The sequence below is a fragment of the Quercus robur genome, chromosome 12, assembly GCF_932294415.1.
Source record: "Quercus robur chromosome 12, dhQueRobu3.1, whole genome shotgun sequence".
Lineage (NCBI taxonomy): Eukaryota > Viridiplantae > Streptophyta > Magnoliopsida > Fagales > Fagaceae > Quercus > Quercus robur.
Genome location: NC_065545.1, coordinates 15,249,485 through 15,321,573, shown reverse-complemented (window position 1 = coordinate 15,321,573; position 72,089 = coordinate 15,249,485). Strand labels below are relative to the sequence as shown.

At 35.9% G+C, this 72,089-nt stretch overlaps 3 protein-coding genes and 2 pseudogenes across 3 annotated transcripts; 2 read left to right on the top strand and 3 right to left on the bottom strand.

Annotated features, from left to right (window-relative positions):
• The first annotated feature begins 9,096 nt into the window (after nt 1-9,096).
• Nucleotides 9,097-13,702, top strand: LOC126710325 (aspartate--tRNA ligase 2, cytoplasmic-like; annotated as a pseudogene).
• A 3,133-nt stretch (nt 13,703-16,835) lies between these two features.
• On the bottom strand, nt 16,836-17,345 carry LOC126708187 (uncharacterized). Its single transcript, XM_050407992.1, has one exon. The coding sequence runs from the start codon at nt 17,343-17,345 to the stop codon at nt 16,836-16,838; it is 510 nt and encodes a 169-aa protein (XP_050263949.1).
• Nucleotides 17,346-29,626: 12,281 nt separating this feature from the next.
• LOC126710328 (aspartate--tRNA ligase 2, cytoplasmic-like) lies at nt 29,627-48,751 on the top strand (annotated as a pseudogene).
• Nucleotides 48,752-52,441: 3,690 nt separating this feature from the next.
• Nucleotides 52,442-55,591, bottom strand: LOC126710319 (protein NRT1/ PTR FAMILY 1.2-like). Its single transcript, XM_050410722.1, has 4 exons — nt 55,225-55,591; nt 54,858-55,075; nt 53,681-54,228; nt 52,442-53,481 (listed from the first exon to the last, which is right to left on the bottom strand). The coding sequence occupies exons 1-4, from the start codon at nt 55,340-55,342 to the stop codon at nt 52,584-52,586; spliced, it is 1,782 nt and encodes a 593-aa protein (XP_050266679.1). The 5' UTR covers nt 55,343-55,591; the 3' UTR covers nt 52,442-52,583.
• A 6,094-nt stretch (nt 55,592-61,685) lies between these two features.
• Nucleotides 61,686-63,264, bottom strand: LOC126708186 (uncharacterized). Its single transcript, XM_050407991.1, has 2 exons — nt 61,765-63,264; nt 61,686-61,691 (listed from the first exon to the last, which is right to left on the bottom strand). The coding sequence occupies exons 1-2, from the start codon at nt 63,262-63,264 to the stop codon at nt 61,686-61,688; spliced, it is 1,506 nt and encodes a 501-aa protein (XP_050263948.1).
• Between the last annotated feature and the right edge of the window lie 8,825 nt (nt 63,265-72,089).

Below are 72,089 nucleotides of genomic sequence, written 5' to 3'. Positions count from 1 at the left end.
AAATAAACACTTCTAAAGAACCCAAGGGGAGATTTAGGCTAATCTTGCAATTTTTGGCCCTTGTCGCAAAAACGTCTTTGACACAATGTGTTTATATACAAACCAAGAAACTAGCTCTAGGCCAAAACTAACTTAACTAACTTTTAGCGAACTCTTAACCAACTAACAGCTAAGTACAGCTAATGATAACAAGGTTAGACTACATGTAGTTTTCACTAAACATGGCCAAAGCTACTTGCTGTTTAGCCCTATCCAAGGTCCAAGGTAGAAGTCCTTATTATACACTATATGACGTTAGGGGGAGCCCAAGTTACTATCCAAATATTATCAAGTTAAAAAGAAACTCAAGGAACATCCAAAAGAAAGATAATGGTTTCAATTGCTAACCCATCTCATCACCTAAACTCTTAATAACAATTTTTAGAAATTCTCAACTAAATAAGATCTATAGTTCATTGCTTCTAGCATATCTAAAAATTTATATTTTTCTTACTTCAAATTTGCAACTCCAAACAACCAATATTCCTCCAATGTACTCACATAATGTTAAAACAACCAAATACTCAACGCACAAACAATACTTTCCATACAATACAACATATCAAATGCAAGTGTCTTTCTTGTATTAAAACACTTTCCTGATATGAAAATACATTTTATCAAATAAACTTTTGCAATTTCTAAAACTATTCCTCACGTACTTTAGAAATTTTTCTATGTGCATCAAATTACGATATGGGTTTTGTACCTGTGATGAAAGAGAAATGATCGCTAGAGAGTGAACACCAAATCCAGGGATGTAAAGCACAAGCTTATATTTTATGCATAATTTTAAACTACAAAAACTTGCAATTTGAGCAATTTATTGATGACATAGCTATTGATATTTAATTTTTTAGAAATTTTGGAAGCATGAAGAATATAAGAAGAAGATGTCATCCAATGATGGATTTGTCAAAATTCGCCTCCAATAAAAATATATTAAGGATGTAGCCTAAGGCTACAACTAATTTTGTAACTAAATTTTATCTTTTATATAAAATAATAGTATGTATAAACAACCAAACTAATAGTATGTATATTTAAAAGAAAGATCAAGTTTATGTAAAAAATTCTTGCCAGTAGTTCAGTGGTGGTGTATCTAGTGTTGGTAAAAGCGAGGGACGCACTTAAGCGAAAGGCCTCTTGGAGCCTAGCCACAAAGCGCAAGCACAAGCACGTGCCTGATTGAAGTGAAGCGCACAATTTTAAAAAAATAATTTTAAAATTATTATTAATGAGAAATGCAACAATCAAATGATCAAATGATCATATAAATTGAAACAATTTTTTATATATAATTCATATAACATTTAGATATGCCCTACTTTTGCAATTTTAACACAAAAATTGCAAGTCAAGTCATTTTATTTTTTTGGATAAGCTAGATATCAGTACTTCCATGTAATATCCTTTCTTAAATCTCCTATATCTATAATGCCCTATGACTAATTAGTAATATTAGTTAATAATTTAATCACTTAATGACTATTACTCTGTAAGAATTAGTCTGCTATGTTCAAAATCAACCACTAAAGTAACTAAACAATTACCACATATATTATATAATACGGTTTTTTTTTTTTTTTCATGAATGAGCTAAGAATATGAGGACATTGCAACATGGTAATTGGTACCAAGGAGCTAGGTGGGTTACTGTTTCAAGGAGAAAAAAATAAAAATAGAGAAGATCTGGGAGGTTGTGGGTTGGGTTTTAGGACAAGTTATACTCAAAATATATTTTTTTTGATAAGTAATTTACACTAACAATATACAAAATCAATGGTTTATATCAATAATGCCAAGATCCTATAGCTTTAATTTAGTTTTGGTTTTTTTTTTTTTTTTTGAAAAATATAAAAAAGCTCCAAAAAGCGCACTTTGAGCTTTTTGAAAATGCGCAAAAAAGCGCGCCTAAAGTGTGCTTCTTTGAATGAGCTTAGCTTTTGAGGCAAAAAGCGCTAGAGCCTTAGGGCTTCAAGATTTGAGCTTAAGCGCACTTTTAACAACACTGGGTGTATCCCATGTCTTGTATATCTCTAAAATAATCAACAAATGATTTTCTAAATTCTAATACTTACATAAAAATAATTTTATTATTTTACTTCAAAACTTACACCAAATCAAGACTCACAAGTTCATTATTTGCTTTAATATTAAGTACCTTCCACATTCTTGCAACTCTTACTCTATATTCCAATTGTCTTTTTCAGTGACAACTACACAAAGATGTTATATTTTTTGATTTTGTCTATCCATTTTGATAATAAAAAAGAAAAAGAAAAAGAAAAAGAAAATCAAAATGTTATCAACAATTTATAATCAAATTAATATCAAGATAAAAAAGTATGATGTTTATGTAAAATAACTTTAATAAAAAAAAATAGGGATGCATTCCCCTTTTCTTTATATCATGGTAAAGTTGAAGGTGCTCACTTTGATGGTGTTCGTCCACAGATTGATATTCTAAGTTATTAAAGTAAAAAAATATATATATAAATAAAAAAATGTGCGTGCAAGTAAGTTAGTGTATACCAACTCTTAAAAGATGAGTTTTTGTTTTTTGATTGTGTTTTCTTCTACCAAAATATCATTGAGTAGATTCTTCTAATTTAAGAGTCATGAATAACCCAAAAATAAGATTGTCCTCTAAATAGAAATAAAGGGTAATGTACGTATTGAGAATGTCAGCCCATTCCCATGCTTCAGGCCTAGACTTTGAATAGTCTCAGCCCATTTGGCCGAACACATCGAATGCAGGGCTAAGATAGATCAGAGATAATGCCTTGGGGGAATCTGCACACCGAGCAATAACCAATGTCAGGCGCAAGTTACTACGAAGTTATATAAGCAGTAAGCGATGGGTCCCATCTAGTTAGGGATACGGGGGAAAGGGACTTACTGACATTGGGGAAAACCCCTTCATCATGACAACTCCACTAAGGATATGCTATAGATAAAGAAGAGGATCAAGATGAGGGGGGTGGAAAATTTTTGGGAAGTGAAACACAAGAGAAGTAAGGAAATTTATGCCTGAGTGTAGACACCGCATTTTCTACCCCTTACGACTCGGGCTCCATTCCCCAATGATGTAAGAATTCTAAAAACCTAAAGTTGGTTTAGGGCCTGATCAAATGAAAATTGACTTGAGGAAAGTGTTTATAAAAAATATAACTCATATTTGGACCAAATCAACTATTTTTGGAAAAGAAATGCCACAGAAACCCTAAGGCATGCATACACATACACATGTATGTGCACACATGCTCAAGATCTGCGTGCACGTGCTTCATGCATGCATACGTATATGTGTGCATGCGTATGCATGCTAGGGTTCGAAAAACTGTGAAATGGAAGGTTTTCTGCATTAAAATTTGGTTTGAAATGAATTGCACATCATCTGGGAGTCATCCTAAACCCATATTTTTTGACTATATAAAATCATAAATGGTACATTTTCAAGGAGGAAGAATTCTAGTGGTAAAACACATAAGATTCACTAGAAAATAGTGAATCAAAGAATGATTTTTTACAAAACATCCTCAAGTCAAATTTTATTTGATTAAGATATTTTCTAGTCTTGATCTTTAAGTTCTAAGTTTACTAACTCATTTTTGAATTGGTTGTGACTAGAATGACTGAGAAAAACAATCAAAATCAAGCTCTAGAGAGTTTTTGTGTGTTAAGGTAAAGGTTCTATTTTCAGCTCTTCACTTTTCTTAGTTTTATTGTAATTCCTTGTCTTGTTTTTATGTTTTAATGCTCTAATATGCTTGTTTAGTTTAGATTTATTTCGTGTTTATGTTAGAAGCATGCTAGGTTGTTAGTTTCCTTGTTTCTTTTGTGTTTTGTTTGTTTTCTATTTTGGTTTTCTAGGTTTAGGGTTTCAAGTGTGTATGCGTGTGCATGCAACTTGCATGCGTATGCATATTCGTAGTATGCGTATGCATATAGTTGGGATGCACACACATGCCTTGTGTATGCACATACATACTCTTACCCATAAACCCTAATCCTGTTTCTGCATGATTTTTTCTTTGTTTTATTTACAGGTTTAGCCCTTTTGTTAACCTAGTTCCTGTACCTTTAAGTTTTTTCTTCTCTGTTTTGTTTTTGTTTGTTTGTTTTATCTCTTCAATGCTTATTAGGGTTTTTAGATTGTTTATACACCATGAACATGTATAATATATGAACATGCATTGATGCATAGGTGTAGTGATGCAGTAAGGTAAGTAAGGTAGGTCATGCATTCACATGAACATGCATTGATTTGAATATAAGTTTGCTTTAATTAAATAACATGAATATGACTGGTTTGAATGCTACGCCTTTGATGTCTGGATGTCATAACATGCTTGTTTGATTCTACCCTATGATGCTTTTGCCCTCGGATATTCTTGCTCAATGCTAATAGATGAATACTAGGCTGGGGATGATTGATGCCATGTTATATGCCTTAGATGCATGCTAGAGTGTGTGTGAGTTAGAATAACGTATTAAACCTGCCTAAATTAGATTAAGACTTGGAATACAATAAGTGGAAGCCAACCTATGGGTCAGGTGGGGTTGGGTGTCTAACACCTTTCCATTTCCATACCTAAATTCTAGACACATGCTCTAGTAAAAGATCAATCATTCCACGAAAGACACTATATTTATGGTTCTTAGATCTAATCTAGGTGGCGATTATATTTCTCTGCCAAGGTCCACCCTAGGCTAAGGTGTACTCACCCACCACGAGGACGACTCGTCGCGGGCACTTGCACCCACATTGGGGGATTAGGAAATCTTGCTCGAATTCCTAGGTAGGTGTTCGACCGTCCCAATCATCATCTTGACTGAGCTACGGTCAAGAGAATCTAGGATCAAGATGACAGTTTAACTCCCTCAGTAACCTTTAGAGCCATTTTTAGGACCTCCCATCGTGGGGCAAGCTCAACCTATAGTACAAATAGATTAGGGGGTCTAGACCCAAAAGCCCAAGGTTGTTGGGAACGGGCCATCACAGGTATTATAAACAAAATAAATAAATTGTTATCAACAATTTTTCATCAAATTAAAGTTTAAAAAAAAAAAGATTGTCCTCCAAATCAAAATTAAGGGATGGAAACAACATAGTATCATTGGAACATATGTCATAAATGTGTAATTCATATATGATATAAAAATTGAAACCCACTTTATCTTTGTAGTTAACTTAAAATTTTAATATTAATAAAAATATGGGAGATAAGAATTATAAAATAAAAAATCTTACATGCAAGTTCATAAGAAATAATTTTAAATGATATACAAAATAATATAAAATTACCTCTAACCATATTTAATGATTGATTCCCAAAACATAAAAATATAAATTGGATAAAACTTAATTAAGGAAATTAGGTTAACAGAAGAAAAAAAAAAAAACACAATCTATTCAATTTGATGAAAAATAAAAATACATACCTCTACAAGGTTGTGTGGGTAAGAGAAGAATAGAGTAAAAACTTGTACGGTAGGTAATAAAAAATCATAATTTTATCACATATATTTATATTTTACATTGAAGAAATTGATATGAACAAAAAGTCTCCACATTGAAGAAGTTCATATGAACAAAAATTTGTGCCGTGTGATGAGAGGAAATAGCAAAATCTAAACTAATGTCTAACATAAAATTTGTAGATAAACAAAAAAAAAAGTATTTTAGACCCCTAATCCAAAAAGTTTTAGATAAAAAGGTCATATATCAATTAAGGCAGGCCTCATGTATATCAATTAATTAGAACTCTTTTGTAGATTAAAAAAAAAGTATTTCAGGCACCTAATTTGAAAAAATTTAGATTAAAAAGTCTTATGTATATCAATTAACTTAGGCCTCATGTATTTAGAATTCTATATCTATATTAATGGTTAATCATAACTCTATATCTATATTAACATTATTCATAACTCTCACTCAAGCCTGTCATGGAGCAGTCAACTAGAAGTAGAAGACTGTTGGCCTGAGAAAAGGTGGCCTCTCTCGAGAAACATGGCCCAATTTTTCTTCTTTCTTTTTGATTTCGGGTTTCTTTATTTTTTCAGGGACCCAGAACACTAAAAGGTAGGGGAGAAGCAAGCCTAATCTCTAATATTTAAATTAAAAAAAAAAAAAACATTATTCATAACTCTATACTAAATTTTGGAGTTTATCCAAAGAATAAAAAAGTGAAGGAAATTAAATAGTTTGATATGACAAAAAAAAATGTTGCATATTTTGTTAAAACACCAAGGAGTTCCTTTCCTTTCATGACCCCTTAAAAAAAAAAAAAATCATCACACATGCTTCGTCCATGTGATGAGACTATTTTCTTTAGTGGTCATATTTTGTAAAAAAAAAAATTGTATTTTTATTTTATATATATAATTTTTATTTTCAGAATCTAATTTTATAAGTGGATAAAGCAATATAAAAATTAGTAGGAGTGTGACCCTATTTTTTAGGTAATGTTTTAATAGGAATTAGAGTTGTATTTTTACTGGACTCACCTTTAATTTTGTCTTTTTGTTTTTTTATTTTTTATTTTTTTATAAGATAGAAATTCTATTTTAACCTAATATAAGTGTATATTTGTATGAACCTCCTTCCTTGAAACTTGAACCCTAACCCTTACCCCCCCACACCCACAACACTTATACTTGTAGAGTGATCATTGCACCAAGGGTGTACAGTAGTTTTTAATTTTGCCTCTACTTAAACATAGGAGTGTAGGGGTATTTTTTTTTTTTTTAAAAGAAGAAAATTTCAAACAAGGGAAGCCTCTTAAATAGTACTATAGATAAGTTCGTGAGACGTTAAGTGCGTGTTTGGCAAAAATTATTTTTGCCAACTTATTTTACTAATCAGCTTATTTTTTATACTATTCATGGTTTCCATTGCCCTTTTTTGTTCTATTCATAATCTTACAATAATATTTCAGCTAATTTTTACCTTTATTTATAGTAATTTCAGCGAAAAATTTTCAATTTCAACAAAATAAATAGATTCCAAACATACTCTAAATTAGAAAAGATATAAATATTCAAACTGATTTGGTCTCTCTTAGATATAGGAGGTGTTTGGTAGAGTAGTTTGAGTAATGTTATTTGTAATTTTTTGAAATACGTGTAGATGAAAATGTGTGTGAAAATGTGTGTAATATTGTTTAAAATATAAAAATGTGAGTTTGAGATGGCTTGCCAAACAGGCTCATAGTCATTTTCTGCAGCCAACTAATTAAATTTAATATTTAAAAGAAATTGGCAAAAAGCATATTTTAGTCCTTACATTTTCAGACTATTCTCATTTTAATCCCTACATTTTATTTTTACCGCTTTTAGTCCCTATTCTGAAAAACGCTTTTCGTTTTGGTCCCTGCCGTTACATCAGAAATAGAGAAAACTGATGTGGCAAACGACAACAATAAATAATACTAAATTAATATTCATGTGGCCTAAATTAATAACAAAAAATGCCACGTCAGCCTCTAAATTAAAAAAAATTAATTTATTAGTTTTAACTAAATAAAAAAAAAATTAAAACAGAATTAAAAACTAAAAATCATATGAATTGAGATCTAAGTATGTCTTAAACAAGAACAACAAGAACACAAATCCAGATCCAAGAACACAAATCCAAAAATAAAAAAAAATAAAAAGTAAAAAAACTTACAGCAAATATCTAAGGAAAGATGGTTGGAGGAGAAGACGGAAGGAACTCCGGAGAGAATTCGACACCTATTTCAACGCTAGAATCACCGACCTCCGCCAGATTCAACACGGATTAGATCCCTCGCACTTCCAAGAACTTCACAGACGATGATGACATCGACATCAATGACGAGACCGCTGTGTATCCCAAAATCATCCGAGACGAGGTGGAAGAGGTCGAGGAAGAGGACGACAGAGAGGACCTTTTATACACATAACACAAACACATAACACAAAAAAAATGTACAATTGACGATACCACGATGCCACAACACACACACACTCTCTCTCTCTCTTACACCACAACGTGTCAGATCTCTCTTTGTTTTTGTTTCTCTTTCTAAAAAGTGTTTCAAACAATTAAAACAACAAAAACAAAAAACAGAGAAAACAGAGACAGAGAAATGTCGGAAGCTAAAGACTTGGTGATAAAGCTGTTGGGGAAAACGATCCCGGTGCCGGAGGTTCAGGAAAACGGTTCGGGCGAATGTTCCAGAGCTCCATCTTCGTGTTCAGGTCCTATGGTGGATGATAATATTGATCAAGACCGTGCTTCTTCGAGTAACTCTTCGGCTGAGAAGGTATGAATGTGGTTTGGGATATTGGGATTTGGATGTGTGAGCTGAAGAAATTTTGGATTTTGAGAGCGACCCATTATTTTCAAGGTGGAGATATATAATGGGTCAGTCTTAGTTTGGAAGCTTTTTGCTTGGTTGACTTGGTTATTGCTTCCTGAGCTTCTCTAGAAATTAATCTATTATTATTTTTTTTTTAATTTCTGGGTTTGTGTTCTTGGATCTGGATTTATGTTCTTGTTGTTCTTGTTCAAGACACATTTAGATCTCAATTCATGTAATTTTTAGTTTTTAATTATATTTTTAATTTCTTTAATTAGTTAAAATTAATAAATTAATTTTTTTTAATTTAGATGCTAACGTTGCATTTTTTATTATTAATTTAGGTCACGTGGACATTAATTTAGTATTATTTATTCCTGCCATATTCCACGTTAGCTTTCTTCATTTCTTATGTAACGGCATAAACCAAAATGGGAAGCGTTTTCAAAATATGAACTAAAAAAGATAAAAATAAAATATAGGGACTAAAATGAGAATAACCTAAAAATGTAAGATTGAAATATGCTTTCCGCCAAAGAAATTTAATAAAATTTCTGCCCGTCATTTTGACCTCTCTTCGTCCGCCGCCCCTGGAATAACTCCCTTGTTCTCTCTCTTACCGAATCGTTTCTTAGGTCACTAGACAAAGACTAAAATAACCCCACAGATTTTCAAAAACAACGCTTACAACTTACCCATACAACGTACCCACATTTGCTCTTCGCAAATCGCAAAACCCATTCAAACCAAAACCCTCTCTCTCTCTCTCTCTCTGCTCCTACATTCATCCATGTCCTCCTCCGAACCCCAGCTACCAAAACCCCAACCAGAACAAGAAGAAGAAGAAGAAGAATCCTCCATACCTCAGAGCAAGAAAGCCGCCAAGAAAGAAGCCGCGAAGCTTGAGAAGCTAAAGCGCCGCCAGGAAGCCACGGTGGCCTCCGGCGTTCAGTCGCTTTAGATGGAGGATCCGCTCGCCGACATTTACGGCTACGTTCCGCTTTTGGACGTCCAGTCGAAGGTCGTTCCCGGCACCAGGGTCTGGACCGAGATCCGCAAGCTGGCCGAGCCGTTGAAGGACCAGTACGTGCTGGTGCGGGGTCGCGCGCAGAGGATCCGCGCCAAAGGGAAGACCGCGTTCGTGATTTTGAGGGAGAGAGGATTCACCGTGCAGTGCGTCCTCACGGAGCAGGACGGCGTCGTTAGCCGCCCAATGCTGAAATACGCCGCCGGGCTCAGCCGCGAGTCGATCGTTGATGTTGAAGGCGTGGTCTTCGTCCCTGGAATAACGATTAACAGTACCACTCAGCAGGTTTCTACTTCAATTCCTAGCTAGCTTTTCATTTGTATCAATTCTATGGATAATGTAAATGTATGCTGTAATTGTTTCATGCTTGAGTATGATGTGATATGTCGCTATCTAGGAAAGTGAATTTGAGTGGCTTCAGTTTCCAAAATGTTGAATTATTAATTATATTAATGGACTCCTAATATATAAAGGATACTTGGTGCCAACACGCTGGTTGGTTCAGTGGTTAGGAGTTCATGATCCTACTTGTCAGGTTTGGGTTCGAGTCCTCTTCACAATCAATTGTTGGTGGACATCTTTGGTGGGGTTAACCCCCCACACAATCTGGTTAGAACGGCCGAAGCCTATGTCAGACTGACACCCTGTCTGAGGGTATAATATAGCCATAAAGGCCCCTATTTTTTTTACCAAAAAAAAAAAAAAAAAAAAGAGACATGGTGGGTATTAGATAGATCAATTGGTCAAGACTCGTTGGTACGGGACTTGAAACCATTGTTTTCTTGGCCTGATGATAAATCATCGAGATGCGGACACCATAGACTTCAAATCATATGGTATCAATTAAAAAAAAATTAAAGGGAAATAAGGGGGAGAGATGAATACATGTTGGATTGCAGATGTGTAATTGCTTTAAGTTTGTTTGCATGCCTTTGTGAAAAATATTGGGGGCAAGGTTGCATTGGGTACGGCTTCTTTTTTTTTAAAACCATTTAGGTTAGGTCTATACCCTTATTGCTATTGTTGACATAAGTTTGGGTCTTTTCTCATTTAATGAAGTGATGTGGAGCTTTGACAAATGTTTTTGGAAATTTTTTTAGTATATTGATGCATAAGAAATATTTATATGTTTGAAGGTTGAAATTCAAGTTCGAAAGATTTTCTGTGTTAACAAAGCTATGCCAACCTTACCCATCAATGTTGAAGATGCTGCTCGTAGTGATGTTGAAATTGAAAAAGCTTTGCAGGTACGTTCACTAATAAAGACCTCTCTCTATCTCTCCTGTCATTCCTACTTATCTTAGCATTTCAATTTGAAGATGCTATCAATTGACGGCATATCTGCAATCATCTTGAACTTTGCTAAAAATTCTTACACCTTTTGTTATCGAAACGTTGGCCATTTCTACGTATATTTATTATTGGATCATTTGATGGGTGCAGAATGGAGAGCAACTTGTTCGGGTTAACCAAGATACTCATTTGAACTATAGAGTTCTTGACAAACGAACGCCTGCTAATCAAGGAATTTTTCGCATTCAGTGTCAAGTTGGGAATGTAAGTTACTGCCCTTTCTGGATACCTGATATATTGCTTGTCATCATCATCATCATCATCATTGTGCACCTTGTATCAATTTTAGTAATCTGTAGATGCAGAATTTCTAGTTGGCCTCTCTAAAAAAGCACGTCAGTTGGTTTTCCCTCGTGTGTGTGAGAGAGAAGGTGGTATCTCATGTTACTGTCTCATATCTCAGTAGGATAATTTTCCATGAGAGAGAGAGAGTGAGTTGCCATAGATTGGACATAGAAATAAAAAAAGGAAGCAGGGAGAGGCATGAAAGCATGAGAGAATAGTACTCTTCTCTTCCCTTACCCAAAGAGAAATTAAAGGAAGGTTGGGATTTGTACTTATACATATTCAACTTTTCAATAATGGATTCATATTTGGAAAATTATTTTTTGTTTCAAACATTTTTATGGACTTCATAGTAATTTTATCAAAAAAGATGAATTAATAAATAATAATTGATGATTTTATAAAGCACTTAAAATCATCAGTTGGAACTCATTGAGTACTACCTTCTTTATTTGAATTAATTGTTTTGTAGGCTTTCATCTATTCCTCACATGTATCGTGAAATTAATTATATAGAAATGGTATTGAATTATCAGTATTTCCAGGAGAAACAAGCCCGTCATTTTATTTCTATATATGAGCTTATTGATTAGTGTCCAAATTTTATGTGTGCTGAAGAAGATGATGGTACTCTATGGATCTTAAGTAGTGTCCAAATTTGAGGTTTTTGTTGACCTTTTCATTAGAGTTAATTGTTATTTGAAATATTCCAAGGCTGGATGTCTATGTGCTTGATTATTTTCAATACTGTGCAGGTGTTTAGACAATTCTTGTTATCGGAGGGTTTTGTTGAAATCCACACGCCAAAACTAATAGCTGGCTCAAGTGAAGGTGGTGCTTCTGTCTTTAAACTGGACTACAAGGGGAAACCTGCATGCCTAGCTCAATCACCTCAGCTTCACAAGCAAATGGCAATTTGTGGTGATTTTGGACGTGTGTTTGAGATTGGCGCTGTTTTCAGAGCAGAGGACTCCTTCACTCATCGACATTTGTTTTTACAGGTCTTGGTGTTGAGATGGAAATCAGGGAGCATTGTTTTGAGGTAAAATGGATTTCTGAGGTTTTTTTCTAATCAGCATCTAAATTTAGTTATGGTCTAGACTTTGCTGAGGATCTGTGCTGGTTTGTGTAGGTTATGGATGTTGTGGACCGCTTATTTGTTGCAATGTTTGATTCCTTGAACAATAATTGTGCGAAGGAGCTAGAAGCAGTGGGGAGGCAATATCCATTTGAGCCTATGAGCCTATGAAAAGTTGGGTATCAGACATGGGGTTTGAGGATCCCCCAATGGTTCCATCGCCTCTTGTGGTTCCTAGGCATTGGGGTTTTAACCCAACCAGCCCCTGGCCATTACCTATATATATATATATAAAGAAGTCGGATATCAGACAGATTGAGGTAGGTTGAAGAGATTGTTTCATTGTATGATCTTCAAATTAGGGATTTTAAAAAAAAAATGGGGCTTTCTGAATAAGATTTAGAATTTTTGGGTAGTGATTAGGGCAAGATGAAGGAAAATTGCAACTGAACCATTGGCAAAGGTGTTTTTATATTTTCATTGAATAATATTTTGCCTTTTGAATCTCCTAACAACTTCTACTTTTTTTCCTTTTTATTTTTGGATTGGTAAGTTACAGCACACCCACCCAGTGGGTTTTGAACCCAAGACACACTTAATAGGGAAGGAGGTGCTAGTTGAGTTCTCATTGGCCTAATAGATTCTCTTTCATTGTAAACTGATCACCTGTTTTGAAGGTTAACCTGTGTGTCTGTCTATTTTGAATGTTAACAGTACTTATTTTATTGGAAAATAGTAGAATGTGCAGTGTGCATGTTTTGAGGAAATACCATGCAATCATTTACATGATTTGAATCAATTTTTAATTTTTCTTTGGTTATTGATCTTAATTCAATTCTGTTTGTTACTCAGATGAGGAGATAATTTCTGGAGCTCAACGTGTACATGTACCAGATTTCTTGGCTGAGCGTTCACAGGCATTAGGAATTGATGCCCAGTCAATATCAACATATGTTGATTCTTTCCGGTAATTTCTGTGTAACATTTTTTTTTTTTTTTTTTTTTTTTTGCCTGTTTTAGCCAAGGTCACTTTCCCTTGCAGCTTCTTTCCACAGCTTAATTTCAACAAAAGAAAGGGGTGATAATTATGGTTATTGGTGAAATTAGAATTACAATTTACAGCTTTGTGCATTTAAGGGTTGCTTTTGTCAAATAATTTGAATTGATTGTCTAGCATTAGGCAGATGCCCTGCAGAGTCATTGAGCACACAAGGTTAAAAGTGTTCTCCTGAAATGGGGTTATGCACTCAAATTTTAGCTCGTGTGTTCTTATTCTTAAAACCCTTTTTCTTTTATTATTAAATAATTTTATGGGAATATACTGCTTGATATTTTGAAAACATGGTTTCTTTTCTCATGACTGAAATATTGTATTTTGGCTTATTATAGATATGGTGCACCTCCACATGGTGGGTTTGGTGTAGGATTGGAGCGTGTGGTAATGCTTTTCTGTGGTTTGAATAACATTCGGAAAACATCCTTTTTGCCCTGTGACCCACTTAGGATCGCTCCATGATGGAATATTTCAGCAGTCATTGACACTCCGATTCTCTTTTTTATTCCCCAAAATTTCATGCTTTAGATTTTTTTTTTTTTTTTTTGGGTAAACCATGATTTAATATTAAAACTAAGGATTTACAAGTCTATTACAATACATATTAGCTTTATCAGCAGCCAAAATAGCCTCCACCACAGACAATGGGTTACAAAAAACATCAAGACTACACAATGATTGCGCTCCCATTTTAGCCAATGCATTAGCGCATTGGTTTGCTTCTCGAAAAGCATGGATCACGCGCTTGCAGGGGAACTCCTTCAAAAGGTTCCAGCAATCAATTAGAAGTGGTTCCATTAATGAATTTTTAGTGTCATTGTTCAAAAGGATCACAACACTCAAAGCATCAAGTTCAATTATAAGCTACTGAATCCCCGACTCCTTAGCCAGAATCAACCCATCTCTTAGCGTCCACAGTTTAGCCAAGGCGTTGCTAGTGTACCCGAGCCCCCTTGCAAAGCCTTTTAGCCAAGCCCCATCATGATCTCGGATCAAACCTCCTCCACCAGCTCTATCCAGATTTTTCATAGCTAAACCATCCGCGTTGAGCTTTAACCAACCTCTCGGTGGCTTCTCCCAACCCATAGGAACCATTGTTTTCAATTGTTTGGTCTTAGTCACCAGCCCAATTGACAAAAATTCAGCACTGCCTTGAAAACATTTTCTCCAAACCTGAGAATTAATTGTTCCTGCCCTGAACAAAAAGTCATTCCTGTGAATCCACAAGTGCCATGGACCCATAGGAAATAACACCTTCCAAGGCATCCCTTTGACTGTTGTATTCATCACATCCTTGCAATTGTATTCCAACCACTCAATAAAGGGAAGATTGAAAGAGTGTCTGTAACAATGGGGAACCTGAACTTGCAGCCAGAACTGAAGGGCAAACTCACATTCTCTGAACAAGTGCTCTATGGTTTCAAAACTCCTATTACACACTTTACACATTGTATCGAGGTTTAAACCTCTTGAACCCAGCACATGAGCCGTGGGAAGACTGTTATGGAGGCATAGCCCAATTAGGAATTGAATCTTTGGAAGAGTTTCAGTTTTCCAAACCCACTTGAAAGACAAAGAAACCGGGTTCAGGGGGTTTAAGCCTCTTGCTATAAGATAGGCTGCTTGAATAGAAAATGAGCCATTTTTGGAATAGGCCCACATGAGACTGTCACTATTTTGAGGCTCACAAGAGAATGGAGTGGCCATAATGGGATTAAGCACATTGCCTGGGAGCTCAAAAGAAATGCTTGACGGCATCCACACATGATTCTTATCAAAACATTGTCTAACAGTTAACTCATCTTCTCCTCGAGTTAAGGGGCCCTCAATAAGCTCCCTCAACCTCCCACAAGGTAGCCAGCAATCCTTCCACATATTAACAGATTCCCCACTTCTGACAGTCCATCTCAAGCCTTTTACATATATTGGTCCTCCCTTTTTACACGCTACCCAAATTCGAGAGCATGGCAAGTTCCTTCCTTCTTCAGACACTCTATTAGGATAGAGATATTTAGCAGCCAACATATTAGCCCAAGGCTTTCCCTCCTCATGAGCAAGCCTCCAACAAAGTTTAGCTAAAATGGCTTCATTTTTATTTTTCATTGAAAAAAGCCCCAAACCTCCAAACTCTTTGGGTAGTGTAATAGTACTCCATTTCACCATGTGCATTCTCCTTCTCTCCTTAGTTGACCCCCAAATGAAATCTCTCATCATCTTGTCAAGGGAATCACAAATTTTTGCCAAGAGGCTATGACAATGCATAAAATACTCAGCTATGGGGGTAGCAGCTGATTTAGCAAGCACAAGTCTCCTAGCTCTCGAAAGTAACCTTGCTTTCCAACCGGCCAACTTACTTTGGACTTTATCAAGAATAAAATTGAAGGCATTCCCAATTCTACCTTTATGAATGATGGGGAAACCCAAATATCTACCAACATTATTGGTAGCCATGATTCCAAGCCTTCTGCATATAGTCATTTTTCTCCTACCAGTAACATTTGGAGAAAAGAAGACTCTAGATTTATCATAATTAACCTTCTGCCCAACCAAGTTACAAAAGTTATTAAGCACTTCTATAATGGCATTGCAATTCTTAGAATTGGCTTTGGCAAACAGTAAAATGTCATCCGCAAAGAACACATGGGAAAAGCTAGGACCATTCCATGAAGCTTTGATCATATCCCACCTATTCTCTTCACACATCCTAGTAATTTGAGCTCCAAGAAATTCCATGCATAAGAGAAACAGATAAGGAGAAATAGGATCACCTTGCCTTATACCTCTTGATGGACAAAAGGGTTGGAGCTTGCTTGCATTGAAGAGTGGGGAAGTAGAAGTAGTTGTCACACAACTCATAATGAGCTTAATAATGTTATCAGGAAACCCAAAATGGATTAGCATCATCCTAATGAAGCTCCATTCTATGCGATCGTAGGCTTTCTCCAAATCAATCTTCACCACCATGTACCCCTCTCTTCCTTTCCTTCTCCCCAAGGAATAGACAAGTTCTTAGGCAATAATAACATTATCTGAGCCTCTTCTGCCCTTCAGAAACGCAGCTTGCATGTGAGAGATGAGCCTAGGCAAAAGAGGTCTTAGTCTTTGAACAAGGATTTTAGCAACGATTTTGTATATAGTGTTGCATAAGCTAATGGGTTAGTATTGGCTAACTATCTTAGGACCCAACTGTTTGGGTATCAGCACAAGTAGAGTTTGGTTAAGGTTAACGAGCACTATTTGATTAGCAAAAATTTTCTTAACTTCATTTCTCACAGATTCCCCAACAACCAGCCAGAACCTCTGATAGAAACCAGCATGAATCCCATCACTCCTCGGGGATTTGTAAGGCATCATGGATCTGAGTGCATCCCAAATCTCTTTATTAGATGGCATCAGACTCATAGAACTAGCTTCATCTTCTTCTAACTTCATACACCAATCAAAGTCCCAACACTACACCAAAGGATAGGCTATTTGGTCAGTCTGATACAGCTTAACAAAACTATTAGTAAACTCTTCTTGGACTTGATCCACATTGTGCACCCACTCTCCCTCATCATTCATAATGCTGGTGATTCTATTCTTACTCCTTCTATCCAACGTAGACAGATGAAAATAAGAAGTGTTTCTCTCCCCAAAAATAGTCCAATTGACCCTTGATTTCATGGCTCACAGCTCTTCTTCTAGCTGTAATATTTCATTATACTCTCTTGACAGCTGACCTTGGAGATTGATCAAGAAGTTATTAGGATTATTAGCAATAGCTCTCTGAGTCCCCAGTAACCTAGCCATGATTAGTCTCTTTTTTGCAAAAATATTCCCAAATACTTCTTTATTCCAAGTTAGAGCTTTGTGAGTGAATCGAGTGACTGCACCCATAAGATCATATTCCATGCCAGCCCAAGAATCTCTGACAATGGCAGGAAAATCATTGTGACTCAGCCATATAGGTTGGAATCTAAATGGCCGATTGGAGGCATTAGGTATACTTAAGCACAAACTAAGAAGCAAAGGGCAGTGATTAGAATTAACTTTGGCTAGATGAGTAATAGTAGCTTCAGGGAAGGCAGCTTTCCAGTTAGGGTTAGCCCAAACCCTATCCAACCTACAATGTATAAGACCTCCTACTTCTCTCTTGTTAGTCCAAGTAAATTTGGGCCCAGAGAACCCCAAATCCATCATATGACACTCATTCATTCAATCCATAATAGCCCGCACCCTCCTTTGACATATTGGATTACCCCCCGCCTTTTCTCCCTCAGCAATAACCTCATTAAATTCACCCATAAGAGCCCAAGGCAGATCATGCAAAGTAAAAATCAATTTAAGGTTATCCCATAACATTCATCTTTCTACAAATCTAGGACTAGCATGAATGGCACTAATAATCCAGCTAAGGGATTGAGACCTTACCTGGATAATTGCATGTATCTCCTGCTTAGTTGAAGCCAAGACCTCCATATACACCATATCAGTCCTCTAGAGAAGCCAAATGCCACCCGCAAAGCCAATAGTATCAGCTACCACCGACCCATCAAACGGCAGGGACTCAATCATCTCCACAGCTCTAGCACCACTCAATCTAGTTTCTGTGATTACCATCAACATTGGAGCATGCCACTCCACTAAATCCAAAACAGTTTTTCTGAACTGGGGTTTCATAGCACCCCTACAATTCCATATTAGTGTATTCATCATCTTAAAAGGGTAATTAGTAGGATCAAGAAGCACTGAGGTAGATAAATCCTCAATGATTCTCAATTTCCATGCTTCCATCACCTCTGCCTTGCTCACCAACCTCTCCCGGAATAGAGTGAACAAGTGGTGAACTATGCCTTCTCCCCTACTGACATTTTGGTGAGAATGGTACCTTGTAACTTGGCTTCTGCACTTTGTATCATCTTCACCCTGTTCAGACTCCCCATCATAAAGCATTCCACAGGCTTGTCTATGAGAATCTTCCTCACTGAAATCGCCATTACCATCTCCTCTTTCTCTATCTCGGTCAGCGATTTTTCCGAGAGCAGCTCCCTTGAACTTGTCCCTGACGAGGTTGAGCTCGGTGGTGGAAGTGGCGGAATAGCTGGGGTGTCCGTTACAAACCTCCACCAAGGGTTCGGGGTCAACTCCCAAGCCGTGCTCATCAATGGAAGGTAACCCAACTCTCTGCTCTCCACCGTTAACGGAAATAAATGTTTCCATGCCAGCATTCACTCCAAGTCAAACCACCCCCAGATCTCCGTTGGGTCCTGCTTGATCCACTTGATCGTCTCATCCCCGATTGGGACTATTTTGCCCTTGTAGTACAACACCCACCTCTCTGTTCTCTCCATGTTTAATGAAACTCAAAGTTTTTAATTCCCTGATTTTATTTCGTATACCTGGCTTTAAATCAGTCCGTGTTGTTTGTGAGACAAACAAGCGAATGAATCGGCCCAGCTTCCTTAGGTGGGCTTGAGTTAGCCCCAAATACAAAAAGACCCTTCTCTTTATTCAGGCCCAAATAACTACTTTGGTTGTCAATGACTCCTTTAGCTTTCTGTTTAGTGCTGGCACAGGTTTCCCTCCTAAAAATACTCTTCCCATCACTTGCGTTGTTCTGATAGGACTGATTGCCCTTAGACTCATGCTTTAGAACTGTTGAGAAATTTATACGAGTTCCTGACAAAGGGGGAATATTTCTTTTTGGCACTTTCAAAGCATGTGAAGTAATGACAAATTCCTATAAATTGTTACTACTTTTTATTGCCTTTATTTGCTACTATCTGGAAGTCTTCATTTTCTTTTGCCTATGATAAAGTAACTCACACTTGCACACATCAAAGGTAGTGAACCTATGCAACCACTTTCAGATGGAATGCCAGTTGGGCTACAGAACCATATCAACCGGTATAAGAAAGGATCTCTAAATAACCACATATTTTGCCATCTGGACACGCTCTATGTGAGAATTACTGGTAAACTTGTTGCAACTTTCACCTTAGGACTGGCTTTCATGAGTTCATGACCATGCCACGGGGCGGGATGAGTGGAGAGAAATGTTATTTTGGAAATAGCTTAATAGTTTAGGTTTTGATGTAGAAGGGTTAAATTACTTGGGCTATTTAATGATTGACCATACAAGTGTAACAATGTTTACTTATATATAAAAAAAGAGCGTATCAATGTTTACTGTGGGGTTATCAAGGTTCTTATGATCCTACAAAAGTAGAAATTTATAATTGCTTTATAAGCTCAAGCTCTGTCTAATCTCAGGCCTTTTCTTTCTATGAAATATAAGGATTAACTAGGGATCTTACTCAAACTAATGGGCCATTATGCAAAATGGCTTACAAAAATCACTTATCTCATAATTATAAGTTTACAAAAATCAGTTATCTTCGTTTTCCCTTACTAACTCTCTCTTTTCTCGCTGTTTTTTGTTATTTCTCATTCTTTTCTCACTTCTTTTCTTTTCTCGGTGCTTACCCCTTTAGTAAGGTTATGATTTTTCCTTCTTAGTTACTATTATCGTCCCCTTGATGCCCCTACTGTGCACAGCAAGGGTCCTTTATATACTGCTTGCTGTGATTGGCTTTTACCATTTTAGCCTTTAACTACCTTTGTATGGTTTGGGTGTCCTTGCCGACCACTACTGGTTTGTTAGCTATCCAGTTACCACCACTTACCTGTGCTAGCTACGCCACACCCCATTACCAGATGAAGAAGACTATTTTATTTGCTTGCTCACCGTGGCATTCTCTCTCACTATCCCTCATGGCATGCACCTAGCGGTTCCAACTTATCCTTACTTCTTTTGGGTGGTATGTCATTCCAGCAAGATATCTTCCCAAAAGAACCAGAGCAGGAATCCTAGAATAGGTTTTCCTTTCTCCTCACTGTTAGACCATACCCTTTCTTACCTTCGACCCATGACCTACCACTTCCTGTATTGGCTGGGTACAGGCTGGTGATGTCTGGGCCTTGCGCATGCTCTACTTCTGTGTACGTCTAAAACTTGTCCATTGCTCATGCATTTGTCGTGGTCCAGAGGCTTCGTCTACACATTCTGCTGCTTCCTTGACTTCTTATGGCGAAAGCTATTTTCTAATTTCTCATTCTTTATGGTCTGCTCCTTTTAGGGGGTTGGGCTTTGCTTGATTGTGGGATTTTCTTCCTTCAACCTATTCTTTTACTCCTTCCGTAGTCTTGCTACCATTTCCTGCTGTACCACTCTGCCATTCTTGCTGTGATGTTATTTGACCCAAGCTTGCTGGGTCTCTTTGAGCCTGCTGCTTATTCTTCTCTCGATGACTCAATATGGTCATTGGATTCATGCTATTTTGGGCTTTTTCTTTTATCACATTGCTTGTGGGCTCCTTTGTCCCATTTATTTCTTCTTGGGCATCCATGACCCATTTGTTTTCCTTGGGCATCCTTGGCCCTTTTTCTAATTCTGTGTTCCCATGGGCTTTTACTAACTTTTTTGGGCTTCCCTGACCCAATTACCTTATCCTTCATCCTTGGGACTCATGCGCTTTTCCATCAACCCTTTACTTTCTTTACTTGCATTACTTCGAGCTCGCTGTGGCCCATTCTCACTTTTCTACATCACATATTGCCCATAAGTTTGGCCACTTCTCTCTCCAGGCTCCTTTAGGCCCGTTTGCTTCCTCAAGCCCCATTTATTTACTTTATAGGCCCATGATCCATTATTCCTGCCACTCGGGCTTAATGGTCTTTCTATCAACTCACTAACTCTTCTTTAACTATATTGTTGGGCTTCTTCCTTCTACTGGGCTTTCCAAAATGAGCATCAACACAAGTCAAGTGCAATGCTAAGGTGGTTACAAGTTATAAAAAAAATGATACTACCAGGATTAACGTAAAAGAAAGATACCAAGATTCAGTATAACTCCATCCTCGGGCAAATCCGAGGATGGATTTCTTATAACAGTGAAGACTGATATTTCTACAATTTCATACAGTTTTTCTCTCTCTTTTTCTCTTATTGAATGGTCATCTCCTTTTTCCAGAGGGATTTTCTTCCTTATATATCCAATTATATTGCATCTTAGCCCTTCATTTGTACGTCTTAGGGGATCCATTTAGATGCTTGTCCCATCAAGACCCTTCTGGAGGTGGTTGAGAGAGAGGTGTGAGTTGTGTAGCTACTGTTTAAGTGTCTTTTTCTCATAAATGCAGCCAGTTCAGTTGGTACAAAGCATTAAATGTGGAGGTAGTAGTCACCTTCCCAGATTTTTCCCCCTTCCATTGCTCACATGACTCTGTTGTCTCCCTTAGAGCTTTATTTTCTAGTGTAGGGAGTCAAATATAGGACTTCCAAGGTGCGTTTGCCTCCCTTGGTCCTTGGTCGTCGGGTTAGTTATCCTTTTTCTCCTTGGACCTCTTATTCTCGACTTTAGTTTGATCTTGAATGGCCCTGATCTCTTCCTTTCTTAGTCTTGAGACACATGCCAAACCTTGGCTTACGCATATGTGGGCCTTTGTTCGTCCTCGAACAAGGCCTATGGCCTTAATATGTCCTCGGACCATTTGCTCCCACAAATTGTATGATAAATTCCTTTTTTTTTTTTTATTACACGTATTATTAAATTTGCTTTTTTGTTTTGTTGGTTTTGTTTCAATTGTTGCTAAAAGCCTAAAACAACTAAACTCAAGCAATAATGTCATATTCTGAATTAGCTGTTTTTTTAATATAAATCTTGAGTAATACTAAAAATACAAACTATTTTACAAAAAATTTTACAAACCGTTCATGTTGTGAGCGGTTATTGGTAAATGAAAAAGTAATGTTAATGGTGAGTTTAAATGAAAATCAATAAGAAGTTGATCATATCAACAGTTTGTAAAAATGTTGTAAACTAGTATGTATCCCCAGCATTACTCATAAGTCTTTGAAAAAGTTAATCAAAAAAATCTTTGAAAAGTTAATATATAAATCAATGTCTAGGTGAGATATCTAAAAGAACCCCAATTTAAATGGAGAGGTTCAATATTACAGCTAAGATGTATTTAAAATAAATCCATAGCTTATAACATGCCAACTTGCCATCTCACTTAAAAGCTAAAACTAACAGTGTTATAACTCGTTAACTATGAAGGTAATAATAAGGGATACAATTTGCCACACACTTTACTACAACTTGCATATTTAACAACTTATAATAATTAGATTACATCACTTACACATGGAATCACTACCGGTACTTAGTGGAAAATAATGCAATCTTCACTTAACACATGCACAAGTTGTGGTAGTGTGTATGGCAAATTGTGTCCATAAAATTTTTTATTGTTTTGTTTTGTTTTGTTTCGAGAATCCATCGAGCAAAAGATTGGATGGGAAAATAAATGCAATAATAGGTAGGAATATAATCGATTCTTGGTAGGATTTTATAACTTGTGAATTCACCTCAACATGTTGTGATATCTCTACCCTCCATTGCTATCACCGTACTCTATTTTCACCATCTTCTTCTTCTTCTAACCAATATATATATATAAATATAAAATGAGTTGTCTTAAAAAAAAAAAGATTTGTTTTTCAAATCTCAACTATAAAATTTGGGGGTATATCTAATTGTATAGTTTTTTTTTTCTTTTCCTTTCATGTATGGGATCTTGAATAAATTTGATATTTGGATTAAGATTTTTTTTCCTCATAAAGAGTTTCTAGGAACTTCCTTAATTCTTTTTCATTCTTTTATATACTAGAATCAAGCACAAAACATCAAGATCTACATGCACACCCAAACACTAAATTTCTCTCTCTAAATTTTTACTCTGATTAATCATTACAAACTTTTAGGCTTTGTAGATCATGGCTGATCTAGATTTGATAAGGATGGCCTATGAAAGCATGAAGAAGATGAGGTCTAAAGATTTGAAAATGAATATTGTTGAACAGTTAGAGGAGATGGCTAATGCCACACTTGATGAGCTAGCAACTATGTGTGCCATGCTGATGCTTTGTTCACCTATGAAATGAATGCATCCATTTCTCTATGAGAAAGATGAATCAATAAGCTTTTTATTTACAATGATAGAAAGTTGAGCTTGAGCTGATCTCACATGGTTACTTAGGATGAAGGAGATTATGCACAAGCATGATATTAGTTTCATGGGAGTAATCGCTTGTGCTTGTGAGGCTTTTCATGATAGTAAGGACTGTATTGATTATATATATAAATTAAAAAGATAATAAAAAATTTGTCTTAGAATAGAATAGTGAAAAAGAATGTATATGTCCAACCCTAAAATCTTTATACTAAGGTTTAGTTGTTGTTGATATTACAATATATTATTTTATATAAAGGAAAAAGTTTAGCTACAAAATTAGTTGTAGTCTAAGGCTACAATCTTACTCAATAAAATAAATATTACTATATATTTTAAAAATCTAACCGTTGGATTGCATGTTTTTTATGCTATTAATATACATGTCAAATTTTGTATCAATCAGATATTATTTGTTATATAATCTATAAGCTTATATTTTATGCATAATTTTAAACTACAAAAACTTGCAATTTAAACAATTTATTGATGACATAGCTATTGATATTTAATTTTTTAGAAATTTTGCAAGCTTGAAAAATATAAGAAGAAGATGTCATCCAATAATGGATTTGTCAAAACTCACCTCCAATAAAAATATATTAAGGTTTTAGCCTAAGATTACAACTAATTTTGTAACTAAATTTTATTTTTTATATAAAATAATAGTATGTATAAACAACCAAACTAACCGTATGTATATTTAAAAGAACAATCAAGTTTATGTAAAAAATTCTTGCCAGTAATTCAGTGGTGGTGTATCCCATGTCCTGTATATCTCTAAAATAATCAACAAATGATTTTCTAAATTCTAATACTTACATAAAAATAATTTTATTATTTTACTTCAAAACTTACACCAAATCAAGACTCACAAGTTCATTATTTGCTTTAATATTAACTACCTTCCACATTCTTGCGACTCTTTCTCTATATTCCAATTGTCTTTTTCAATGTCAACTACACAAAGATGTTATATTTTTTGATTTTTTCTATCCATTTTGATAACAAAAAAGAAAAAGAAAAAGAAAATCAAAATGTTATCAACAATTTATCATCAAATGAATATCAAGATAAAAAAGTATGATGTTTATGTAAAATAACTTTAACAAAAAAATAGGGATGCATTCCCCTTTTCTTTATATCATGGTAAAGTTGAAGGTGCTCACTTTGATGGTGTTCGTCCACAGATTGATATTCTAAGCTATTAAATTAAAAAAATATATATAAATAAAAAAATGTGTGTGCAGGTAAGTTAGTGTATACCAACTCTTAAAAGATGAGTTTTTGTTTTTTGATTGTGTTTTCTTCTACCAAAATATCATTGAGTAGATTCTTCTTATTTAAGAGTCATTAATAACCCAAAAATAAGATTTTCCTCTAAATCAAAATAGAGGATAATGTACGTACTGAGAATGTCAGCCCATTCCCGAGCTTCAGGCCCATACTTTGAATAGTCTCAGCCCATTCAGCCCATTTGGTTGAACACATCGAATGCAAGGCTAAGATAGATCAGAGATAATGCCTTGGGGGAATCTACACACCGAGCAATAACCAATGTCAAGCGTAAGTTACTACGAAGTCATATTAGCAGTAAGTGGTGGGTCCCATCTGGTCAAGGATATGGGGGAAAGGGAATTACTGACATTGGGGAAAACCCCTTCATCAAGACATCCCCACTAAGGATATGCTATAGATAAAGAGGAGGATCAAGAGGAGGGGGTTGGAAAATTTTTGGGAAGTGAAACACAAGAGAAGTAAGGAAATTTATGCTTGGGTGTAGACACCGCATTTTCTACCCCTTATGACTCGAGCTCCGTTCCCCAATGATGTAAGAATTCTAAAAACCTAAAGTTGATTTAGGGCCTGATCAGATGAAAATTGACTTGAGGAAAGTGTTTATAAAAAATATAATTGATTTTTGGACCAAATCAACTATTTTTGGAAAAGAAACGCCACGGAAACCCTAGGGTATGCATACACATACGTATGTATGCGCACGCATGGTCAAGATCTGCGTGCACATGCTTCATGCATGCATACGCCTATGTGTGCATGTGTACACATGCTAGGGTTCCAGAAGCTATGAAATGAAAGGTTTTCTGCATTAAAATTTGGTTTGGAACGAATTCCACATCATCTGGGAGCCTAAACCCATATTTTTTGACTATATGAAACCATAAATGGTACATTTTCAAGGAGGACGAATTCTGGTGGTAAAACACATAAGATTCACTAGAAAATAGTGAATCAAAGAATGATTTTTCACAAAACATCCTTAGGTCAAATTTTATTTGATTAAGATATTTTCTGGTCATGATCTTTAAGTTCTAAGTTTACTAACTCATTTTTGAATTGGTTGTGACTAGAATGATTGAGAAAAATGATCAAAATCAAGTTCTAGAGAGTTTTTGTGTTGAGGTAAAGGTTCTATCTTTGGCTCTTCACTTTTCTTAGTTTTATTGTAATTCCTTGTCTTGTTTTTATGTTTTAATGCTCTAATATGCTTGTTTAGTTTAGATTTATTTCGTGTTTGTGTTAGAAGCATGATAGGTTGTTAGTTTCCTTGTTTCTTTTGTGTTTTGTTTGTTTTCTGTTCTGGTTTTCTAGGTTTAGGGTTTCGGGTGCGCATGCAACTTGCATGCGTATGCATATTCGTAGTATGCGTACGCATATAGTTGGGATGCACACACATGCCCTATGTATGCGCACACATACTCTTACCCATAAACCCTAATCCCGTTTCTCCATGATTTTTTCTTTGTTTTATTTACATGTTTAGCCCTTGTGTTAACCTAGTTCCTGTATCTTTAAGTCTTTTCTTCTCTGTTTTGTTTTTGTTTGTTTGTTTTATCTCTTCAATGCTTATTAGGGTTTTTAGATTGTTTATACACCATGAACATGCATTGATGCATAGGTGTTGTGATGCAATAAGGTAGGTAAGGTAGGTCATGCATTCACATGAACATGCATTGATTTGAATATAAGTTTGTTTTGATTAAATAACATGAATATGATTGGTTTGAATGCTACGCCTTTGATGTTTTGATGTCATAACATGCTTTTTTGATTCTGCCCTATGATGCTTTTGCCCTTGGATATGCTTGCTCAATGCTAATAGATGAATACTAGGCTTGGGATGATTGATGCCATGTTATAGGCCTTAGATGCATGCTAGAGTGTGTGTGAGTTAGAATAACGCATTAAACCTGCCTAAATTAGATTAAGACTTAGAATACAATAAGTAAAAGCCGACCCATAGGTCAGGTGGGGTTGGGTGTCTAACACCTTCCCATTTCCATACCTAAATTCCAGACAAATACTCTAGTAAAAGATCAATCATTCCACGAAAGTCGCTATATTTATGGTTCTTAGATCTAATCTAGGTGGCAATTCTATTTCTTTGCCAAGGTCCACCCTAGGTTAAGGTGTACTCACCCACCACGAGGACAACCCGTCACGGGCACTTGCACCCACATTGGGGGATTAGGAAATCTTGTTCGGATTCCTTGGTAGGTGTTCGACTGTCCCAATCATCATCTCGACTGAGCTAGGATCAAGAGAATCTAGGATCAAGATGACAGTTTAACTCCCTCAATAACCTTTAGAGCCACTTTTAGGACCTCCCATTGTGAGACAAGCTCAACCCAAAGTACAAATCGATTAGGGGGTTCTAGACCCAAAAGCCCAATGTTGTTGGGAACAAGCCATCACAAGTATTATAAACAAAATAAATAAATTGTTATCAACAGTTTTTCATCAAATTAAAGTTTAAAAAAAAAAAAATTGTCCTCCAAATCAAAATTAAGGGATGGAAACAACACAGTATCATTGGAACCCATGTCATAAATTTGTAATTCATATATGATATAAAAATTGGAACCCACTTTATCTTTGTAGTTAACTTAAAATTTTAATATTAATAAAAATATGGGAGATGAGAATTATAAAATAAAAAATCTTACATGCAAGTTCATAAGAAATAATTTTAAATGATATACAAAATAATATAAAATTACCTCTAACCATATTTAATGATTGATTCCCAAACCATAAAAATATAAATTGGATAAAACTTAATTAAGGAAATTAGGTTAACAGAAGACCAAAAAAAAAAACACAATCTATTCAATTTGATGAAAAATAAAAATACATACCTCTGCAAGGTTGTGTGGATAAGAGAAGAATAGAGTAAAAACTTGTACGGTAGGTAATAAAAAATCATAATTTTATCACATATATTTATATTTTACATTGAAGAAGTTGATATGAACAAAAAGTCTCCACATTGAAGAAGTTGATATGAACAAAAATATGTGCCGTGTGATGAGAGGAAATAGCAAAATCTAAACTAACGTCTAACATAAAATTTGTAGATAAAAAAAAAAAAAAAAAAAAAGTATTTTAGACCCCTAATCCAAAAAGTTTTAGATAAAAAGGCCGTATATCAATTAAGGCAGGCCTCATGTATATCAATTAATTAGAACTCTTTTGTAGATTAAAAAAAAAGTATTTCAGGCACCTAATATGAAAAAATTTAGATTAAAAAGTCTCATGTATATCAATTAACTTAGGCCTCATGTATTTAGAATTCTATATCTATATTAATGGTTAATCATAACTCTATATCTATATTAACATTATTCATAACTCTCACTCAAGCCTGCCATGGAGCAGTCGACTAGAAGTAGAAGACTGGTGGCCTGAGAGAAGGCGGCCTCTCTCGGGAAACATGGCCCAATTTTTCTTCTTTCTTTTTGATTTCGGGTTTCTTTATTTTTTCAGGGACCCAGAACACTAAAAGGTAGGGGAGAAGCAAGCCTAATCTCTAATATTTAAATTAAAAAAAAAAAAAAAAAACATTATTCATAACTCTATACTAAATTTTGGAGTTTATCCAAAGAATAAAAAAGTGAAGGAAATTAAATAGTTTGATATGACAAAAAAAAATGTTGCATATTTTGTTAAAACACCAAGGAGTTCCTTTCCTTTCATGACCCCTTAAAAAAAAAAAAATCATCACACATGCTTTGTCCGTGTGATGACACTTTCTTTTTTTAGTAGTCATATTTTGTAAAAAAGAAACTGTGTTTTTATTTTATATATATATATATATATATATATATATATATATATAATTTTTATTTTGAGAATCTAATTTTATAAGTGGATAAAGCAATATGAAAATGAGTAGGAGTGTGACCTATTTTTTAGGCAATGTTTTAGTGGGAATTAGAGTTGTATTTTTACTGGACTGTCCTTCAATTTTTTCTTTTTGTTTTTCTATTTTTTAATTTTTATATAAGATAGAAATTCTATTCTAATCTAAGTGTATATTTGTATGAACCTCCATTCTAAAAACTTGAACCCTGACCCTTACCCCCCACACCCACAACACTTATATTTGTAGAGTGACCATCGCACCAAGGGTGTATAGTAGTCTTTAATTTTGTCTCTATTTAAATATAGGAGTGTAGGGGTATTTTTTTTTAAAAAAAAGAAGAAAATTCCAAATAAGGGAAGCTCCTTAAATAGTAGTATAAATAAGTCCGTGAGACGTTATGTGCGTGTTTGGCAAAAAATATTTTTGCCAACTTATTTTTACTAATCAGCTTATTTTTGGTACTATTGATGGTTTCCATTGCACTTTTTTATACTATTCATGATCCCATAATACTATTTCAGCTAATTTTTACATTTATTTACAATAATTTCAGCAAAAAATTTTCAATTTCAACAAAATAAATAGATTCCAAACATACTCTAAATTAGAAAAGATATAAATATTCAAACTAATTTGGTCTCTCTTAGATATAAGACGTGTTTGGTAGAATAGTTTGAGTAATATTGTTTGTAATTTTTTGAAATACGTGTAGGTGAAAATGTGTGTGAAAATATGTGTAATATTATTTAAAATGTAAAAATGTGAGTTTGAGATGGCTTGCCAAACAGGCTCATAGTCATTTTATGAGCCAACTAACTAAATTTGATATTCAAAAGAAATTAGCAAAAAACACATTTTAGTCCTTACATTTTCAGGCTATTCCCATTTTGGTTCCTACATTTTATTTTTACCGCTTTTAGTCCTTATTTTGAAAAATGTTTTCTGTTCTGCTCCTTACCATTACATCAGAAACGGAGAAAGCTAACGTGGCAAACGACAGGAATAAATAATACCAAATAATATTAAATTAATGTCCACGTGGCCTAAAGCTGCCGTTACATCATTTTGACCTCTCTTCGTCCGCCGCCGCCCCTAGAATAAATCCCTTGTTCTCTCTCTTATCAAATTGTTTCTTAGGTCACTAGACAAAGACTAAAATAACCCCACAAGTTTTCAAAAACAACACATACAACTTACCCATACAACTTACCCACATTTGCTCTTCGCAAATCGCAAAACCCATTCAAACCAAAACCCTCTCTCTCTCTCTGCTCCTACATTCATCCATGTCCTCCTCCGAACCCCAGCTACCAAAACCCCAACCAGAACAAGAAGAAGAAGAAGAAGATGAATCCTCCATACCTCAGAGCAAGAAAGTCGCCAAGAAAGAAGCCGCAAAGCTTGAGAAGCTAAAGCGCCGCCAGGAAGCCGCGGTGGCCTTCGGCGTTTAGTCGCTTTCGATGGAGGATCCACTCGCCGACAATTATGGCGACATTCTGCTTTTGGACCTCCAATCGAAGGTCGTTCCTGGCACCAGGGTCTGGACCGAGATTGGCAAGCTGGCCGAGCCGTTGAAGGACCAGTACATGCTGGTGCAGGGTCGCGCGCAGAGGATCCACAAAGGGAAGATCGCATTCATGATTTTGAGGGAGAGAGGATTCATTGTGCAGTGTGTCCTCACGGAGTAGGACGACGTCGTTAGCCGCCCAATGCTGAAGTACACTGCCGGGCTCAACCGTGAGTCGATAGTTGATGTTGAAGGCATGGTCTCTGTCCCTGGAATAATGATTAACAGTACCACTCATCATCACTTTCATCATCGGAAGGCATGTCAAGGCTAGAACGAGGCCGCCTTCGTTGTGCATGGCGCAGCTTTCTCTTCAAGTCGTCTATCTCTTGCTGCATGGCTTGCTTATCATCCTGTCTCTGGGATATGTGACTCCTAACTTCTTCTTGTTGCACGGCCCGGTTGTTAGTTTGTCTCTGGAGCACGTGACTGCCCACACGAGAGTGGCTTTTGCTAGTTTGAGTGGTGTGCACGCTTCCTTCTCGAAACCTTCCATTTTCTTCATTTCGATCACGCTTAGGGTCAGGGAAGTTACCCTGTCATTGGGATCTAGCCGGCTCAAGCTGATGGGGGCCTGCTTGATGAGGGCCTGATTCTGCTATGCTTGGTTGTTGCCTTTACTAACACACAAGTTCTTCCCACAGACGACGCCAATTGTAGGGACTGGGTTTGAGCACTTCAGCTATTGGATGAGTGGACTCAGGCCCAGCTAGCCCAATACAATAAATTTATAGAGAAGTGGGTTTAAGAACTAGGCCTTAGTGAGGGATACAACAACTAGACATGGTTATAAGTGGATTGAATAAGATGGACGTGAGCTAAAGTGTGAAATTTTGTCCTCCACACTTATCTGAGGAGCTTGTTGTTCTTATTATTTCTTCAGTGCTTGGTTACAAAGGTTTCAAAGAAGATACAAGTTGCTACTGTCTATCTTTCATTCTCCTCCCCCCCACCCCCTTTCTGGAGGATTTCTTACATTATATATCCCCTTTCAGTTGATCTTGGCCCTTCATTTGTTGATTATGCAGGTCACTACTCGAGTGCTTGTCCCATCAGCCACCTTCCCAGATCTTCTGTGAGTTGCAGCAACTAAGGTAGTACTGTTCAGGGGCCATTTCCTCATTAATGCAGCCAGAACGTTAGTTGGGGGCATTTAATGAGGAGGTGACAGTTCTCCTTGATTTGCTCCTCCACCATCCTCTCATGGCTGACCTATGGTACTTGCCCTTTTTCCTGGGATGCTCTGGAACACTACCTTTGATGGTGTGCTGCTCTCCCCTTCCATGATCTCAGTTGGCTGAAGAGAGGATTGTCCTCGGCGAGGTTTCTGGTCAAGTTGGACTTTCTTCGTTCGTTCTTAGACATTTCTTCCTCCTCGGCGTGGGCTTTGGGCTTAGTATAAAGTGGGTCGGGGTTGCCAAATTCTTTGACCCCACAATAATAATAATAATAAAGGATACAATTTTCCACACACTTTACTACAACTTGCATATTTAACAACTTGTAATAATTAGATTACATCACTTACACATGGAATCACTACCGACGGTACTTAGTGGAAAATAATGCAATCTTCACTTAACACATGAACAAGTTGTGGTAGTGTGTATGGCAAATTGTGTGTCCTTAAAACTTTTTTTTGTTTTGTTTTGTTTTGTTTCGAGAATCCATCAAGCAAAAGATTGGATGGGAAAATAAATGCAATAATAGGTAGGAATATAATGGATTCTTAGTAGGATTTTATAACTTGTGAATTCACCTCAACATGTTGTGATATCTCTATCCTCCATTGCTATCATCGTACTCTTTTTTCACTATCTTCTTCTTCTTCTAACCAATATATATATATATATATATATAAAGCGAGTTGTCTTAAAAAAAAAGATTTTTTTTTTCAAATCTCAACTATAAAATTTAGGGGTATATCTAATTGTATAGTTTTTTTTTTTTTTTCCTTTTCTTTTCATGTATGGGATCTTGAATAAATTTGATATTTGGATTAAGATTTTTTTCCTCATAAAGAGTTTCTAGGAACTTCCTTAATTCCTTTTCATTCTTTTATATACTAGAATCAAGCACAAAACATCAAGATCTACATGCACAACCAAACACTAAATTTTTCTCTCTAAATTTTTACTCTGATTAATCATTACAAACTTTTAGGCTTTGTAGATCATGGCTGATCTAGATTTGATAAGGATGGCCTATGAAAGCATGAAGAAGATGAGGTCTAAAGATTTGAAAATGAATATTGTTGAACAGTTGGAGGAGATGGCTAATGCCACACTTGACAAGCTAGCAACTATGTGTGTCCATGCTGATGCTTTGTTCACCTATGAAATGAATGCATCAATTTCTCTATGAGAAAGATGAATCAATAAGCTTTTTATTTACAATGATAGAAAGCTGAGCTTGAGCTGATCTCACATGGTAACTTAGGATGAAGGAGATTATGCACAAGCATGATATTAGTTTCGTGGGAGTAATCGCTTGTGCTTGTGAGGCTTTTCATGATAGTAAGGATTGTATTGATTATATATATAAATTAATAAGATAATAAAAAATTTGTCTTAGAATAGAATAGTGAAAAAGAATGTATATGTCCAACCCTAAAATCTTTATACTAAGGTTTAGTTGTTGTTGATGGTACAATATATTATTTTATATAAAGGACAAAGTAACTACAAATTGATTGTAGTTTAAGGCTATAATCTTACTCAATAAAATAAACATGACATTTTTACCCTTAACTGATGGGCTAACGTGGGCTTTGTGTTGAACACCAAGCTTTTCCACCCGTAGCTTCAAATTCGGGCCCAAAACCAAACCACCCTTTCCAGCCATCTCCAAATCAGCTTCTGATGTAAAGCCCATCACCGTGGCCTCATTCCAAACTTGATTACTGCTGCTGTGATTATTCCTCACCAAGGAATCTCTTGTTTTGGAGCACGGGGCTGATTGTGTGGGGTCCAATTTCTGCACATTCTTTGTGGTCCCCTTTTGTCCTCCTCTCTTACGTGTAACTACCCCGCACCTGTCCTCTTCATGATCCGTTCCCCTATCTCCAGCTATGCCACTGCCAACCTCTCACCGAATCGTTTCTTAGTCAACAAACCAAAAAGACTAAAATAACCCCCAGAGGTTTTCAAAAGCAACACTTACGCTTACCCAGAGATTCGGCTCTTGAAAAAACTTGACAAAACCGCACTGCAGTGTACATTTGCTCTTCGCAAATCACAAAACCCATTCAAACCAAAACCCTCACTTTCTCTCTCTGCTCCTACATCCATGTCGTCCTCCGAACCCCAGCTACCAAAACCACAACCAGAACAAGAAGAAGAAGAAGATGAATCCTCCAAACCTCAGAGCAAGAAAGCCGCCAAGAAAGTAGCCGCAAAGCTAAAGCGCCGCCAGGAAGCTGACGTGGCCTCCGGCGTTCAGTCGCTTTCGATGGAGGATCCGCTCGCCGACAATTACGGCGACGTTCCGCTTTTGGACCTCCAGTCGAAGGTCGCTCCCGGCACGAGGGTCTGGACCGAGATCGGCAAGCTGGCTGAGCCGTTGAAGGACCAGTATGTGCTGGTGCGAGGTCGCGCGCAGAGGATCTCCGCCAAAGGGAAGACCGCGTTCGTGATTTTGAGAGAGAGAGTATTCACCGTGCAGTGCGTCCTCACGGAGTAGGACGGCTTCGTTAGCCGCCCAATGCTGAAGTACGTCGCCGGGCTCAGCCGTGAGTCGATCGTCGATGTTGAAGGCGTGGTGTCCGTACCTGGAATAATGATTAACAATGGTTTCAATGGTGTAAGAATTTTTAGCAAAGTTCAAGCTGATTGCAGATATGCTGCCAACTGATAGCATCTTCTAATTGAAACGCTAAGAGCATTCACATCAGCTCTTGTATAATTGTGTATAAATGTGTAAAATACACATTTGGACCATTTTTACACATTTTGAAGCAAAAAATACACTACATCAGTCTTTGTAAAATCATCTAAAATCGTGTATAATTTTGGACGAGCTACAATACCCGTGTAAATTTACACGGGCACTGTAGCTCGTTTATAACTTAAAATAATATTATATGTACAGTATTATATGTACAGAAAATCATTTTCGCTCTTTTTTTCTCTCTCATCTCACTGAGCACACCAACGCCTCTCTCACTCTCAGCTTCCCTCTCCCTCTTGAGTTCTTCCTCTCATATTCTTTTGCTCATTCTCATCATCGAATTCTTTTGCTCATTCTCATCACCATGGGAAATAAAATGTGATCGGTTGAGAAGTTTTGCAGTTCCGGTGAGGAGGGTGGATCATTGGGTTGACAGAATCTTCTCTATTGACAGACGTTGGGGCTGATTTCTCTAAAAAAGGTATGGGTTTTTCTCATTGAGATTTTAGAGTTTTTTGGTTTCAATCAAGATTCTTGGGAGTTTCTCTAAACTAATTTTTTTGGGGGTTTCTTGTTTCAAATTTTTTCTGGTTTGGGGTTTTTTTTATGGATTCTTCGGAGCACACCCGAAGTTATTTTTGAGAGCTGTTTTAGTACCTCCATGGGATAGTTCTACATAAACGAGTTTTAATTTATGAACTTTGTTCTTGATAGGTCAAAAAAGTTTCAATCTATGTTTTAATTTATGAACTTTGCTCTGTTTGATGTTCATAGTTACAGAGTTCTAGCTGATTTACTGTGTGGATATTTGGTTGTTAGCTTTATTGCCGTGATTACCTTGTATTTGGTTAGTTAGCTGCTGAGATTTTGTGCCTGGTCAGTGTGTATGTATAATTGGACTTGGCTGTGTAGTTTAGCTGGTTTTGTCAAGTTGTTGTTTGGGGTAGCTTGCCCTGTATTGTAGCCTTTGGCTGGTTTGAGAATAGAAAGAGATGAGGGCTTCTTTGTCCAAGTTCTTTAATAGTTTTTCTTTTACTACATTTTTAGATTATGTATATATCACATGCTTATAGTCATAGATAAAGATAATTCCAAGACATGCCAGTTCTCGTTGGTTTAGGTGGTAGTGGAACTTTAATTGAGATATGCAACAAAAAGTCTCTGGTTGTTCTTCTTGAATGAACACTCTAATGACTTGAGAGACTTTCAAAAAAAGACAAGTGAATACTAAACAGTGATTGTTAACTGATTTATTAATTTTGGGACCCCCTTTGGGGGGTGGTTATGGTGATAGATTGAATGAAATTCTCAACCCCTAAAGTTTGAAATAATCAAATCTTTAAGTTAGGTAACTGAATTTGAAAGCTCTTTCAAAAGGGTCAACCTCAACCTCAACTGCAAAAGTCTTAGTAACAACTACTTCCATGCCGGTAAACATCTGTCTCTCTCAAAATTCCTAGAACTGCAGATCATAAGGAATTTAGTACATAAGGTAGTCTAGAGATGTCTGCTGTGTTAAGCTATATGATATTAATTTCAATTTACAAATATTGGAGACACATTATTTATTCCCTATTTTTTCTGTTTATTACTGTTCTCCATTTATAAGGATCAATGTTCTTTGTGGATAACTGGTTCAAAACCTAGGCTTAAGGCACGGAAAAATGAAATTCAGACAAATGAAATTCCTAGATGGCATAAGCAAAATGGCTTAGCAAGGCTAAGCTAAAGCACAGAGAAACAGCAACTTAGACAGACAGAGCTGCCCCTTTCTCTTTCTCTTCATTTCTCAAACTTTGTCTACTCTTCTTCTTCTTCTGTATTTCTATCTCTCCACTTCACAAAAGCTCCCACCAACAATTAGTCAACTTTTCAACCTCCCAAAAGGTAACGATCTCTCTTACTCTCTCAAACATTTGTTTCAAGTTTGAAGCTTTTTTTTTTATCCGATGATTATGTTCAATTTCAAGCCCAAGTAACACATGCACATGCATCTACTTCTTACTCTTATGAGTTTTATTTTGCTAAAAAACTGTGATTTGTTTTCAACAATGTGTACATAACCTTAATGTTGGTGTTGGTACTGTTTGTTCACAGAAGTTGCAGCTTTTAGGCTCAGACTTCTATGCTAAAATGAAATAGAGAGTTGGGTGTTCTTTAGATTTTGGAGAAGTGGGGGGTATTTACTATTTTTGTGAGGGTATATAGTGTTGTTTGGTTAAAAGGGGTTGTAATGGAAGGAGGGTAAATATGTTGGTATTGAATAAGCTTTAGTGGGAAGTAGGAAGTGGGAACACTATACAAATAATTATAGTGCTATATCTAGAATGTCATATTGTTCTGAGTTTTGTGACCTCCATTTTATTTTTAATGAGTAGAATATGATAATATGGCATCTCATCTTAGATACAGCCTAATAAACTACTCATTTTCCCCAACCAAAAAGAAAGCCATATAAATGCTGTGGAACAGGACAAAGAAGACTAACCCTTAATAGAATCAGTATTAGCACTAAGTAGCTGCAGCTAGAAGCACCCACCAACACGGAGATGGCGATTAGGCGCTCCCTACAGTGTCCAATCTTCAATTGATTTAACCAAAAATAGATCACTGGAAGTATTTTTTTATTTTTTTATTTTATACTAAATAGTTGTTTCTCTAATTGGTTGCTTGTATGGAAAATAAAAGGAATTTAAGTTTGGAAGAGAAGAAAGTTTGGAATAAAAAGAAAAATATTCATAAAGAAAAGATGTAATATGTACATTTCAATATAGGAAGGAATTTAGCATTTTTGTCTGTGAATTTAGCATTTGATATAAACATTTTAGTACCATGCGTTCTTTATTGTATTCTTTTAAATTTCATTCTTACACATGGATTTTGCTAAAATTTATTTGCAATATGGCGGCTGCCCAAGTACTTATTAAAAAAAAAAAAACGATGCCTAGCAAGTTAGAATTCCATGTGGGTTTTATCTTGTGTTTAAGGTTTGAGGTTTGAGGTTGAATACTTATTATTTCTATGGTTGAATTCCATGCTCTCAATTCTGTTGCTTTGAGGTTTGATTTTCTTGTGTTTGTACATGAATTGGTCAATGAATTAGACCATAAGGGTGCTTGGTTATGAATTAGACCATAAGGGTGCTTCATCTATGCTTGGTTGTGATTGCTTGGTTGTGGTTGAATTCCATGCTCTCAATGCCTTTTCTTTTTTGTTTTCAATTTTGTTGCTTATTAGTGCTGCTTCTAAATTACTTTGGTGTTTGTTAGGTGATGGACTCACAAAATCAAAATCCCTTCTTCCTTGACATTTTACAAGACAATGAACAAGGTTTTGAGTCTTTTGACAGCAGTAATTTGATGTCCACTCCGCATTCAGACGTCAATGTCCATCAATCTCCACCCCAAGTTGAAATGGGACAATCTACTCCCCCTATTGCAAAAAAATCAACTACTAAGAGAGGTCGTCAACGGGGAATCAACTTCACCATAGATGAAGACATTAAGCTAGTGTCAGCGAGGCTTAATGTTAGCTTAGATGCCGTGACATCGACGGACCAAAAACACACAACATTTTGGGAGAGAATTTGGTCTACCTTCCACAATGACAAAAAATTTAACCGCACTAAGGATTCTTTAAATAGTCGGTGGTCAACAATTCAAAAGGAGACCAACAAGTTTTGTGGATGCTTGGCCCAAATTGAGAACCGAAATGAAAGCGGTAAAACTGAGCATGACAAGGTATTTAAACTCAACATTTAATATGTATTGTACATCAAAACACTTTTAGTTTTATGATTCTTATGTTTTTTAATTTTTTACTTTTGTAGATTGAAGATGCAAAAACTATGTATCAAGTTAATTGCAAAAATGCATTTCAATTGGAGCATTGTTGGAGAATTTTGAGGAACGAAGCTAAGTGGTTGGTTCTAAGAGATAGTTTGAAGGCCCGCACAAGACAACCAGCCACACGACCAGCCACACAACCAGCCACACAATCCTTTGCAAGCTCAATAAATGTAGATGAAGATAATGAAGAGATGAACTCCGGCGAAACCTTGGAGAGACCTATAGGCAAGAAGGCCGAAAAGGAGAAATTAAAGAAAAGAAAGAATTGTGATGACGTGATCCCAACACTTTCCTCCCAATTGGACGAAATCAAGGAAGAAAAGAGAAGAATGCATGAGGAGAAAAAGAAAAGTATGCGCATTGCATTAGAAGAACGAAGAGAGGCAATGCGCATTGCATCCGAAGAACGAAGAGAGTTGATTCGTATCAAGGAAGAGAAGAATGAAGTAGAAAAGAGGAAAATGGAAGATGAACTTATGATGAAAGATACAAGAACTATGGATCCTGAGCAAAAAGAATACATTCGTCTACGTCGTTTGGAAATCTTGGAGAGGTTAAGGTCTAAATATGCATCATAATGGAATATTATTATTGACAACCAATTTTTTGTATATTGCAAAGATACTAGCACATAATTTTTTGTAGTCTTTTACTTGTGCAAGGAAATAGATGCAATGTTGTAAATTTTGTATTGTGCTGGTTGTACTTGCTGATTTTATTGGTTGTAAATGTTATTTGAATGTAAATATGCTATTTTATTGGTTGCTGATTTTATTAGTTGTATATGCTATTTTTCTGCACTTTCTCAACAGGTGGCTGTACTTGCATTGTGTCATTTTTCTGCATAATGTGATTTTTCTGCATAATTATTTTTCTGCATAGTGTCATTTTTCTGCATAGTGTCATTTTTCTGCATAGTGTTATTGTTCTGCAGTGTTATTTTTCTGCATACTGTTATTATTCTGCATAATGTGATTTTTCTGCATAATGTGATTTTTCTGCATAGTGTTATTGTTCTGCAGTGTTATTTTTCTGCATACTATCATTTTTCTGCATAATGTGATTTTTCTGCATAATGTGATTTTTCTGCATAATTATTTTTCTGCATAGTGTTATTTTTCTACATAGTGTCATTTTTCTGCATAGTGTTATTGTTCTGCAGTGTTATTTTTCTGCATACTGTCATTTTTCTGCATAATGTGATTTTTCTGCATAATTATTTTTCTGCATAGTGTCATTTTTCTGCATAGTGTTATTGTTCTGCAGTGTTATTTTTCTGCATACTATCATTTTTCTGCATAATGTGATTTTTCTGCATGATGTGATTTTTCTGCATAGTGTTATTGTTCTGCAGTGTTATTTTTCTGCATACTATCATTTTTCTGCATAATGTGATTTTTCTGCATAATTATTTTTCTGCATAGTGTTATTTTTCTGCATAGTATCATTTTTCTGCATACTGTTATTTTTCTGCATAGTGTCACTTTTCTGCATAGTGTCATTTTTCTGCAATGTTATTTTTCTGCATACTGTTATTTTTCTGCATAATGTGATTTTTCTGCGTAATTATTTTTCTGCATAGTGTTATTTTTCTGCATAGTGTCACTTTTCTGCATAGTGCCATTTTTCTGCAGTGTTAAAAATGACCAATGAGCAGGATAGTATCTAGTGTAAGTTTACAACTAAACTTGAGTTGACAAACTTACCTAAGGGTTTGTCAACTTATATAGGGCTTTTTGTTGTCTCAATTTTTTGGAAACTTAGTAATATTAAACTTAGAAAATTTCAAATTCCAATGAAGGTTCACATTAAATAAAAGTAGTAATGCTTAGAAATTTAGAATTACAAATTCCTACGACTGGCCTTGTAGTTGACATAGATGCTCAACGAGATCTGCTTGAAGTTGAGAATGAATTCCTCTATCTCTAATGGAATTATGACGTTCAATGAACTGCATAAGGTTACAAGTGGGATTATGTGACACCGGTTCGGGTCCATTATCGTTGATTTGATCATAATCAAAGTCATTTGCTCCAAGGTAAGTATGTCGTTCATCTTCAACGATCATATTATGCAATATTATACATGCCATCATAATGTCCTTAAGCGTTTCAAGATGGAAAAAATGTGCAAGCCCACGCACAATTGCAAATCGCGCTTGAAGTACTCCAAATGCATGTTCGACATCCTTCCTGACCGCCTCTTGTGCGGAAGCAAAATGTTGTCTTTTACGGTCTTGTGGTGCTAGAATTGTTTTGACAAATGTTGCCCATGATGGATATATACCATCTGCAAGATAGTAGTACCCCATCGAATAGTTATTACCATTTATCGAGTAATTAACCGGAGGAGCACGCCCTTCAGCAAGCTCAGAAAATACAGAAGACCGCTCTAGGACATTGATGTCATTGTGAGACCCCGGTAACCCAAAAAATGCATGCCATATCCAAATGTCATACGACGCCACAATTTCCAAAATTATCGTTGGATCACGTGTATGACCAATATATTGACCTTTCCACTTACTTGGACAATTCTTCCATTTCCAATGCATGCAATCGATGCTCCCTAGCATTCCTGGAAATCCACGATGTTGGCCAACTGCTAACAACCTTGCAATGTCATTGTTGTTTGGTGACCTCAAGTACTCTTCAGAAAAGATTGAAACTACCGCTTTAACAAATTTTTTTAAGCTTTTTATTGCAGTGGTTTCTCCAATCCTTATGTATTCATCCATGAAATCAGCCGACACTCCATAAGCAAGCATTCTGATTGCAGCGGTCATCTTTTGAAGGGAAGACAACCCGAGTGTGTTAGCCGCATTTCTTTTTTGAACAAAGTATGGTTCAGTAGCTTCAACTCTTGAATGGATACGTAGAAAAAGAGAACGACTCATTCGAAACCTCCTTCGAAATACATTAGGAGGATACACTGGTGTTTTAGCAAAATAATCATGGAAAAGCCTATCATGACCTTGCAAAGGATTACGCCAGATAAACCTGCGAGGTTGAACCGAATGACAACGTGATGTTGATGCTCCTTCATTCTTTAATTCTTCTATGGCAATAGCTAGAGTAAGTTCCGTCTCATCATCATCAGAGATGAGTCAAATGGAGGCTCATCATTTGGAAAAATAAAATCAATGTCATAATGGAAATCCATTAAGAGAGAACAAAAACCGAATGGAATAGATAATTTTGTAGAAGTGGGTGGAAATTAGAGAGAAAATGGTCATATTTATAGAGCAAGAATGTGACTTGAGTTTGAATTTCAAAAATTTGACCTTTAGGTTTGAATTTACCATTGGGTTTAAAGTTAAAAAATATGACTTTTAGGTTTGAATTTACCATTGGGTTTAAAGTTAAAAAATATGACCTTTAGGTTTGAATTTACAATTTGGTTTAAAGTTAAAAAAAATATGACCTTTAGGTTTGAATATATCATTTGGTTTAAAGTTAAAAAAAAAATGACCTTTAGGTTTGAATATATCATTGGGTTTAAAGTTAAAAAAAAAATATGATCTTTAGGTTTGAATTTACCATTGGGTTTAAAGTTAAAAAAAAAAAAAAAAAATGACCTTTAGGTTTGAATTACCATTGGATTTAAAATTAAAAAAATATGACATTTATGTTTGAATTTACCATTGGGTTTAAAGTTAGGTTTGAATTTACCGTTTGAATTTCAAAATTATGATCGGTGGATATAACAATAAAAATTATGACCGTTGGGTCAAAAAAAAAAATGACCGTTGATCGGAGACATCGATTCAACAGCATCAATTCGGTCACTGATTCTAGTAATACGGTGGTCGGAGACTTCGATTCGGCGGCGGTCGTCGGAGACATCAATTCGGCGGCGGTCGTCGGAGACATTGATTCGGCGACGGTCGTCATAGACATCGATTTGGCGGCGGTCGTCGGAGACATCGATTCGACAGCTGTCATCGGAGACATCGATTCGACGGCAGTCGTCGGAGACACTATTACAACAATCGGCCCACGGGTGATGGCGATACAATGGTCGGAGACACCAATCCGGTGGGCCATCGGACCTCCACCACAAGCGGCTCTATTGGCCAAGCCACCGGTGTTGGTAGTTTACTTAAAATATAAGTTTAAATTAAAAAAGTATAACCATTAGAGAAAATAATAAAAAATTGATGAATAATGAATATTTTATTGAATAGTCTTGTAAAATAGATAAACTGATGTGGGTGTTTTGTAAAAGTAATGGTGTAAAATAGAAAAAGTAGGTTTTTTGTGTAAAATAGACGGAATCTTTTACACGAGCTGATGTGAATGCTCTAAGATAAGTAGGAATGACAGGAGAGATAGAGAGAGGTCTTTACTAGTGAATGTACCTGCAAAGCTTTTTCAATTTCAACATCACTACGAGCAGCATCTTCAACATTAATGGGTAAGGCTAGGTTTGTTAATAGAGAAAATCTTTCAAACTTGAATTTCAATATTCAAACATATAAATTTTTCTTATGCATCAATATACTAAACAAATTTCCAAAAACATTTGTCAAAGCTCCAAATCACTTCATTAAATGAGAAAAGACCCAAACTTATGTCAACAATAGCAATAAGAGTATAGACCTAACCTAAATGGTATTAAAAAAGAAGAAGCCACTCTTCATAGAAGAATCCAACATGTATTCATATCTCCCCTAGTTTTCCTTTAATTTTTTTTAATTGATACCATATGATTTGACCCCTATGGCGTCCGCATCTCGATGATTTATCATCAGGCCAAGAAAACAATGGTTTCAAGTCCCGTATCGTCGAGTCTTGACCAGTTGAGCTATCCAAAACGCACCATGTCTCCTACTTCAATTCCTAGCTAGCTTTTCATTTTTTATCTATTCTATGGATAATGTAAATGTATGCTGTAATTGTTTCATGCTTGAATATGATGTGTTATGTCGCTATCTAGGAAAGTAAATTTGAGTGGCTGCAGTTTCCAAAATGTTGAATTATTAATTATATTAATGGACTCATAATAAATAAAGGAGACATGGTGCATTTTGGATAGCTCAACTGGTCAAGACTCGACGATACGGGACTTGAAACCATTGTTAATCGTTATTCCAGGTACGGACACCATGCCTTCAACATCGTCAACTGGTCCAGATTCGACGATACGGGACTTGAAATCATTGTTTTCTTGGCCTGATGATAAATCATTGAGATGCGGACGCCATAGGGGTCAAATCATATGGTATCAATTAAAAAAAATTAAAAGGAAACTAGGGGGAGATATGAATACATGTTGGATTCTTCTATGAACAGTGGTTTGCAGATGTGTAATTGCATTAACTTTGTTTGCATGCCTTTCTGAAAAATATTGGGGGCAAGGTTGCACTGGGTACGGCTTCTTCTTTTTTAATACCATTTAGGTTAGGTCTATACTCTTATTGCTATTGTTGACATAAGTTTGGGTCTTTTCTCATTTAATGAAGTGATTTGGAGCTTTGACAAATGTTTTTGGAAATTTGTTTAGTATATTGATGCATAAGAAAAATTTATATGTTTGAAGGTTGAAATTCAAGTTCAAAAGATTTTCTGTGTTAACAAAGCTATGCCAGCCTTATCCATCAATGTTGAAGATGCTGCTCGTAGTGATGTTGAAATTGAAAAAGCTTTGCAGGTACATTCACTAGTAAAGACCTCTCTCTCTATCTCTCATGTCATTCCTACTTATCTTAGCGTTTCAATTAGAAGATGCTATCAGTTGGCAGCATATCTGCAATCAGCTTGAACTTTGCTAAAAATTCTTACACCTTTTGTTATATTGAAACGTTGGCCATTTATTATTGGATCATTTGATGGGTGCAGAATGGAGAGCAGCTTGTTCGGGTTAACCAAGATACTCGTTTGAACTATACAGTTCTTGACATGCGAACGCCTGCTAATCAAGGAATTTTTCGCATTCAGTGTCAAGTTGGGAATGTAAGTTACTGCCCTTTCTGGATACTTGATATATTGCTTGTCATCATCATCAATGTGCACCTTGTATCAATTTTAGCAATCTGTAGATGCAGAATTTTTAGTTGGCCTCTCTAAAAAAGCACGTCAGTTGGTTTTCCATCGTGTGTGTGTGTGTGAGAGAGGAGGTGGTATCTCATGTTATTGTCTCATATCTCAGTAGGATAATATTCTATGAGAGAGAGAGAGAGTTGCCATAGATTGGACATAGAAATAAAAATGGAAGCAGGGAGAGGCATGAGAGAATGGTACTCTTCTCTTCCCTTACCCAAAGAGAAATTAAAGGAAGGTTGGGATTTGTACTTATACATATTCAACTTTTCAATAATGGATTCATATTTGGAAACTTATTTTTTGTTTCAAACATTTTAATGGACGTCATAGTAATTTTATCATAAAAGATGAACTAAAAAATAATAATTGATGATTTTGTAAAGCACTTAAAATCATCAGTTGGAACTCATTGAGTACTACCTCCTTTATTTGAATTAATTGTTTTGTAGGCTTTCATCTATGCCTCAAATGTATCGTGAAATTAATTATATAGAAATGGTATTGAATCATCAGTATTTCCAGGAGAAAAAAGCCTGTCATTTTATTTCTATATATGAGCTTATTGAGTAGTGTCCAAATTTTATGTGTGCTGAAGAAGATGATGGTACTCTATGGATCTTAAGTAGTGTCCAAATTTGAGGTTTTTGTTGATATTTTCATTAGAGTTAGTTGTTATTTGAAATATTCCAAGGCTGGATGTCTATGTGCTTGATTATTTTCATTACTGTGCAGGTGTTTAGACAATTCTTGTTATTGGAGGATTTTGTTGAAATCCACACGCCAAAACTAATAGCTGGCTCAAGTGAAGGTGGTGCTTCTGTCTTTAAACTGGACTACTTGGGGAAACCTGCATGCCTAGCTCAATCACCTCAGCTTCACAAGCAAATGGCAATTTGTGGTGATTTTGGACGTGTGTTTGAGATTGGCGCTGTTTTCAGAGCAGAGGACTCCTTCACTCATTGACATTTGTGTGAGTATACAGGTCTTGATGTTGAGATGGAAATCAAGGAGCATTATTTTGAGGTAAAATTGGATTTCTGAGGTTTTTTTCTAATCAGCATCTAAATTTAGTTTTGGTCTAGACTTTGCTGACGATCTGTGCTGGTTTGTGTAGGTTATGGATGTTGTGGACCACTTATTTGTTGCAATGTTTGATTCCTTGAACAATAATTGTGCGAAGGAGCTAGAAGCAGTGGGGAGGCAATATCCATTTGAGCCTCTGAAGGTAATTATTTATTATGAGTTTCAAAATCTTGGAATACTTTGGTTACAACATTCTGTTTGGTATATGATGTCTTAGACTTTTAGGTGCCTATATATTCAAGATGCTTATGAAAATTGCTTTACGTTCATCCATTATAATACTTGTGGACTATTTAGGAACTATATCCATTTTGCATCCCCCTTGGCTTGTCTTAATCTTAAAACTAATTTTAAGTTTTTATATGTGCAGTACCTGTGACAGACCCTAAGGCTTACATTTGAGGAAGGTATCCAAATGCTCAAGGTAATGATAATGCATTTAAGTTCAGCAAAAAAAGGATAATGCTTTTATGCCATTGCATCACCTTTGAATATATAGAATGTAGCTAAGATCATTAAGGTAGGAATAACCTGAACAAATAATAAAAATTAACAGTTGGGGGTTCAGTTCTTATTTACATGGCTTTATCATAATCACTTTCCTAATTCCAATACTTTGTCAGATTTAAATAATTTAACAAAATTACATGAACCTTACCTTCACGGGGCAGAAGCTAATAGGATTGGCAGTTCCTTGTGTCCATGTCCCTGGCACATAGGTTTTGAACAGGAAAAAAATATATTCATAGTAACCAGGCAGGAGAAATGCAATTGAGTGGTATGTATTATTAGACACTCTCTTTAGCTGGTGAGGCAACTATTGGGATGGAGGGTTACATGGTGTTTTGCTGAGTTGTATCTGTGTTATGTGGTTGATCTACCCCCCACTCCTTCTCTACTTTTATGAATTAGAACACAAAGAATTGGCAATGGAGGACTTCTAGTTCTAGATGGCTTATAATTAGTTTCTACCAGTCCCATAGTTATTTGAATGTTGTGCATTCTTTTCCTTCTCTTTTTGGCAGTAATTATTATCCTGTGTAAATTTCAAATTGTATAACATTAAAAGAAAAGGTGATAGAATAGGCTGAATGGCTGATTGAAAAATTTATGGCATCTTTTGCTTTCAGTGATTTAAAATTGTGGGGGCTTATGCTTAGTAAGACTACCACTGAATAACACATGGCTGCTGCTAATTGCAAAGTTTCCTTCCTTCTTTAAATTTTTTAAAGTTTTATTTTACTTTATATTTTATAAATAAAGAAGGGGTGATCCTAAAGTTTGGCATGTTTGTACAGGATGCTGGTGTAGAAGTTGACCCTCTTGGGGACCTAAATACTGAGGCAGAAAGAAAGTTGGGACAACTTGTTCCAGAGAAGTAATTTAATCTTACTTGATCTTTTATCCTTACCTATGCTTTTTATGTAGTTCTTTTCTTGTCTTTCTTATTTACATTTTGTCGTTAATGATTCAAAAATTGTACATAAATGACAAGCAGATTTTGTTTCTGATTATAGGTATGACACTGAGTTCTACATTCTCCTCCGTTATCCTTTGGCAGTGAGACCATTTTATACAATGCCTTGCTACGATAATCCTACTTATAGTAACTCATTTGATGTCTTCATTCGAGGTAAATTATCAACTATTTCATTAGTACTGTTGTCGCACATATTTATTAAATCTCTTGCTGCCTTATTTTTCAAATTTTAAATAATCAACTATCATCGCAAAGTTTTGGTGACTTTTCAATCTTTATCCTTTTTGTGTTTTTTCATGTAATGTGTATTAGTCAGTCCTCATTCTGGAGATACTTTGTATCCTTGGATGCCCGTTTATTACCTAGATTATGCAACATTTTATACGTAGTGATTATGCAGCCAATATTGGCAGCCTTTTGGATAGGTTGCACCAGTGGAGTTAGGGTGAATGACTGAAAGCTATGTGATAGGGAGGGTGGGTTGCAATTTTAGTGGCCTTTTGATAAATTGTGTTGGCTGTGGGCAGTGCACACGCTAAGTTAGATTTGGTTGAGCTTGCCCCTATGTGGAGCAAATTGATTAGAGGACTCAGCCCAATATCAATTAATATCTTATATCCAAATTTTGTCTCTGTTTTGTGTCTGGTTTTTCTAAGATTTAATCTTGTAACCTATACAAAGAAAAAAATAATTGTGTAAACCTAAGCTTTGATGGTTAAAAAGATCATACATCAGGGAATCACCAAGAGCCTTGTCCCTATGCCAAATTTTTTACTGTTGCGGAAGTCAAACACGAAGACTTAGGCTTGAGCACTTACTGATGCATGTAAAAAATAAAAAGAGAGTTAAATCTCTATTCTTTTTATTTTAAATTTGTAAGTTACACAGAGTTGGAGCTCATTTAATTAGAATAATGATTTTAGTAGTTGACTCAACAAACACCCTAAAACCAAATTTTTGTTGGATCTTGATTTAATTAAAACATTTTTTAGTAAATTTTTTATATAGTGATATAGAATTGTAGATGAAAAGTTTGGTAGCAGACATGGGGTTTGAGGATACCCCAATGGTTCCATCACCTCTTGCGGTTCCTAGGCATTGGGGTTTTAACCCAACCAGCCCCAGGCCATTACCTCTATATATATATAAAGAAGTTGCATATCAGACAGATTGAGGTAGGTTGAAGAGATTGTTTCATTGTATGATCTTCAAATTAGGGATTTTAAAAAAAATGGGGCTTTCTGAATAAAATATTTAGAATTTTTGGGTAGTGATTAGGGCAAGATGAAGGAAAATTGCAACTGAACCATTGGCAAAGGTGTTTTTATATTTCCATTGAATAATATTTTGTCTTTTGAATCTCCTAACAGCTTCTACTTTTTTTCCTTTTTATTTTTGGATTGGTAAGTTACAGCACACCCACCCAGTGGGTTTTGAACCCAAGACACACTTAGTAGGGAAGGAGGTGCTAGTTGAGTTTTCATTGGCCTAATAGATTCTCTTTCATTGAAAACTGATCACCTGTTTTGAAGGTTAATCTGTGTCTGTCTATTTTGAATGTTAACAGTACCTATTTTATTGGAAAATAGTAGAATGTGCAGTGTGCATGTTTTGAGGAAACACCATGCAATCATTTACATGATCTGAATCAATTTTTAATTCTTCTTTGGTTATTGATCTTAATTCAATTCTGTTTGTTACGCAGGTGAGGAGAATTTCTGGAGCTCAGCGTGTACATATACCAGATTTCTTGGCTGAGCGTGCACAGGCATTAGGAATTGATGTCCAGTCAATATCAACATATGTTGAATTTTTCCGGTAATTTCTGTGTAACAGTTTTTTTTTTTTTTTTTTTCCCATTATTCCTGTTGTAGCCAAGGCCACTTTCCCTTGCAGCTTCTTTCCACGGCTTAATTTCAACAAAAGAAAGGGGTGATAATTATGGTTATTGGTGAAATTAGAATTACAATTTACAGCTCTGTGCATTTAAGGGTTGCTTTTGTCAAATAATTTGAATTGATTGTCTAGCAAGGTTAAAAGTGTTCTCCTGAAATGGGGTTATGCACTCAAATTTTAGCTCTTGTGTTCTTATTCTTAAAACCCTTTTTCTTTTATTATTAAATAATTTTATGGGAACATGCTGCTTAATATTTTGAAAACAAGGTTTCTTTTCTCATGACTGAAATATTTTATTTTGGCTTATTACAGATATGGTGCACCTCCACATGGTGGGTTTGGTGTAGAATTGGAGCGTTTGGTGATGCTTTTCTGCGGTTTGAATAACATTCGGAAAACATCTCTTTTCCCTCGTGACCCACTTAGGATCGCTCCATGATGGAATATTTCAACAGTCATCCCCACTCCGATTCTCTTTTTTATTCCCCAAAATTTCATGCTTTAGAACTGTTAAGAAATTTATAGGAGTTCCTGACAAGTAAATTTTCTGATTTTTTTTTCCCCTTTCGAACGTTTTAACATCAGGACTTTTTAGTTATTTTTTTTTCAATATCTAAATTTAGCTTATTCATTAAATTGTAACTCAAAAAGATAGTAGCAATTCACGCAATAGTATAGTTTCATAATCAATTTAAAATTTTATAAAATTATTTTAGTCTATTATAAATAGTTAAGTTTCCGTGCGTTGCACGGGTTTCCAACTAGTTTAATGAATACAGAATACAGCTCTTGAGAGAGAGAGCATGTGATTCATGTGTAATATGGCTCAATTGATCGATTACCTGACCAACCAAATTTAAAAAAAAAAAAAAAAAAAAAAAAATTGATTATAACCATGCATACTACATGTCACTCAGGGCCCTGTACTAGAAGGTTGCATTAACTCAACGACATGCTTGTCCACGACACCAAGGTGACCATAGTCCAAAGAGGAACAAGTGCAAGCATTTACATAGACAATGCCGCATCCAGAAGCTTCATTTATAACAAATTCAATGTAAGCCCTGCAGACATAGAAAGTGCTTCTGTGGCACTGATATATCTTCAACAAAGAAAACCTTTCATTATTATTAGGGCTTTCTTAGACTTAGTTGGTGGAGGCTCTGCTGACTCAAATGAGGCTGACACTTTCACATCCCTTGCTGCTAATTATTCAGTGCTGGTTCTTCTTGAATTTATCAAGCATTTGTCCAATTGAAAGCACCGATTATGTTTCTTACTTAAGTTTTGTGTTTATTGCTCCTATTTTTCTTTTTGGTAAATAGGAGGCATGCCCATCGTTGTTCATATTATTTTGTGTATGTACGTGACTTGGAATTTAAATAATTAAAGATGTGTTGTCGGAAAAAAAAAGTAGTAATAAATTTCTTGAACTATTTCTTAAGATCTTATTTTATTGGCAAAGCCCCCCTCTCTTTCTCCCCATCCGGCCACCCTATGGGTGCACTTGCCTAATGCACTGCCAAATTTCTTAAAAATGTTTCTGTTGCCTAAATAAATGTTCTGAAGAAATTATTGGATCAGTTCTATTTATAAATATGGTGTACTGATCCAATAATTTACAAGTAACTGATCCAATAAACCCTATAAAAAAATTTATTATTGAAAGATCAATTTCGTTTTTAATAGAAAATGATGTTATTTGTAGGCGGAATAATGATAAAAATGTGACGTATCATAATAGAAATGACACAGTGATATCTTTGTAATAATTGATGGTGTTAGGTTCTTTTTTTTTTTTTTTTTTAGAAACAAACACACACACAAGGGAGAGGAAAAGGGGTTCTAAAAGTTTAGAAAAATTGGCAAATTGTGAACACAAACTTGCCTAGATATAAATCTTAAAGTCTATAGGATTTATTAGATAATGGTCAAGGTGCTACAAGTTAGAATACAAGAAAAAAGAAGCTGCAGGTTTATAAATTCGAAACATGCCAGGTTCGACCGATCGAGAGAATAGGTTTGATTGATCGAAAAACGAGTTCTGCAGAATTTAATTAAAGCCCAACAGCCCATCAAGCCTATTAAGTGATTAGGGTTTCAAATCTATTTCACTAAGTATTTAAAAGAAAATCCTAAGGCACGTTTTGAAGAGACTTTGGAGATGCTTTTGTAAGATCTAAAAGGTACTGTACCTTCTTCTTTCAAAGTCAGATTTGAAGTTGTTGCAATAAGATTATACATAGCTGATGATTTAAACCTTCAAGGGTTGTCTTGGAGTCACAAATTGGAGAGTTTATGTTGCTAGACCTTTGAGTGAGATCTCAAAGTCATAAACGAGGAGTTTGTGTTCAGCAAATTCAAGATAGAAAAGCCTATGGAGTCGAAGCTGCATGTGGTCGTATTTGTAAATTCTACATGAGGTAGCTTTAGATTTAGGGTTTAAATCTATTGTAATCTTTCATTTTATCATAGTGGATTTGTTTACCTTGAAAATAGTTAGATTAAATCCTCCCCAAGTTTTTACCTTGAAATAATTGGTTTCATTGGTTTTCCTAAGTCATCATATTACTGTCTTCTTTACTTTTCTGCACTAAGTAATATGTTTACATGTGTTTAACCTAGATCTCATAATTAACCTAAGTAAATACTTGGTTAATTCATTATTTTATTTTATTTTTGAGAAACTTGGTTAATTCTAGATTAAACTAATCTGTTTTCAAGGGGTCTAAACATAAACAAATAGATGGTATAAATTGTAATATTTTAGAGTCAAATAAATGAGTCTATTTTACTCTAAAATTAATATAGAGAAGATTTTTCAAGCAAAAAGGAAAGAAATATAAATAAGATTGACCACAATGGAAATGAAAAGGCCCTAGGGTTAATTTCTAAACAGTGGGTCAATCGATGATAATTGTGGGCCTATGTCTATACTAATCTATTGAAGATGTGTGGGTCAATCTTTATATATTATGCTTAATGAGCACCAAGAATATTAATGCGGTCTTTGTCTAATTCTAAAGGAGATGTAATAAATATGCTCTTCATAGTTAAAAAGGAATAGGGAAAAAAAAAAGATAATAATAATAAATAATATTTCTCAATTGTATGTGGGATTATTCTTCTAAAAGAAATTGTATGTGGGCTATGGTACGTGGTATAAATTTAAGAATAAAAAATATTCTTGATTTGCCAGAAATGTTATCAACTTGATAATTAATCGACTAAATTATAATTAACACCCTTAAAGTTTGGGACAATTTTGATTTTTTCTTTTAAAGTTTAAAATTTTGGATTAGGACCCCTAACATTATATGAAATTTTAATTTGAGTTTTTTATTTTTTTTTTTTTTATTTTTTTTTTTTATGTATGTCTATTATTGAGGTGGCAATTAAATGACATCTCAAACCAAAATGATTTAGGATTAATGTTGGTTTGGGAACTCTTGTATTTTGTTTGGCTAAAATTTATTTAAACGTCTTCTATACTGTTGTTATCGAGAACTGAGGGCTCAAGTTATGAGGTACAAAATAGGGCGTCTATAGTTGATTTGTGAGGATAGGACCTTGGTTGGATCCATGCTGACTGACTTTAGTGAATTTATGCTAGTGGTTGACAGAAACAAAGATCATAGCGACTCTTAAATATTTGATTGAGAAGGAAGAGATAGGACTATGCTTGATGTTTGATAGACTGGAATACTATTGTTAGCAAACATGTAGGATGACTGGCACAGTGAAGGGATTTCTTTATGAAGGTTACAAAGTTATAGATTTGATACCATGTTAAAAGAAAGTAAATAGAATTGATATTCACAGCCCAATTATATACATCAGAGAGTATTTAGAAGAACATAAGCTAATCCTATTCTAATCCTAGTAGAACTAGGTCACTTGTCATGCAAGTACATGCTTATAAAAGTGTGGGCTTTATAATAAGTTTGAGCCCTAATAGATCTGACAATAATAAATGTAGTATCAATGATAGGTTCATATAATGTTACTTCAATCACAATTATATTTGTCTCCTTAGCAAGTTGTAGAAAATGTTATGAAAGAAATTGTATCATTAGCATTGCTCTTTACATATAGATGTAACTTAAGGTAATTTCTTCTTTGAACTTTCTAATGTGTTATGTTTTAATTGTTTGCATGTTGAGGTTAGAGCAGAAAACACAGAATTTTTTATATTCCGAGAAAACACAGGAAAAGGAAGCAAATAAAAATGACTCAATATGACCTCTGAAAAACCAAATCAAGTTTCCATGTCAACATATAGTCATAAGAAATGCAAGAAGAAAACTTAAGAATTGGGAACATAGAAGCAGTACACAGTTATCTATATGTTAATAACTGCCATAGCCATTACATATGGGTACAAACTTTTAAGATGAAGGTAATTCCCTATAATTAAATTGGTCGTTTTGTATGTCCTCAGAATATCTAGTTTTTGGGTTCTCAGCAGGTCCATAAACCCAACAACAAGCAACAAAATAAATAAAATTAATCAAACCCAAGACACTTATTAGCCAGTAATAATAATCTAAGTGACCCTTGTTAAGATTACTTGACAACCAGCTCTCATGCCCATCTTTGCTAGTAACTCCATCCACAATATTCACCAGAAGACTTCCTACCAAGTTAGCCACAGCAGTCCCAAGTGTGAAAATCGCCACTGCAATGCTAGACATGCTTTTGGGGAGCTGAGTATAATAAAATTCTATCTGTCCAATTGCATTGAAAGCCTCAGCTAATCCGAGCAAGGCAAATTGTGGAACTAGCCACAAAGCTGACATGTCTATCACAGCACCTGGTGAATCCACAAGCCCTTCTTCAATTGCAATTCTCCTCCTTATGTTTTCTGTTATTGCTGCCACTGCCAATGCTGCACAAGCAAGCAGCAATCCTATCCCCATCCGGACTTTGGTGCTGAGGCCTTTGGGCCGGCCCGTGTATTTTACCAGTAATGGAACCATTACGCGATCATAGAATGCAACCCATATTGTTAGTGTGACAACCATGAACACCGTGAAGGATCCAGCTGGAATTTCAAAATTTTTGGTGATATGTCTATCCATGGATTTTGCTTGGAGTGTGGAAAATGAGTTCTGGTTCATGCACAGAAACATAACGATGCCTGTGGACCACATGGGAATGACTCTAAGGAGAGCTTTGAGTGACTCTACTTGTTCTATTGTGCATAGACTCCATGAATCTAAAGCTGACCCGTCCGGATTCAGGTCTCTCTCACGATCCCTTATTTTGCAAGCTTTGTTTAGACACCTAGAAAGAGTTCGAAAGGTATTAATTTATCCTCAGCATAATTTTGGGAATCAGTATTCATGACTCAATGCCAGTAGTTAGCTAATTCACTGGAAAATTATAGTCCAAAACAATTTAAGAAGTTCCACAAAGCCAAGAATAGCATACATAAGTGTGAATCACATATCAACAATGTCAAGCATTGTAATAATAAGAATACCTTAAATTATCAGTTGGGACAAGGAAGTTCGAATCGTGGCTGTGGCAATACTGATCAGACTTACTTTGAGGGAGACTAAGCTTTCTGTTCTTGAATGCCACCACTAGAACTTGAACAAACCCAGTAAACAAGCTCTTACTAGGCTTCACTTTCACATAAAGAGAAGATCCAGCTAGGAAAATTACAGTAGAAATTATCATAAGAATTACTGGCACTCCAAACCCGACTTTCCATCCCAATTGATCTTGAACGTACACAATTATAGTCAATGCAAGAACAGTTGATACTCCAATCGAAGTGTAATACCAATTGAAGAAGCTCTCCAATAGCCTCTCATTGTTGGGCTTATCTTTGTTGTCCAATTGGTCTGCACCAAAGGCTATGGAACATGGTCTAACACAACCAGCTCCAATGGATATTAGCCCAAAGGAAGACAACAGAAGAGCCAACTGAGCTGCTGTAGCAGACTTGCATACTTGGCTGGACTGGTCACAGGAAGGAGGTTTCAACTGTGGCATCATTGCAGTCGACCATAAAATAGTCATCCCCTGTTGAGACATACCAGATTTGAGTACCCCTTATCTAATTAACATCAAAACTATTCCTCCATTTGTTCAACTAAAGATTTCCTTTAAAAAAACCAAAAATTACTCAAGAAAAATTAAAGAAAAGAAGCCCCACATGTGTCTACTGTCAATATAAATCCTGCGTTTATTGTTAGCCAAGGAAAGAAAATGATTTCCTAACTTTTTCCCGGACGAGAAAAATTTAAATACAGTTCCTTATGTGTTGTAGCATTGATTCCCAATTAAATTCAATCAAGTGATAGCATTCACTAATCAAACATTGAATTTCACTCTTGTTAAGAGAAGATAATAACATTTGTGTTACATTGAATTTAATTGGAAACCTAAGCTTTGCCTGTTCCCAAAATTTTCCATCAAAACAAACAAGCCATGATCCACATGTATGTACTAATGGTTATCTTTTCTATGCGTATTAAAGACTAACTTAATATATATCAATAAAAATATACATATACATAGAAAAGGTTATCATGTCTTTAGGATTTTTTTTTTTCTTGAAGAAAATTACTCCCAAAATACATTTTCCTAGAAAATATATTATCCCCTGGGAACAAAAAGAACCAAGAAAAGTAACTTATAATTGGACTTACAAGAAGGCTAGAGATGGATCCGAGTGAGATGACCCGAAACCGACCCAAATAAGAATCAGAGAGGAAAGCACCAAAAATGGCCATGACATTGGAAATGGCTGACCACATTAACAGAATGCTTGATGCACTGGCTGTTTTCATGTTATAACTCCCAATCAAGTAAAGTATCATGTTAGGCATAAGCCCATAGCTCGCTACCTTCTCAAAAGACTCATTCACTGCCTCCATCAAAAAAATGAAAATCAACAAATAAGTTTAACATATATTTATATATATATGTGAAAATGTTTTTAAGCATATATATATGTTCACTTATAATATAAGTCTGTGTGTGGGTGCATATGTATAAAAGTTAAAATTTGAGTACCTATGATGAAAGGCATGGTTCTAAAACCACCCTTTATGGGCTTTGCTTTTGCAGCTTGATGGGGTTGCTCGTTTTCGTTCGAACTCATGCACTTCTCCTCTGCCACTATGTGCTCCATGGTTTTGATTAATGGATGGAAGTTCAATTGAAAAAAAAACCAAAAAAACAAAGAGACAAAGAAAGAAAAATCTCTCTCTTATGGCTACAAAAGCTTCCCTATGATCTGCTATTCTCTGTTGAAACAATTTTCTACCTTTTACATGCCAAAAAAGGATAGACTGCAAAATGTTCTTTGCCGAGTAGACCTTTCCTTATGGAGTAAGGTAGAGCTGCGAAAATGACTGCTTGTAAGGATATTATATCTTTTTGAGCTTCAACTCGGTGACTTGGGCTCACATATTTGATTTTTTCTCATGCTACAATTATGATTTAGATGTATGTTATTGTTGTTACTATTTTTTTTTTTTTTTAAGGATATTATTATGAGTAAGACTTAGGTACAATGTTTATGTGCTGTTCCTTAGGTTCTCATTTTAAGATTCTGTTATGTGAATTTTTTCTCATGGGAAGGAAGTGTATTTTTTAGTTAAATAGCTACATAGCTAAATCTTTAGAAAGAAACTTAAGGAGTAGTATATAAGGTACTATACCTAAATTTTGTCATAATTATTAATGTATAGGACGATCAATTTCTTATAAATTCTTTGCTTATAAGAGCACTCACAGCAGTAGAGCTAAATAGCTATATAGCTATTTTAGCTCCACCAAAATACAAAAATAGCTCTACATCAGTGGAGCTAAAGCTAAAAATTTTAGCTTCAAAGCTAGAGTACGCAGCTATTTTTAGCTACCTATTGTAGCTTGAAGCTATAAAAAATAAAAAAAATAATAAAAAAATAAAAATTATTCCCACTAGCATTAAAATAATATTTCTTCTCTTTCTTTATTTAATTCTTTTTCTATTTCTTTTCTTTCTTTCGTTTATCATCTGAGTCTCAGCCCTCTCTCTTCTTTCTCTATCTCTTTGCTATCTTTTCTCTCTTCTTTTTGCGTGATAGGTGATGGCGTGGGTCGGTGGGTTTCGTGGATGTGGGTCAGTGGGTTAAGATCGGCGATGGCGTAGTCAGTTTCGTGGTGGGTTGGTTTCAGGTGATCGGCGATGGCGTGGGTTAGTGGGTTTCGTGGATGTGGGTCGGTGGGTTTCGTGGATGTGGCGGTTTCCAATGGTGAGTGCAGTGGTGGCTAGTCTGATTCGACAGTGGTCTAGGTTTGATGTGCGACGGTGGTATGGGTTTGATGGTGGGGTGCTGACTCAACACTCTTGGTATGAAAATCAAGGTAAAATCTGTTGGGTTTTGAGGGTGGATCCAAGGCACCATAATCTGGAGGTTGTATTTGTTTTGGTTTTGACGTGGTTGTGGTGGATGTTTTTATTATTATTTTAATGAGTTATTTTTACTATTTTAATCAAATAGCAAAAAATATAGCTCTGTAGAATATGAAGAGGTAAAATAGATAAAGGGTCCGTTTGGATTGAACTTATTGTTGCTGAAAACACTATAGCAAAATAATTTTTAAATGTGTGAAAAATACCGTGGGACCCATTTTTAATATTTTTAATGCATGAACAGTGCTGCTACAGTACGTGAACAGTACTACTACAGTATATGAACAGTGATTTTTGTCTCTGCACAGTAAATTTACTGTTCATGCGCTGAAAAAAAAAAAAAAAAAAAGGGACGGAAACGTGAAATGAAAACGTGAACGTTGGTTTCAGCTGAAACCAAACGCTCACAAAGTCACCCTTAAATATATTACTTCAATAATTATATTTTAAAAAATGTTTAAAATTTTTGTATATTTCCATTTTCCTTTTTTACTTGGAACTCGGATTTCATAAATTTTTGTGCACTGGAAATAAAATATGCTGTATGTTATTTTTGTGCACCGGAAATAAAATATGCTATCGTGTGTACATAGACTTTCTTATAATAAATAAATATCCGTTTAATTTCTTTGGTGCATGCACGTGATATGATATACACCGTACACGACAACATCATCATGCATCAAGATCTACTTCTTTTTTTTTAAATTTTAGAACAAGCATCAAGATCTACTTGTTTGTATGCTAGTGCATAATTATATACAACACAATATATAAACTTATCTTTTTTTTGCTGAATCAATATATAAAACATATCTTTTTTTTTTTTGCTGAATAAATACTTTATTTCTCACAAAACAAAGAGATACAATTTAGATTGGGCCTGAGACCATCTCGATCCAAAACTTGACCAATCAAAGGCGGCAGAGTAGAGATGGGAACCGGCCCATTCCAATTCAAGATGGCAGCCCATCCAGCTAACAGATGAGCTGCTTCATTACCTTCTCTACAAACAAAAGAAAAATTTACATTCTCAAAGCCTTTAGCTAAGTACAAAATATCCTCCACCACAGACTTAATGCTCCAATGAGGCGCTGCCACTTGATTTCTCAGAGGCTCAATTACATTCCAAGCATCCCCTTCTATGACAATATTTTTAAAACCTGCCTCAGCAGCTTTTTGAATAGCTACCAAGGCTGCACTAGCTTCACCAAATAGAGGACTGCCAGGATTCTTCTGCTCAACCCATGCCGCAACACAGAAGCCTTCTTGATCTCTGCCCACTACTGCCACTGAGGTTTTTCCTTCTCTAATTGCAGCATCAAAATTTAATTTTATCCAACCAGGTGGAGGCATTGACCAAGTGGAATCCCTAGAGGAATTTTTACACTCCAACTTCCAAGCTTGCTTGTGATCCTCAAAGGATTTACACACCTGCCTTGCAAGATCAATAGGAGCCATTTTAGTTCCTTCTACCCGAGCTTTATTTCTGCACATCCATACATGATCACACGTAATTGCTGCAAATAATTGGAACTCTTTAGAAGCCTCATCATCCAGAGCTAGATAATATTTTGGGTTAATGATCAACTTCACCCAATCTACTATGGATATAGAATCCAAAGTATTCAGCCTCAACGGCCAAGGGCTAAGGAGCCAAACTTGAGCAGCCCAGTCACAATGCAAAAAAAGATGCTCCAAAGATTCTGGAGACTTACCACACAAGTGGCATTCAATTGATGGGAGGGAAAACCTCCTATTTAGAATAGAAGCTGTAGGAAGGATTTCCCAAGCCAATTTCCATAACAAGTTTTTCAGCCTAGCATTAATTTTCATTTTCCACAATACCTTCCAGTCCACACCTTGCAGCACAGGGTGAGAGATAGAAGAAGGAGTTCTAAGAGCATTATAAGCAGATTTCACAGAGAATTCACCTGAGTGGTTCAAGCACCAAAAGACTTGATCATTGACTGATTGTTGAGAGATGTGAATATTGAGGATTCTATTGATTGTTGCTGGCTCAAAGAGATCTGAAAGTAGACCCCTATCCCATTGTCTTGAGTCTTGATCGATCAAATCAGCCACTAGATAAGCTTCTCGAGTAACTCCACTTCTAGCTTGGGGGATTAAGCTAGGCTCATTCGGAATCCATGGGTCTTCCCATATCCAAGTGTTCAAACCATTACCTATCCTGTGGCATAATCCTTTTTTAATCACTTCTCTACCACCAAAAATGCTCTGACAAGACCAAGACGCTGCTTTTGGCACAGCCATTCTGATAAAGTTTTTGTTTCTTACATATTTCTTTTTGAACACTAAGACCCACATCTTATCAGCATTACTTGCAACCTCCCAAGTCATTTTAGCTACTAAGGCTTTGTTCATATCTTCTGTTTTCTTAATGCCAAGCCCACCCACACATTTTGGGGTACAAATCGAATCCCAACTCTTTAGGCAGCCACCCTTTTTATTATCCTCTTTATAACCCCACCAGAAATTTCTATTCATAGCATCCAATTTCTTACAAGCTTGTTTTGGGAGGAGAAGTGATGAAGCTTGATAGGAAGGAATGGAGGCAGCCACAGAAGAAATTAGAGTAGTTCTCCCTGCCTGAGAAAGAGTCTTCATCTTCCAACCCTGCAACCTTTGCCTCACTTTATCAATAATCTCCTCAGAAGCAGCTCTCTTATCTCTACCTGAAACCATAGGAATGCCCAGGTATTTTTCTTTTCTGTTGGACCTCTGTATTCCCATATAATTTGCCAACTGAGATCTTACTCCTTCATTCACATTTTTGCTGAAAATTATCACTGACTTCCCGAAATTCACTTTTTGACCCGACCACTCAGAATAAGTGTCTAAACATGCTTTGATACTCCCCATGTTCTCCACATCTGCTTGAGCAAAGATAAACAAATCATCAGCAAATTGGAGGTGGGTAATTGGCATCAGATCAAGAGCTAATTTATATCCCTTAATTTTGTTATTTACTGCTTCTCTCTCAATTAGTCTAGCAAGAACTTCAGCTGCAAGGATAAATAAAAAGGGAGAGAGAGGATCACCTTGTCTCAACCCTCTCTTGGGCTTGAAAAAGCTGAAGGGGCTGCCATTAAGAAGAATTGAAAATGATGGTGTAGTAACACACTGCATCACCCACTGTATCCAAATACTTGGAAACCCAAACCCATGAAGAACTTTCTCGAGGAAACACCACTCCAATCGATCATACGCTTTCTCCATATCAATTTTTAATCCCATCCAACCTTTTTTCCCTCGCTTCTTCTTCATATCATGAATGATTTCTTGAGCCAAAAAGGTATTCTCTTGAATTTTCCTTCCAGGAATAAAGGCTGCCTGCCAAGGAGAAATTAGCTTAGGAAGAACCAGCTTTAATCTGTTGGCCAACAACTTCGATATGATCTTATACAAAACATTACATAAACTTATTGGCCTGAATTGGGAAACCATTGCCGCATTATTCCCTTTTGGGATAAGAACAATGAAGGAATGGTTTATTTCTCTCAACATGTACCCCCTTTGAAAAAAGCTAGAAATAGCTTCAATAACTTCACCTCCTATTATATTCCAGTAAAACTTGTAGAAGTGGGCTGACATTCCATCGGGGCCTGGCGCCTTATTAGAATTCATGCTGAATACAACATCTTTGATCTCCTCTGGAGTCGGGATTTTTGTAAGCATCTGGATATCCTCCTCAGACAAGCTTGGACATATCAAATTCTCCAAGTTATCAGGGATTGAAGGGTTAGACGATTCAAACAGATTTCTAAAAAAACTTTCAAAGCATCTTCCAATCTCCTCTCTCCCCGAGACCCATGAACCTTGCTGGTTTTTGATAAAATCAATTGCATTCTTGCGCCTTTTGATTATGGTGGTGAGATGGAAAAATTTGGTGTTCAGGTCAGCTGCAGACAGCCACTTTATTCTCGCCTTTTGCCTCCATAAAGTTTCCTCCCTTTGGAGCCATTCTTGAAGCTCCATATTAATGCCCGCTTCTTTACTTAAATTTTCTTGAGTTGGATCTTCACCTTGAATATATCTCAGATTCTCCCAACATTTCTTTATATTTTGCTGGATATTCCCGAACCACTCCCTGTTCCAAATTCTAAAATCTTTTTTTGCCTCTTTGAGCTTTTGGCAGACTCTGAACAATGGGGAGCCTTGATAAATTACATTCCAAGCTTTCTCAACTACAAACCAACTAGACTCATCTTTGGTCCACACCTCTTCAAATTTAAAGGGCCGTTTAACTGATCTCTGCTCTCCTTCTGTAAATAAAACTATGGGGGAATGATCAGAGCTTGAAGAAGGTAAATTAAGTACAGCAGCTCTTGGAAAAATTAACCTCCATCTATCATTCGCAAACGCTCTGTCCAACCTCTCTTTAATATTTGCTAATCCCCCTCTCCTATTAGACCAGGTATAAGGATTACCCGAGAAATTGATATCAATGAGCCCATTCTTTTCAATTACCTCATTTGGACCCCCACTAGATGAGCTAGCCACCGGTTTACCCCCTTTTTTATCAACCTGAGAGAAAACATGATTGAAATCTCCAATACATAACCAACCTCCTCCAAAAGACTCACCAACTTTTTCTACTGCTTCCCAAAAGGGACCTCTATTATTCCGGTTTGGAGGGCCATACACAAAAGAAACAAGCCAAGGCTCATACAAGGGGTCTGAGAAAACCAAACCATTCATCATATTGCTGCATTTGTAAGTAATTTCTATATCCACACCATTTTTCCAACCCACCACAAGCCCCCCTTTCTTTCCTCTAGGATCAACAGAATCTATATTATAGAAACCCAAAGACACTAAGAAACTATTGCATTTACTAATGGGAATTTTTGTTTCAGATAAGAAAATCACATCAGGCCCTATATCCCTTATTAAGGCTCGAAGAGTCCTTTTTGCCGTGGCCCGAGCCAAGCCACGACAATTCCAGGAAAGAGTAATCATGGCTGCATTGGGGGCATGTGTAGGCCCGCCTCCTCAGCCATTTTGGATTTAAGGGATTCATCATTAATCACAGATATAGAATCAGCAAAATTTACCTCTTGGGAAGAATTACAGGGCACAAGAGCTGCATGTTCTCTGGCTAGATCCTTAATCTTCTTCTTTCTGTGAACCTTTGCCCTCCCCGTGGACTTGTTTTGGCTTGTTTGATTAAAAACTTTGGACTGTGGCTCTAATTTGAGAAGGCCGGATCCCACTTTGGTCAGTTTAAGAGCTCTCAAGTTAACTGGGCTCCCTACTTCCTCCAATTTCCTTTTCCCACGATTAAGTACCTCTATTTGACTTATCTCCTTGTTACTTTGGGCCTTGGCTGACTCAAGAGCTGATTTCTCTCCTTCATTAAAGTATGCAGTCCATGAAAGCACATCATTTTGGGCCTTAGAAAGCCCAATAAGCACAGAAGGATCACTAAGACCCGGGTCAGCCAATAAAGGTTGATATTCTTTGGAAGGGTTTAATTCTCTTTGTATTCTAGAGCTTTCAGTATCTTTACTGGACATTGGTTGAGATGATATGGCTGGATTTGTTGTAACTGTACAGTCCGTTTCCATGGGGAAAAGTGGGATTAAATTTGTGGTTTCAGAGCTATTTGTTTGAGTATTTAGTTGGGATGGGGTGGGATAGTTAGGGACTTTGCTAAGAGAGATGTATTTTGAAATGACAGGATCAGACATAATTTCAGAACTTGCCAGATTGTGCCTCGAACTCACTGCCTGAGTTTCCTTGGTTCCCCCAACTTGCAGCGCGTGAATTCTACTCTCTTCTTGTTCCTGGGAAACTGACTCCTTCCTTCCCACATCTACTTCTTCACAAGCTTGATTATTATCAGCTATGAACTCCACCCACCGTGAAGCTCTATAACTAGCTGCTTCAGCCTTCATCCATGGCCCTAATCCAAATGGTTCCTTGGAATTTGGTTGCACCTCTGCATCTGCCCAAATGCATCTTGCTTTTAAATGACCCAACCTTCCACATTTGAAACAAAATTCTGCTATTCTTTCATATTTAAACCGAATCCACAAATTCGGTTGTGTGTTTCTGTCCAGGAAAAAACCACTCAGCAGAGGATCCTCCACCTTAATCTCAACCTTCACCCTTAAAAATTTGCTCATACACACACCCCCACTACCAGTAAAATCCACCTCTAACACTTCTCCCACTAGAGCACCAATCTCCTCAGCATTTTCCTTCGACATATACTCAATGGGGAGACCGTGTATTTGAACCCATAAAGGGATACTTGAAAAATCCAAATCATCAACTGACATATTCTGGTGCCATTGTTTGAGGATAAGAGGAAACCCTTCAATATTCCAAGGCCCCAGCTCTAAAATCCTCTTTTTATCACCTTCACATGCAAACTTGAACACAAAAATATTTTCCTTTAGATCTACAATCTGCACGCCCTTGGAGGTCCTCCATGCTTTCAGAATAATAGCCTTCACTGCATTTTTGTTGATGTTTCTGTCTGCTAGGAGCTTTCCTACCAGGCCAGTATTGAAAAGTTCTTCAACAGCCTTTTCACTAGCTTTTAACTTCACAGCTTTACCCGTACATCTGAGTTTCTTTGTTTTATCTGTTAAAGCTTCCACCAACATTGATTGGTTTTCCATAGAGATAAAGAGAGTGGTTAAGGGGTGGAGCCCCTTGCCAACTACCCCAACTGACACTAAGCAAGAAAGTGGAATAACTTTAAGGATGGCTAAAAGTTTTGCCAATTAGGTAGATGTAATAACAGGGTCAGAAAATTTTAGGAAGACAATACAACCAGGGGGAACTTTGATGGTCAACGTAGTAGGTGGAGAAAGAAAAAGGGGGTTTTATGGGTAAAATATAATAAAGATGAGGAGAAACTGCTAAGAGATTATGAAGAAGATGGCGACAAATGAAGAAAAAGGAGCAGAAAAACCTCGAGCCTAAACTCAGGTTAGGAAGCCTTGACCATTCTCAAGGAGGCATTAGTTGCCTTAGCAACGAGAACTGATATATAAAACATATCTGCCTTTACTACTTTCTGCACACACATGTATGAAATAATAAATGGGTAAAATTATGAAAAGAATCGTATTGTTGAGTTTAGAATTGAAAGGCTTGTTAGTCTTGAGGTTGTAGGAGTAGCATTTGCTGTACTGTATTGGTCTACAAAACTGAAAACTCAAATGTATGTATGTCACAGTAGGTGGTAATACACTTTGAATGGAGGTCAATAGTTTTCGAGTCTCATAAAAATAACAATTAGTTTTAAGGTGACACACAAATTCAATTACATAATTAAATTTAATAGAAAACTTAAGATATAAATGTTTATTATCTCAAAAAAAAAGATACAGGGTTTGTTTGGTACATGTGTTTAAACACATGTTTTCAGTTTTTAAACAATATTACATGTATTTTTACACACTTTTTCACCTACATGTATTTTCAAAAAATACAAACAACATTATTAAAACAACATTATCAAAGGGCCATAATATTTAAAAAAGGGTGCCAAAATCTTATTAAAAAAATTCAAAGGAATCGAGAGTGTGAAAAGAATCACGCATTTAACATTATTTGTTAGGATCGATGTGGTGCTGATTAAGGAAAGGATCCTTTTCCAAGGTACTTGTCCAAATAGTACTTTGGAGCTAGTGCTTCGTTAGGCTCTCTAGTTTCCGTCTTTCACAGGGGGTAAGGTTCAACCCAGTGGTTGATAATTTGGAATAATCATTCAAAATAAAATCTTCAAAGCCATATAATTATCACTGTTTTGCTATTTTGGAATGATCTTATTCTCTGGAAATTGATCCAGCTTAACTCATACATGTCTCTGTAGTCTCAACTCCAAACTCTCCAAACATAGCATAATGTTATGTTTGGATGTTGGGGAAAGGAGGGGGAGTAGAGTAGAGTAGGGGAAGGGAGAGTAATTTAATTACCTTGTTTTGATATTTTTTAAGGAAGGAGGGGGAGGGATTTGGAAGGGTTTGAACTACTTCTGACCCCTCATTTTTAATTCCCCCAAATTGGAGAAATTTGGAGGGAGAGTGGAGCATAAAAATGCTTGACCAAATGAAATATCAAATTTACTCTTACCATATTAACAAAATTACAAATGAAAAGATTAATTATTCCCTTCTCCCTTACTTAATTTTAAAAACATCCAAATAAGGTGGAGGATAACCATTCCCTTCTACTCTCCTCTCCATTACTCTCCTTCCCTCTACTCCCCTCTACTCTTCTCTCTCTCAAAACTTCCAAACATAGCATTTATTTAATTCTTAAACGTAATGGTACCAATGGAGCATAAAAAGCAGGCTACCAATAAGTGTAAGAGCTAAGGTGATATGTCAAGGAGTTACTATAATCAGTAAAGGCATCCCTAATCAGTGGCGGCTCTATGAATTTTTTCCAGAGTGTTTCTTAAAAAGTATAAATTATACAATCTAATAAAAAGATAAATTCATATATTGACAACAACAACAATCAAAAAACACGCAAATACATAAAGTTTACAATTGTTTTTTATGAGTTTTCATACTTTGTAATCGTTGAATGATAGCTACATCTCTTTCAATATAATTATAATTTGTTATATTGTTATTTCATTAATTATAAAATTATTAATTGTTATTTAGCCTAACATAATTTAATTTGTTTGTCTTTTATAAGGAAAATTATTAAGTACTCTCCGAGTACCATAAATGCGTACTCCCTCATTTCACATAAATGGTGGGTCCCACCATGAATTTAATTAATAGAACCCACCATTCATGTGAGAGGAGGGAGCACACATTTATGGTACTCCAGGAGTACACAATAATTTCCCATTTTATAATGTATTGGTTAATTAAATTATTAATTATTGTTTATTAGTTGCTTCCTCCAATTAATTATTGGTTAATTAAATTATTGTTTATTAGTTGCACTAGCACACACCTCATGTGCATTTACTTCCCCCAATTCAAATATCCCACCTCGGCCCCATGCCCCTATCCACCCCCCACTTAACAAACAAGCCCCATGGCCCCCAATCACAAGAACCAATCAAGTAAATTCACAATCACAAATCACAATACACTAAAAGACAATTAATTGTATCTCACCAACACCAACACTAACACCAACACCAACACCAACGGATAAAGCCAAAAACAGGGGCAAATATTAATAAAGTTATAAAGTAAAGTTAAACAAAAGCAATCAGCCAATCACAGTTCAAAGAGAAATAGAGAGTCAGATAAAGTCTTAAAGAGAGAGAGAGTCTCATTTCATTTCACTTTCATTCTTCATATAAAAAGAGAGAGAAGTTAAGTGTAAAGATGAAATACCTTAAGGTTGAGGGAGCAGGGAGGCTTGAGGCTGAGGGGCAGCGCCATCGAGCAGCACGTCGAGGCGAGGAAGACCGATCTTCGATCCGATGTGTTCTGCCGTTTTGGAGCTCGGGTTTGAGGCCCGATCTCCGTCTATTGGTTGTTATTAAGTTCTAAGTACTTAGGAACTAATGTATTAGAACTCTAATGTGTATTGTTGGCAAATCATTATCAAAACAGGTTGTTTAGTTTTGTTTAGACTTGCTCAAAGTTGTGTCTTTTATGTAAAGTTGGAATCGAGCTATTGTAGAATTAAGTGTGCATTTCGGCCTGACTCGATCAATCGAATCTCGGGCAGAATGTTTTTTCTGCAGAATTTTTCCAACTCAGCCCTAGCCTATTAAAACGTATAAGGTTTTATGTTTTGCCTAAAGTATAAAAGGAAAATCCTAGCCACGTTTTTGAGGTTGCTCTATTTTGCTGTATGTGTGAATCTCTTGTGAGATCTAGAAGTGGTTGCCTTCACACATGCTTAGGATTATCAAGAAGGAGATTTGATTGAGAGCTTAATGATCATTTAGTTGCTGCACTAAAGAGCTTAAAGAAACACAAGCGGGTGTGCTTGTACTTGCTAGAGAATCCAAGAAATAGAGAGTTCGTGGTCTCGGAGCTTGCACGTGGTCGTGTCAATAAATTTCTACTGGTGGGTAGCAATAGGATGTTAGTGGTCAAAGTCGCTATTATAAAAATTCGATTCTTTCATAGTAGATTCAGGTTCACCTTGAAGATTGCTAGGTTAAATCCTCCCCAGATTTTTACCGGTGTGATTTCCTTGGTCATCATATCATTGTGTTATTTATATTTCCGCTGCTATGCATGATATGATTGTTTGATTGTGATAACCTAGATCTAGAATTTGGACTAAGTAATAACTTGGATAATTAACTAGGTTAATCCAATTGTGTTTTAAGGGGTCTAAAAACGTACAAGTGGTATCAAAGCGGGTAGCTCTCTTGTTGTAGATCTTTTGATCTCTAAGCTGATCCTTGACCTCTATTGTCATGGATTCTTGGAAAATCTTTTTGCTTATTTATCAACTTGCTTACTTGTTGTCTTTGTCTCTTATTGCTTTTGTTAAATCTTTCCTTGAGTTTCTTGGTCTTATCACATGTGATAATAATTACTTGTGTTATACTGCTTTAACCGCCTTAAAGGCACGTGATTATTGTCTTTGGTATTTGGATAGTGGTTGTTCCAGGCATATGACAAGAAACAAAGGATTATTCAAGACTCTTTTTGAAGGAAAGATTGGGACAGTCACTTTTATCACTTTTGGAGATGGAAGCAAATCTGTGATCAGAGGCATTGAAATTGTGGACATTCCAGGGTTGCCAGTCTTTGAAGATGTTTGGTATGTTGATGGACTGAAGGCAAATTTACTCAGCATCAGTCAGATTTGCGACAATGGACTGAATGTTCTCTTCACTAAGTATGAATGTGAGATACTTGATACAGGAGGTGACTGTATGTGTGTTGGTGTAAGGACAGCTGACAACTGTTATGGTTTAACACCAAGTATAAGCAACAAGTGCTTTAGTGCAAAGATTGATCGAGTTGATTTGTGGCATCAACGGTTGGGGCATGCAAGTCATAAGCAATTAGAGAAGATTTTCAAATGTGATGTTGTTATTGGTTTACCTAAGTTTAAGAAGATAGATAAGTGCATATGTGAACCATGTCAGATAGGTAAACAAGTGAAATCCAAACATCCGTTTGTAGCTAGTGTTCAAACTTCAAGACCTCTTGAGTTATTGCACATTGATCTTATGGGTCCTGCCAGAGTTCAAAGTTTAGGTGGAAAGAAATATATTCTAGTTGTTGTGGATGACTTTACTAGATATACTTGGGTTGTGCTTTTGAAAGATAAAGTTGAGGCTCCTGAGAAGGTGATACATTTGGGTAAGAAATTGTAGGTTGAGAAAGATACTGTGATAGCCAAAATCAGGAGTGATCATGGAAGAGAATTTGAGAATACCAAGCTAGCTACCGTCTGCAATGATTAAGGCACACATTAAGAGTTCTCTTCACCCAAGACACCTCAACAAAATGGAATAGTGGAATGGAAAAATAGGATTGTTTAGGAGATGGCACGTGTCATGTTACACAATAAAAAGTTGCCCAAATCCTTCTGGGGAGAAGCAATTAACACTGCTTGCCATACATTCAACTGGGTGTATTTCAGACCTGATTCCAAGAAAACTCCTTATAAACTCCAGAGAGGAAAGAAGCTTGTAGTCAAATATTTCAGGATATTTGGTAGTGATTGTTACATTTTACGTGATAGAGAGAATCTAGAAAAATTTGATGCAAAGAGTGACAAGGGATATTTTTTGGGATACTCCTCTACTAGTAAAGCATATAGAGTGTATAATCTAAGAACCAAAACAGTCATGGAATCTTCAAATGTTGTGATCAATGATGAAGTATGTTCAGAAGCACATTCAGAAAACATTGCTCCGGTACAAGATAAGCCTATGGAGGTTAATGACTCACTTCCTATTGATTATGTGAGGAAGCATAGTGATGAAGAGTTGATGGTGCTGAATGATGTAGTTTCTGTACCATCAAGTCTAGAACCATCCACGCCAGTTCATGAGACTCAACAAGCACAACATGAGTTTAGTCCCTCATCAGAACAAAAAGATACCTCCACATCTCTAGTTAAAGGTCCTTCCTCTAGAGTAAGACTAAATCATTCTACCACAAATATATTGGGAAGTTTGAATAATAACATGAGATTAAGATCAAAAGCCTTAAGTGTAATTACACACTCATGCTATATGTCCCAATTTAAACCGAAAAAGGTAGATGAAGCACTTCAAGATGCTGATTGGGTAAATTCTATGCATAAAGAACTTCATCAATTTGTTCGGAATGATGTGTGGGAATTAGTTCCTAGACCAAATGGAGTAAATGTGATTGGAACTAAATGGATCTTTAAGAACAAGTCAGATGAACATGGCACTGTTATCAGGAATAAATCAAGACTTGTTGCTCAAGGTTACACACAAGTGGAAGGGATTGACTTTGATGAGACCTTTGCACTGGTAGCAAGATTAAAATCCATTAGGATACTTTTGGCTATAGTTAGTCATCTGAATTTCAAGCTATATCAAATGGATGTCAAGGGTGCTTTCTTGAATGAAATGTTGCAAGAAAAGGTATATGTTGAACAACCAAAGGGTTTTATTGATCCTCACAGACCGGATGATGTTTATAAGTTGAAGAGAGCCCTGTATGGTTTGAAACAAGCTCCACGGACTTGATATGATAGATTGACTGCATATCTCACTAAGCATGGATTCAAAAGGGGATCTGCAAATACTACTCTCTTCATAAGAAAAGATAAGAATAGTTTTGTTGTAGCTCAAATTTATGTTGTTGATATTGTTTTTGGTGCTACTAATGACTCTCTTGCTCATTCTTTTGTAGATGAAATGAAGGCAATGTTCGAAATGAGTATGATTGGTGAACTAACTTATTTCTTAGGATTACAGGTGAAGCAAACGGACTCAGGAATCTACATCAACCAAGCAAAGTACGCAAGAAATCTAGTCAAGAGATTTCTGGACAAGGCTGCACATGCTAGAACACCAATGGCTGCAAATGCAAAATTAACAAATGATCCATCAGGTGAGTCTGTTGATGTTACATTATACAGAAGCATGATTGAATGCCTGTTGTATTTGACTGCTAGTCGGCCTGATATTGCCTTTAGTGTTGGTGTTTGTTCTATATTTCAATATAATCCTAAAGTTTCACATTTGAATGCTGTAAAAAGAATCATAAAATATGTTGGTGGAACTTGTGATTATGGATTATTTTATAGTAAAGAGTCTAATATGTCTCTTGCTGGATTTTCTAATTCTGATTGGGCTGGTAATGCTAATGATAGAAAAAGCACCACCGATGGGTGTTTTTATGTAGGAGCCAATCTTGTTGTTTGGATGAGTAAAAAGCAAAATTCTATGTCTTTGTCTACTGCAGAAGTAGAATATATTGCTACTAGAAGTTGTTGCTCACAGCTTCTTTGGATGAAAAAGCTTTTGACTGATTATGGGATATCCCAAGCTACCATGGTTGTTTATTGTGATAATTCTAATGCTATTGATATCTCTAAGAACCCTGTTCAACATTCTAAGACTAAGCACATAAAGATTAGATATCACTTCATTAGGGATCTTGTTGAAAGGAAGATTGTGTGTCTTGAGTATATCCCTATTGAACATCAGAACGCTGACATCTTCACCAAACCTCTTAACAGAAGTAAGTTTGAGATACTTCGTCAAGTAATTGGCGTGATTCTGTGTCCCTGATCTTTCTTGGCTTTCTTGGTCCTTGTGCTTCATTACTATATTCTTTGTGACCATTGTTCTTTGGTTTTTTGTTTTCTTTGTTTCTAGGATTTGCATTGCATAACATTCATGCATTTCATTCTAGGTTGTTTTTGTTTATTTTTTTCAAAAAAAAAAAAAAAAAGGAAGTAAATTGTGTTTTGCACTATTTTCTTGGTTTTGAAAACAAGGTTGGTCAATTTATTTTCACATAACATGTCTTTTGTACCTTGTTTAGCTTTGATGAGTTACTTATTGCACTTTACTAGTTGAAACTTTGTAGTGCATGTTGTGTGGGAAAGATGTTTATGGTTTTGATCACTTTGTCTTGATCTTGAAGTCACATGTCTTTTACTGTCAAACTTGAACCTTTTGAGAAAGACATAAATAACCATCTCACCACTGTTCACTAGCCAATCATGAACACCTTAGTGCATATCGTAAGATTTTATGCTCGAGAAAGTATAGCACATGCACAAAAAGAACATAAAGTGTAGCCTCAGTTTAAATGTTAAAATTGGTGTACATTATTGGACTTAAAGCTAAATCAAATAAATAAAATTGGTGTGTACATTATCCCGGCTATTTTAATAAGTTTCTGAACAATTAAAATTTGTGTGTACAATATGAGGCAAAATCAAGAAACTTACATGATTGCAAGCTTATGATCTAGGAGATGTGGGAATTATATGATGTAACTCTTTAGGTGATAGTCTCTTTCAAATCCTATGTTATGAATGTTGTAGACCTTGTGGTTGATTGCTATTCACATATCACCTCACGTGTATCTCAAGTTTTTGCTAGTTACACACATTACACAAGTTACTCTTTGCTAAACATTGTACATGTAATTGTGTGTGTTTTTGGTTTGACCAACCAAGTTTGAACATACCTTGAGTCTTATGCAAAACATATTTGATGCTTGAGAATTTAAAAGGAAAATGGTTGAAGATCTTAATTTTGGGAAAACTGGGTTTAAAACTGTTGTTTTTGAAAAACATTTCATCACATACTCATGCATTTTGTTCATCAATTTCAATGCTTTGAGGTGTTCCTAAAATGTGTTTTGTTTTTTTTCAAAACTGTGTTTTTCTCTCAAAATTTAAGTGAGCCTCTGTTTGTTTTGATTAATCAAGTCAGTTTTTCGATCAATCGAAATTGTTTTTAAATAATTTAAGGGAGCCTCTGTCTGTTTCGATCAATCGAAACTAATTTTCGATCAATCGAAAATCGTGAATAAGGTTTTTAAAAATCTGATTTTGACTTGTTCAACTCATCTTTTTCAAAACTTTTTCGAACTTTTCTTTCTCTCTCCGACTCGGACGAGCTCATTCATCATATTTTTGTTGTTTTCCTCCCAAATTTTTGCAAGGTTTTCCTCTCTCTAAGTCGGTAAGTCCATTGTACCCTTCCTTTTGCATTTATTTTCATGTTTTCATGCATAAATTCATGCATTTTGTTGGGATTTTCGAACCTATTCAAATTTAGGGTTTTTGATGATTCAAGCCTTCTTTTCTGAAATTGATCATTGGGTTTTGTTCCTATAATGTTATAAACATGATCTATGATGTTTAATTTGATCAATTTGGTGTTTTTGTGAGAAATTGAAAATTCTAGGACTTGTATTTACCCGATTTGGGGATTTCTTCAAATTGAGTTTAATTGATGAAATTGGCTTGTTAAATTGATGTAATTGATCATTATATTCTATATTCTACCTTGTGTGATGATAAATTGGTAAATTTTTTACAA

Bases quoted from the DNA above. Each gene is read 5' to 3' on its own strand.
- LOC126708187 (XM_050407992.1), bottom strand. From the start codon at position 17,345: ATGGATTTGGGGTTCTCTGGGCCCAAATTTACTTGGACTAACAAGAGA.
- LOC126710319 (XM_050410722.1), bottom strand. From the start codon at position 55,342: ATGGAGCACATAGTGGCAGAGGAGAAGTGCATGAGTTCGAACGAAAAC. The intron at 55,076-55,224 runs GTACTCAAATTT...TGATGGAGGCAG, and splicing joins AACCATGCCTTTCATCATAG to TGAATGAGTCTTTTGAGAAG. The intron at 54,229-54,857 runs GTAAGTCCAATT...ATGTCTCAACAG, and splicing joins GATCCATCTCTAGCCTTCTT to GGGATGACTATTTTATGGTC.
- LOC126708186 (XM_050407991.1), bottom strand. From the start codon at position 63,264: ATGGAAAACCAATCAATGTTGGTGGAAGCTTTAACAGATAAAACAAAG.